Here is a 72,089-nt window from a genome sequence, read left to right as displayed (position 1 = left end):
GACCAAACCTGACCCTCCTGGGCTCCCAATCCAGATGGCCACAACCCCTTTCCCTGGCCCAAACTCCTTTTCCCAAACCACTGTTCATTGGCTGGTTTCTGTCTTTTGTTCATTTGTTCCTCATTCTAGGTTGAAAGAATAGATTCGGGTCCGTCTATATGCAGGGAAAGGCCCACGGTGGCTGCCAATCTGCACTGCAGATTGGCAGCCACCGCTGGGCTTTCCTGCAAAGCTGCGCTTTGAAAAGTCAGGAACTTACTCTGACTTTTTCAATGAAAGCAAGGTCAGTATGGCTTGTGTACCATCTGACCTCACTCCAAGGCTCCAAGGCGGTCATGGTGGAAGGCGACTGGCGATTGGTCGCCTTCCACCAGGGAGAGGGTAGGAGGCAGCTCCAGAACCCTGATGACCACCAGAAATCCCACACTCCCTCCTTCGCATTGGGATTACCTAACACCATCCCAGTAAGTAAAACCACAGGGTTTGGGAGGAATGCTGCACCAACTCTGTGTCGTGAAGACAGCCCCTGGAACAGCAGTAATGTCCTTGGCCTGGTTAGGGATTGAATGGAAGTCATAATTATGAACAAACACTTCCTCCTCATCCATTGGGATACTTCTTCCTCTCTTTTGTCAATGGACCATTGGAAAAAAGAGCAATCTAGAAGTTTGCGTCATTCAAGGAATAACAAGGTCTCTTTGTGCATCCACAAAGGACAAAGTAGCCTATCATCTACAGCGGTTGACGTCCTTGGTCCATTGGTGGTGAGAGAAATGGAAATAACATTGCCAATGCTGCCTTGCCACCCTGCCTTCTCCTTCATTGCCACTGCTTGTTCTACCTCCAGGTGGAGGTAGAACATGACTGCAACAGCAGCAGCTAGCACAAAAGTCCTGGCTAGGATCCATGGGTGGATGCACCTTGTCAACTGGCAGCAGCCTGGAGGAGGATGGCACCATGAATGGACATTTGCCTCCACTTCTTCCTTATGGTGCAGCCACCATTTTATCCCCCACTGCCACCACCCAGCACCTTGTGCAATGAACTCCAGGCTTTCTAAGGGGAGTGGGGATAAGTGCTAAAGGAAACCTCCCCGCCCCAGGGCAGAAGCTCTTTATGCTAAGCCACTCATAAATCAGGGGGACTTGGCTAGGGCCAAGAAAGGAATTGCCAAAAGAGGGGCCACAGCTGCCTCATCTGTTGTTTCAATTCAGAATTTAAATTCAGAGTCACAGCCAAACCAAGGCCCTAGGACCACCACCTTCAAGATGTCTTCTTCTTCTTCTTCTTCTTCTTCTTCTTCTTCTTCTTCTTGGTGTTTTACTATTGTGTTTAATATTTTTGTTCTTGATTTGCAAGCAGCTGTGGGAATTTTGACAAATTAAAAGGTAGGGCATAAATCTCTGCAATAAAACAAAATAAACAAAGTCCAAGAGAATCTATGGTCATGATCACATTGTTTCTCAATCCAGCCCTTTGAGGGGAATCATCTGGCCTGCCAGATGCTAGTCCAGAGGCAAGAGGAATGTATGGAGGCAGCAGTGGTTGCAACGTGGGGACTTTCCAGCAATCTACTTCAGAGAATAATAGCAGGACAACTCACCCATCCATCTCTCCCCATCATCAAGGTGACCCTCCAAGAGAGCTAACTGCTGACCAGGTCTATAAGATGTTGCTTTTATGATTCTTGCCTAGTTAGGCTAGGCTGGCAAACATCCATGCACACGAGTCATTTCTTGTGACTCAGACTTCAAAGGAACAGTCCTTTCGCCTCTTCCTTTTGTACTACTGGAGTTCTTGTGTGAACATTTGCAACAGCAGCCCTGGGGAGGATGACACTGTCACTGACTGTTCCAGTAACAAATTCATTGCGTGGTGAAACAATGGGCACCCTAAGTATGACATTACAGCTTGAAACATTAGCTGGTGACATCAGCATTATCTCATTGTTCACTAGTGGCAGATTGCTGTGTTGTTTCATTTAACTAAAAGCATGGGAGTTAATTAGGGGTTTACCAAGATAAAGGATTAATTGCAGTGGTTTTAGTATGCACAGCGAAAGCAATTGGTACAGAAACACACACCCCCATACTTCTCTGCTATGCTGTGCTAGAAATATATTCCAAACAGTCAAGAGGTTAGATGTCTTGGTGACTTCTTTGTGACCAGTTAATTCAAACCATCATCCTTTTAGATTGATCAATGATGCTTTTACTGCATCATTTATTTATGTAGCATTTTTTATCATCAGGCTTTATCAGTCTGCCTCTCCTTCACCAACACCCATTGGTGAATGCATAGCATTTAACTGTTGTGAACTTCTTAGATTTCCCCACTGCGCATGCATGGGGAATAGTACTATTCAGCACTTACATTTATGGCACCTTTTCAGTCCCCATTTGTTACAAGACTACCAACAATGTTCAGTAGTCAGGGCTTCAGTAGTCAGGGCTTATGTTCAAAGATCAGCCAGGGCTTCAATGTAATCTAATTAGTATCTTTCATCATATGGCCCTGGGAACTTAGTGATTTAAGATAGTGACATAGGGCCTTGCTAGACCAGGCCTTAGCGCGCCTTCCAACCCGGTTTCCCTGCTGTGCGTCCAGATGACACACAGGGGAATCCGGCGGCAGGCCGCAGTGAGGCCTGGTCTAGCGCGCCATAAGCGAATGCACTTATGGTGCGCTTTTCCCCCAGCTCCGGCCTCAGGAGACTTCCACAGCTTTTCGTGGCTCCTCGCTTACTCGCGAGGAGCCGCGAAAAGCCGCGGACCTGGCACACCGCTCATAGGAGCGCTGTGCCCATCGGCCAGGGGGGGAAGAGAGGGGAGGGCAAAGGATGGGAGGGTGGGTGGCATGGGGGAGGGCGGGTGCGATCGCGCCGCCGCCGCCCGAGCAAGCAGTCGAGCGGCGCTTGCCTGGGCAATGCCACCCACCCTCCCATCCTTCGCCCCCCCCCCCCCCGTTTTTTTTTAAAAAAAGTAAAACAGCCACTTACCTTCCCGGAGTCTTCGGGCCACTCCCTTTAAAATAAAAGAAAGGGAGAGCAACCTGGAAAGGAGTAAGGAGTCATAGATGGATCTTCAACAGATGGATGGAGAGGATGTAATGAGGCCATGGCAAAATATGGCGAGTTTCAATCACATGACTGCACTTTATCCAAATAATCCGATACTGTGTCCAGTCTACTCCAAATTCTTTAAATTCTGTGAATCTGTCCTGGGTTGATGCCATATTAATAAACTTTTGTTTGTTGTTGTATATTTCAGATTAATAAATATTAACTTGCTTGAATAATGCTTTATTCGTAAATTATGTTTGTCTGGATTGGCTCTGATCTTTCTCGTTCACAACAGTTTGTATAGAACATCGAAAACATTAATCTTATTTATTTTCCTTGGCCACTAGGGGGCTATAAAGAGTCCTTTTCAGCATTTCTGCCTATTCTAATTCTGGTGGCTGGTGCCGCCTCACCACCTTCTTTTCTTGACTTTTTTCTATCAGGATAGTCTAATAAGAACTGCAACAAGACACGTTTCTGGCCTTTGGGCTGTTTTCCATCGCTGAACTATTCTCTTGTTTGTGCCTCAAAGCTACAGGGTTATTGTTGTATTTTGTAAAATATGAAATGCGTTTTATGACTTTTGCTAGTCTAACTTTCATATCTGTTGCTGTCATTGCTATGGCACTTTCTTGCTCTGTGCTATTTATTTTTGGAAATAGACTTCTTCCATGAAAGGTGATAAAGCAGTCCACTTACAACCACTTGCTAGCACACTGCTTGGGATCCCTGCTCTCGGGCACTTTGCAGTGAAGAGCAGCCATCTTTGCCGCAGGAAGAAGCAGCAGACTCTCGGCCTTTGGTGTGGTGGTGGTGGTGGGATTATTGGTGAGTTTGCTTGTTTGTTTTGTATGTCTTTAACCAGAGTTTTAGCTCCTTTGAGTATAAATATTAGCAAAACAGTGTATCCCTCCTGGGACCATGAGGATAGCTTTTCCATGGAGGCACTCATGATGGGCTCCTGGGATAGAGTAGGGCTAGCACCAATGCCATTGGCCAATAAAGCATCGTCTGAACTCCTGGACAGTAGGATGGGGAAGTGAAGGAGCCAGTGGTGGCTCCAGGTTTTGGAGGGCCCTTGGGCTGGCAAGGCACCCTCCGTGGCCCCTTCCCTCAGGGAGTCTACCATCCCATCGCCATTGTCACCAGCTGCTGTTGCTCCTCCTCTTTCTCATCATTGCTACTATTTGAGATGCAGGTGAACAAGCAGGTTGCAATTATGAAGAGGAAGAACAGTTCCTGGGGACTCATGAGCCCCTGCTGGACTGCAGCCTCAGCAAGTGTCCAACTATGACTACCCCGACAACAGGAAAAGTCAGACCTGCTTAAGACAACTGCAGCATGTACCTTTTCTGAGCAGTTTTCATGAAGGTGCAAGTATGAAAACCTCCCCTGGATAAAGACGTGTTCATAATGCACTGGGAACTCACCAGTCCTTGCTATTCTTTTGGTGCTTCCTTTTCTCTCTGAGCTTTTGTGGTGATTTTTAAAATCTCCCTACTTCTTTGTGTTAGCCGAAGGCCTGATAGGCAGATGGCCTTTATGGGCTGACAAAGAAGAAGGGACAGGATGAGAAGAAGCGTCGCTTCCAAACTAGGACCTTCGGCTTTTCTCCTAAGATGTTGCTTTTCCAAAGTCAGCTGGAAGCAGAATTTAAAACCGTGTTTCCATACTGCACTTGACATAGCACTATTTTTCCCAATAAAATTTGGCAACACTGGTATTCTCCATGGGCAAGATCCCACTATAACTTTAATCAGAAGGAAGTCCCATTTAGCAAAGGTCCTACATCTCCCTACAACTGTCCCCCAATTAATAGCTTCCTTCTTGCCATTTTAAAATGGCTGATTTCTTGCTTGCTTTTATGGCTGTAGCAAATGCAATCTTCCATTGCCATGAGATAGTCAGTTCCTGCTCCCCTGAGGAGGTGGAATTAATTGTTGTTCCGTGAGAGCTGTGCAACTCCCTGCAAGACCCTGTTCAGTAAGCTGTGTGGGTGCTGCTTTCTGTGGGTAATCCTTCCTCCCCTTTTTGGGTAGCGCTCCAAAATGATTAGAGCCAGCACCATCATCCAGCTACATTGAGGACTGCAGCTTAGTTCAGAGGGAGCAGGGGATGAGGAGGGTGGCTAATAAACATAGGCTGGTTCTGGCTTGTTTACACTTATCCAGCCTCAAAGAATGCTCTGATGCTAGTGTTGAGAAGCAACTGCCACCATGGGGTGTGATGAGAAAAAAGAGTTGGGTGTCATTAATACGCTGATGACACCACTGTCCAAAATGACTGGTTATCTCATCTGGTGACTTCATAAAAGAAACAACAGTTGCTTCTTTGCTTTCAGGCTGTTGATATGCCACAGATTACTAGCAATGTAGCAAGTTGTCTAGTTAAATTGTTGGTAGGCTGCAATGTTGCATGGGAGCAAAACATGGCCACTACACCAGACAATGAATCGCAACCAATGGTGTTTTTGCCTAAGTAGAAAATGTTTTCATTTCCTTAAGTTGGTGCATACAACCAGTCCTCCTTACCTACTGCAGCCCTCTGTGCCATACCTATTTGATTCCAGAGAGTCCCCCAACCCTCAGATGCTGCTTTATGGGGATGGGACATTAGTGAATGGAGGGGGGGATTCACTAAGGCAAAGCCACCATTGGTGACAAACAGTGGATAGGCAGGTCTTCACAGACAGGAACTCAATGAAGTATAGGGCATGGAGATACATTGAATTTCCCCCACCAGTGGGTTCCTGGAATATACAGGCCTTTTTGTCTCCACACACATCCTGCTTATTTTAATGATGGCATTTAGCTGCTAAAGAACCGATCTGTAAATGTCACCACTAGTAAGAGATGGAAACTATATTTAGGATCCCACACACCTGTGTAATCTGTATTATTTTTAATTAAGCAACTTATATCCTGCCTCATCCATTATGTGTAAGGTATTTCACAAAAATAACAACATAACAACGACAATAACAACATCTATAACCCACCGCAGCAGAATACAATAAAATAAACATTTGCAACAGAACTGCAAACCACATTATTGACTCTGCCTATCCGTACATACAAACGCAGAGCCAGTCATGCAAACAACATAGCAAGCTAGACACTCTTTCCCTCTCCCGATATGATCTGTTGTGAGTCACCCGGGGAGCTTTGACTATTGGACAGTATAGAAATGTAGAAAATAAATATTAGAAAACTGCCATGGCGGAAAGAGCATAATTACTCTGTTCTTTACATCTAGCTGGCTGTGAATATTCAAAAATTTCACCACAGGGAAAGCCTCTCTACGGTTTCTTTCACATAATGAAAGAATCACTAGCTACTGCATTACAAACTGCAGGAAATGGAGCCTAGTGTAGAAAATAGGTCCACATTCCACAGAATTGTCCTCAAATAATTATACTGCTTTAAGTGCCCCAATTTGGCATTGTCCCTACTTTATAGCATACCTAGCAGAATGGTCCAACCTTTGAATTGGTGCTCAGTTACCCTTCCTAGATAAGAAGCAAGCTTAATACCTCTCTATACAAAATTCCAATCTAGAAAATTAGATAAGTCCAAAACCCATAACTAGAAAAGACAGAGTCAGCTCCTCTGTAAAGTTCCAGGGGTCCTGTTACTGCCAGGGCCCCCAACATCCTGTGGCATGCCTTCTCTTTATAGAAGCCGTTGGCACAGTGCAGCTGAGAGCAGATGGTCATAATGACTTGGCTGAGAAGAGCTGTCACCACCGATCCTCCTGTCTCACATGATTTTAAAAATGCCACCTGGGGAGTGCAAAGTGCCTTGCTGCATGCATACAAAATTACTGTCCAGGCCGTCCTCCGTGACCACGGCACCCCACGACATGTGCCTGATACAGTTCCGAAAGGTTATGTAGCATTCTGATCTAGGTGGTGTGATATGTAAAAGACTGTTGTTGTTGTTGTTGTTGTTGTTTCTTGGAAAGGATGGTTTGGTTAACGTGGGGCTAATGAAATTAGACAGTGTTAACGGTCTCCACCTGGCACGTCTGGGGTTTTGTATGTTTCCAAAAGGAAAGAATATTCAAGTGTGTGCTCTGTGGAAGTCTGAGGGGATGGGGGTGAGGAGTCACACAGCAGAGGCTTGGGCTGAAATCATGAGCTCATTTTTAAGTGCTTTAATAATCTTATATAAGAATAAGGTTGTGTACGGCTTATTACTTGAGATCTACCAGTTCGATTTTGCTCATTTTTGTTTTAAATAGAGGCTTGGGCAGTGTAGACATGCAGAAAATTTTGAACGTTCAAAAGTTCAAAGCTCGAGCTTTTTTAGACAAACAGTATGTTTCTGCACCCTGGACGGGAACCTAAGACAGTTAGGGTAGTACGGCTACGACATAGCTCCACGCCCTGCAGATATACGGGAAGAAATATTCAAAGACCGGGAAGGCCTTGGGCTCTGCAAGACAGGCCCACTCTCAAAGTAGCCACATTGGAGCAGGGATGATGGTGGAGGAGGAGGCGAATGCTCTGAGACAGTGATGGTGGAGGAAAAGAAGTGGACCTAGGAACAGCCAGATTTTAAAAGTGGGGGAAGCGGAAAGGAGGCAGGCTTGAGGCCTGAGGGGAAGAAGCTAATGTTGTTCAGCACCAATGGATGTGAGGGAGCGAAGGCCAAAAGTCCTCGCTTACATTGAAGGAAAGTAACCCTCATACAGCTTCTGGAGGACTGACCTCATGCAGGAGTCAAGGAACAGTATGTTTTGCCCTCAGCCTACTAGTACCTATGATGACATGGGCTTTACACTAGTTACTCAAGAATTTCCTCCCATTTTAGTTCATATATAGTTTCACCAGTTATTTCTTTATTTAGCTACGTATACACCAATTGATATCATAAGATCTTTAAAGTTTATAGTCATCCTATGCATATTGAGAGGAGTGGCAAAGGTGATCTTCATCTCCCCATCCTCCTGCCCTGCACTTTTTGCTAGACAGGCTTTTTTGCTCATCTAGCTAGGGCACTTCAGAGGAAGAGGGAAGGAGGCTGGAGAGGCCTCAGGATTGCTCATATCCAGGCCTCTCCAGACTCCTCCCCTCCCGGCCCATCAACACACACACACACCTTTCCCCCCTCTCCGAGGTCAAGTTCCCAACCTCAGAGAGAAGCCAGCATGGTTCTTTCTGTGCCGGCTGTGAGGGGAAGGGGGCAAAACTACAATTCCCGTCTCCAAAGTCCCCGTCTTGGAGCTGGAAATCTAAAGTATCTTATAGGATTGCTCTCTAAGTGGTTGACATAAGAAATACATAAAATGCAATACAAAAGTCAATTTAAAAATATTTGCCTAATTCCCTTTGGTGGGGGCACCCGAGTGAGCTGCAGTGTCATGGGGGAATCCCCAAAATCAGGCAGAGATAACTTACAAGAGCAGAACCCTTCTGTCCATGGAAGGAGGATCCTGGATATACATGTGCATGTGTGACTGCCTTGTGTGAACTGCCTTCAGTTATGTGAACTGCCTTGTGAGGATTTGGTTCTAAAAAGGCAGCATACTCCTGATTAAATAAATTAATCAAACCCAGACATTAACAAAGATTCAATGTGTACTGCAAATCATAACCGAAAATGTGACTTTTTAAAGACTTTTAAGTGCAGGGTCTAAAATGACCTAGCTGCACCTTTGCCTGACCTGCTTCAAGGTCCTCCTCTGGCCCAGCTCAAGTAGCAGAATCTTTAAAATCTGAGAATGGTCTGTTAGAGATCCCTGGTTCCTTGCAGAAAACAAACAGCTCCCTGGGGAGATGGAATAGCTAGTGAACCGGTTTAAATTGTGCAATAGCTGATATGCCCTCTGTTTCCCCTGTTAGCTCATTCAGGATCCTTTGTGGAGCTCATGACCACAGCCTGCCAATTTGGAACCATATGACCAGTTTGTTGGATTTCCCCCCATTCTCTGCCCGGAATAAAGATTATGCTGTTTGAATGGGGCAGGGGTAATAGGATTGCACCACTCAACTAGATTAAGCTTGCCAGAATTAACAACTGCTTCTAATAACATTACTCAGTGGCCTCACACTCCATCCGGTTTAAATGCGTGCCTCTAAATGCACTCAAGAACACCAGAAGAAGACATGTCAACAAATGGCAAAGTTGAGAGCGCCAGCTGCTCATCAGCCCTTTGGTTTAAACATGCCTTTGGGCAATGAACTTTGTTTTCTCCCTGCTCAGTAACAAAAGACTGTCTTTGGACAGTCATAGGGCATGTACTGTAAATAGAATGTCACAGTTTTATCTCTTGTAATTGTTCTAAGTTTAACTGTAGGGGTGAACAGTGGCAACCAGTGAGGAATTGTGATGGGTAGAAAGGAGTAGGAAGAGGCTTCTTGGTGCTCCAAGCCAGTCATGCACCTGAATCGTGCCATATCCAGACACTTCTTGCTTCTAGCTCTATCTTGCATCTTTCCCCAGGAAGTCCATAGGGCCTCACTTCCCCATCAGTCACAATTAAGTAGCAGTGGTGTCATCTTGCTGTTCCTTCCTACCCACCACACCACCTCACCAGCCGCTGCTGGGGGAGATGTAAGATATGGGCCAAATATTTGTCAAATATAGAGCCTTAACAATTGACTATCACTACATGGGGCAATCTACACGAGCGAATTGGTGTGAAGGGAGAGCAGATTGAGGTCTTTTGGGACACATGGCATCATCTCCAATCCGTAGCCCACCAGCCGCTTCCCTCTTGAAAAGCCACATTTTCTGAAAGTCCTTTTACTCCCTCTTTTTTTACTTAAAGCTGCTCCCAGGTGGTTCCTTTGCAGTATGCGCCATCCTTCTGCATTAAATCCTGGGCATGACCTGGCAGTGACATGCTCATGGCCGCCCGCCGCCCCCTAATCTACAGGCACCTTCATTCCAACCTCAAAACCCTGTGCCATTACTCACAAAGGACCGAAAATCCTGGGTGCACCAAGAAGGGGGGTGGCAGCTATAAAACTGTGGAGGCTTGCAGGATCGGGACCAAACTTCATACACAGCCTCCCCTAGTCAGGAGGCACTTGATGCACCACCAAAGCCTTGGGTGATGACTCACAAAGGAGTGCAAATCCTGGGTGTGGCTTTAAAACCTGGAATGTTTGCAGGATTGAGACCAAGCTTCATACAGAGTTGTACCACTCATTCTCGTAAATGTAATTGTGCATTTCTTCCCAGAGACACTGCTAGCATAGAAGCTGTAACTTGTTCCCAAAGCCACAATTGCAAATGTCCATGGTTTCATGGATGCCACCCCCTTTTTTGGTGCACCTGGGTTTTTCGTTCCTTTGCGAGTACAATGAGAGTAGCAAGCCGGCCTGTCCCACTCATAAGATCACTTCCCATTGAGACTGGGCACTTCTCGCTTTATACATTCATAAAGAGCGCAATAGCGGGTGGGGGAAGGAGAGACTCAGTGCTCCACCCAGACTCCGTCCACCTAATCCCAAAGTTTCAAGTCAGGTGTGACAGCCGGCAATGTGTTGAGAATCACTTTTAAGTGCTAAATACTCTGCTGCTATTGCCTTGTGTGTCGTGTGTCATTTTCAGGAAATAGCAGAGAAAAACTGGAAGTGGTTCTCACTGCAGTGCTGTGAAGATTACACACACACACACACACACACACACACACACACACACCAGAACTGTGCACAAATGGTACATATTCAAAGTTTTTAAATTTTACAATGTTTACGTACTGGTTCCCAATTTTTTAAAAGCCTGAAGTGGTTTACCGCAACTCATAAAATAACACAGCACTATGAAACATAACCATATTGCAAATAGCAAGGCTCTTCTTATGTTCTTAAGGCTTAAAACAACTAACTCAGTTAATGATTGGGGGAAACCAGGGGGAAACGAATAAGCATGTGATTGTTGGTGCCTGACATATTGCAGAGGGCAGGTTATTCCAGAGAGTGGGCTCTACCACAGAGAAGATCCATAGCTGTGTCACCACCAAATGGAGCTCCGCAGCTTGAGGATGGAAAGCAAGGCCTCCCCTGAAGATCATAGCCAGGGCTGGCATCAAGAGTAGGCATGGTTGGGCAAGAGCCCCCTGGAGTTGCCCCTCTTCACCGTTGCAACCTGCTTGTTCACCTACCTCCAGCCCAGACAATGGTGATTAGGGTGACCATATTTGGGAAACCAAAAAAGAGGACACCTAGTGTGTGTGGGGGGGGGAAGCAGCTTTCTGAGTCTTGCAGAAAGTACGTTATTCCCCCGCCACCTTAAAGAACCCGATTGGAGTGGAGGAGGGGAAAGGATTTCATTCTGCACCACCACCATCCACTCCAATGGGGGCCTTTTCTATAATGTCCACGAATGACGCACTTTCCCCTTTAAGACCTCAATTGGAGCTCGGGGTGGGGGAATGATGTGCCTCAAGAAAGCATGTCATTCCCTCCTGCCATGCTATTGGCAGCCTTAAAGGGGAAGGTGTGTCATTCCAGGACATTATTGAAAATTATAGAAAATCCCCCCTGACACCATGGAAAGAACAAAAACCAGGACAAATCCGGGGAAATCCTGACAGTTGGTCACCCTAATGGTGATGGTGAGGAGGAGGAGGAGGAGATGCCACTTCTCTCCTGCCTGTCAAGCAAGCAAATGGTAACAAGAATGAAGAAGTGAGAACGTGGCCTCAGTGAGGGAGGGAGGCCACTGGGGGTGTCTCCATAGCCCTCCAAAGCCTGAAGCTGGCACTAATAGTAGTGGTCTGTCTATATAGGGAGGATGAACTTTCAGGTATGCTTCCCATGTATTTCCTCCAATTCCTGGTACAAGTGGATAAGGCCTTGAGAAAGTCAGACTAGTCACTGTGGATGCCCAAGAAAGTGAAGACAAACACCAGCTGGAAATTGCCTTTGTATCCATAAAGAGAAGAGAAAGTGCAGCCAGTCAGAAGACGGGAGTTAAAGCTTGCTTTAATAGACTCCTCCAAGCTCATGTTACACTCCTCTGTCCTCGCCTAGTCTTTGTACAGTTGAAGCTCAGCGGGTGAGCTGCAGTTAATTTAGACAGCATTTTTAAACAGAGGGGGAAATGGTTTCCCTTCCTGGCACATTTAATTGGTGACCTGCCGACTTAACAAGGCAATTTTACTAGAACTGGCTGCCTTGCTGAAATGCTTTAGGGTCTGATTGTCCTGTCCATCTCCGTGAGACAGGGCGGAGGATGAATATTATGCTGTGAATTGCACGCTGGAAGGGCCATCAGGAACAGGGCACTTTTTCTCTGTATAAGATACAAAGTGCATGCTTCCTGCTTGGGACAGATGACCTGCTATGACTTAAACCTATGGCAACAAAACTAAATGGGATGGTAGATGGAAGTGTGATAACTTGTATTATCTATGGAAACAATGCGGCCTTCTCACTTGTGGTAATCGTGGGTGGAATGTATATCTGCAGAGTTTTGACAACATGTATTTCAGTTTTGATCCTCTAAACGCAGAACACCCATCACCTTTTAACCCTTTTCCAAAGTTAAAAGAATTAACTGAGTGACCATAAATGGATGGGCAGTTTCACTGAGATACTACACACTGATTGTTGATTGGCTCCATACTTAACCTCACATCTACAAGCAGTACATGTTCTCTCACGTATTCAGTCTATCGCAAACACACACACCCCATAACAATAACGTTTGGGTGTGAGAAATTTGAAAAGATGCTGGCTGTGAGAGGGAATAGATGAGAAAAGGTCCCCATTGTATCCCCCAGTTCAGGGTGCAATCCTATGGACTGCACCAATGATGTTAAGATGCCCCTGAATTAGGGGGCTTCCAAGATTCCTATGCCCTGCCAGGCTGAAGCTCGGAGGAAAGACAGAAGTAATCTTCACCTCCCCATCTTCTGATCCCCTGTATTTTTGCTAGATGGGTTTTTCAGCCCATTTAGCAAGGGCATTATGGAGACGGAGGGGAGGAGGCTCAGGATAACTTGTATCCTGGCCTCTCCAGTCTGTTCCCTTCCCTGCCCATGGGGACACCCCCTTTGCTCCCTCCTCTGAGGTCACTTTTCTAACCATGGAAAAGCAGCTGGTGCAGCTCTTTCCACTCTAATGGTGAGGGGGATCTGACTCCCATTTCCAAGGTCAGAGCATTGCCTGAGACCTCAGAGGGGTTTCCTGAGCTTTCTTACAGTTTCTGGGACCATAAAATTGCTCTTTCCAAGGATTATCTAAGTAAATTCAGGTGACCAGTTCAAATATGAGAAGAAACAGGGATAGTAAGACTTTGTTTTGTTTTTTAGTAAGGGGACTGTTGTCAGGATGGGGCCCAGGCTCCCTGATTTGGTTTCTGACTCTGATTCAGAATCAGAGGTGGAGGTAGAAGAAGCGCAACCAGGACAGGGAGTGGGGTGGGGGAAATTCCCCAAGACTCTCCAGGAGTTAGTGGAAAACCTTCCCAGGGGCTTATCGAGCAGGAGGGCAAGCTCAGATACCACCTTTCCCCCTCCCTGTGGGAACCTGGTCTTTGTCAGAGGAGGAAGGAGCACCAGAATTGAAAGAGGCCAGAGCCTGTCACTGAGTTATGTAGGCAGAGCTGAGATGAGCTGGGAGGCAGCCCTCTGGAGTGGCTGCCTATCAGAAGTTGAGCTGGAAAGACCCTCCCTGAAGGGAGGATCCCAGAAAGAGCTGGTGAAGCACAGTGAAAAAGCCATGTATAGTTGAAAAGACAACTGCCCTGCTTCAGTAGCTCTCTTAACAACAGTGCTAGTTTGCCATTTAGGCCCAAAGGACAGCTCCCAACCTTTGTAGTCACTTTAGTGGTAAAGAGGTGCTATTAGCTGAATAAAAGAGTTTGGGATTGCACAGGGGATCTCTGCTACTTCACTTCTCAGTGGGAGGGCTTGGAATTCCTGACAGCTTGCCTTTGAAGGCATTGTAATAAAGAAGTCCTGTATCCCCAATAACCAGTTCAACAGCTCTGGACCACTTAAAGTTACTGGGCACTTTTCAAAGCAGCCCTACATAGAGTGTCATCAGACAGGGGGCAATCACAGTTCCCTACCATTGCTTCTCCACCCCTGCTCCTGTCCCACATTACTTCGTCTTTCTTCCCAGAGAAGAAAGAGGAAGTAAACAAAGACCACGTGGCCCATTCAGGGACCGTTTTTATTGCACTGCTTTAACTGCACACAGCAGGAAACAGAAGCACATTCCATTCCCCCCCCCCAAAAAAAGTTGGATTAAAAGGGGTCCATTTTGTGAAGGAAAGAGCGGGAGGAATGTGGGACGTGGCATCATCTAAAGGATGCACAAAAAACCATGAGTGGGCAGTAGTGAGCGTGTGAGAAAATGCTCATCTGATGAACCCCTTAGAGTGCATTGCAGTAGTGCAACTGTGAGATATTTAATATTATTTATATATTTATTTCAAATTATTTTTAGCCACTTTTAAGGGTATAACCCTCTAAGGGCAACACACAGGCAATAAATATATGATTTTTAAAAAAAACCATTATAAAAGCAATCATTATAGCATGGATCACCATGTTCAAATCTGTTCTCTTGAGATAGGAATTGAGCAGAGTCACTCCTAGTTACTGCCATTACCTGGAATTCCAGGTTAAAAACCAGGTCCAAGAATACCCCCTTAGTCTGTAAATCTGTGTCTTCAAGTACACCTCATGTTGAATGAAAATGGCTCATGTAGTTTTTAACATCCCAATAGTAGAAGGCAGAAACCCATCACGGATCTTGCAAAGTGAATTGTTCATTGTCTGTTGTATAGCTGACCACGTTTAGCAGAGGAACCCACCCACAATGCTGTGGAAAGATTTGCTGTGTGGAGCAATCCAGATTTGCTTTCTGCCACTGACTTCCCCAGATATATGGCAAAGATGGACTGAGGAGCCATTATGAGCAGGCATGACAAGTTCAGCATGAAAATAGCAGCTGCTGTTCCTATTCATCTAGTGATAAAATAATAACTGTTACATTTCCCCTGCCCAGTAACCTCCGGAGGCCAAAGAAAAGAGCACCACATAACAGGCTGTCATGTTTTAATCATGTGACCAAGTCACAGTACAAAAGACAAGGCAACAGTCAAGCACAGTGCTAGTTTCTGACAGTGCAAAAGACAGTTCAAAATTAATGTCTGCCCCAAGGAGTCATATGAATCATGGTCTGGAGCTATAGCAGGGTTGTACTCTGTCCCAAGGATGTGATAGCAAAGTGGAATAAGCATGAAATTCCCTCTTCATTACAACAGTTAAAGCTACACTAGCTATAGTAGAGTGGCCAGATACAAAAGAGGGCAGGGCTTCTGCAGCTTTAACTGTGTTGATGAAGAGAGAATTCCACCCTCTTCTATTGACACCTGCTGAAATTCCCTTTTCTACATTACAGTTAAAGATACAGGAGCCCTGTCCTCCTTTTCATATGGTCACCCTAAATAAGCAACATGCAAGCCATCCACACAGAACATAGAGTGGTAACAAGCTGTGGAGGTGAGCTAATATCTTATTCCTCAGATCAAAGCTCATCATCGGTTTATTTATTTATTTATTTATTACATTAGTTCATTCAGACCAGGTGAACCTAGCAAAAGGAAAGCCAGCCTTGACTCATTAGGACAGCCCCACCCCCAACATGGTGCCCTCCAGATGCTTTGAACTTCAAATCCCTTTAGCCTTAGCTAGCATGGCCAATGATCAGGAATGCTGGGAGTTATAGTCCAAAGCATCTCAAGGACACCAGGTTGGGGAAGGCTGAACTGGGAAGTGTTGGTAATCAAGTTGTAGCTTGGATCCACATTAGCTGTTCAGCCCAGAATTTCTATCCTTCATTTGCTCACTTTTTAGGGGGAGATCAGATGATGTTGGCTTCAGAAAAGCCAGCTTCTTGTTGCTGAAAGAATGGAACACTGGTGCCATCACCTCAAGTGTAGATCATTCTTAGAGCTACTCTTCTGTCCTTTATTTGAGGCTCTTCCTGCTTCTGCTTAATTAATTACTTCCTTTTTCCTTGTTTCTGAGGCCCCTGACAGCTCCTCTTGTAGGGAGTGGGAAGAAATCCATCCGCTGTAAGAAGGAATCCATTTTAGAGAAGGTTCTGCAGACCGAAGGTGGGGCCCCGTCTATACGACAATGGGATTGCTCCTCATTAAATATAAATCTGAATTTTCATTGATTCAAATGTAGGTAAAGCGCGTCACACTGCAACAGCAACAGTGATTTATTTCCTGAATTTATTTTTTATAGTGAGTTATAAATGTGCGCATGTGCATTTTCACATTATCGCATATACGAAGCTACAGAGGAGAGAGGAGCGAAGCTATAAATTTTATATGTGGAGCTCCACAGATTCATACAACAGACAAACCGGGAACGGGGGTGTGAAAGGAACAAGGCTACAGAGGGAAAGGAACGAGGCAGCAGAACATGTCTCCTTCCTCTGGCTGCTCGTTTCCCCCTCTTTGTTTTTGTGAACCACCGAGAGAGCTTCACATATTGGGCAGAATGCAATACATTAAAAAAAAATTAAATGTTTTAAGTAGCTTTCCCTGTGAAGCTTCGCAGATTCAGGGAATTCAATCTAAAACTGGTGCGAAGGAACGAGGCAGCCGATTGGTGGAAAACTGGGAAATTGGCCAATCATGTTGTTCTATGGTGAAAGCTCCACCCACATGTCAAAATGCGATTTAACTCCCCCAAAGACACAATAACCAAATCGTGGTGCAAACTCGGATGTGATGTAAAAGTCACGGTAAATCATGTATGTGAAGATGTGCATTATCGCGCTAAAAACCCAGTGCTTTGGCGAATGGATAGCTGCGTCATGTGCCCTAAAACATGAATATGTGCATTTAAGTCAAGGTAAACAAGCTGTATAGACAAGCCCAGGGAATCTCCAGAGATTTCACCTGGCTATGGGCAGCTTGAGCAGCAGCAAGAGTTTTTTCCCTGTGGCTGCTTTAAGATGATGATGATGGAAGGTACAGCTAAGGTGGCCACTTATGAATCACTCAAAAAAGATAAAAAGGCATCACAAAAAAAGAGGACAAAAGAGGCACAGATTTGCATAATGTTTGCATATGTATAGATGCAAATTTAGAAATAATTATTAGGATTTAAATAAAAAATACAGTATATCTTACCACAGTGGGAAAGACTGTGACTGGGTCACCTGTGTGCCTGCCTGTTCAGTCTGGTGTTCAGCTGCTCACTGTTGATGGGAGACAGCTCTTCTGGTCCTTCATCTTCAAACTGGAATTGAAGTAGAGCCCACCTTCAAACAGAGGACAGCCCTCTGGCAGCCCTTCAAATAGATGACCCTGGCTAGATCTACAGTACTGCTTTATAGCAGTATTGAAGTCCACTGATAATTGTTGGGGCACATTACATGTTCATAGACTGCTTTCATAGGGCCTGTTCAATTGACACACTAAGCCATGGATAGGCTGCTAACCCTTGTTTCAGTAAATGGTTAGTGAGTGTGTTTAAACCATGGTTATGTAGCCACCCTGGTTAGGAATAGTTCACATGACACGCTAAGCCATAAGATTCAGCTCAAAATGCTTAACCACTGTGGTGTAGTGTGTCATCTGAACAGGGTCATAATGTCCTGCTTTTTATTCCACATTATCCAAAATGCTACAACAAATGTCATTGTGTGTCCTATGAGGTATAAATGCGCAAGAGGGATATAGTGTTACCATGATGGGATTGCAATGATTTGACACAAGGTGTAGATATGGCCCCAGTGTCCTCTTTACAGACGACACGTGGCTATTCTAGGTACATCCAAGATGCAAGTGGCCAATAATCTCTATGTGCCAACGTTTTAGGTAGCTTTAGACAGGAGTATCAGGAGAGCTGATGACCAAGGGCTTTTTGAGTAATTCAAGGTATTCTTTCTATCTGGAATCAGGTAGGGGGAGGGGAGTGAAAAGCTACCTTCCACCCAGGAAAACAGTTCCCTGCCCCCTCCTTCATTTCCATGCAGCTTTATGGCGAGTTGTTGTTGTTTAAGGCAGGAGTCCTAGCATACTTTCTGGGGAGACCTTATTACAATGAATAGGACTTACTCCTGTGTAAATATTTCTAGCCTTATGCTGTAAAATCGCAGTTTTGCATCTGACATGGGATGAGCATTGCAGGATGTGAGTGAGGATATGGCATTATAGTGAATGGCACATAGAACCACAATCATCAGTGTGCTTTCAACTGAACATGGAAGATCAATGCTTCAGCAACAGTAAATAGGGCTAGTATGGATCCTCCAGTAATGTCACCTAGATTAGACCATTATTCTGCCTAATAATCCTACAGTAGGTTCACAAATGCAAGTTCCTCTCTCAAAGGGATGTCTCTCAGAGAATTTATGAACTGGCACCATGAAAAACATTATGTTCAAGGTTATGTTGGATGCTGTGAAAACTCTATCTGTGGTCATTAATATGCTGTGGCTGTTCCACACGTTCTGTATCATTTGGAGCTGCAGTTATCAAATGATGAACATGTATTGGACCATTGGCAAATGCCTCCCCAATATCACTCGCACACACACACACACACACACACACACACACACACACACACACACACTTGTTTCCCAAGCAGTTATTTGGGTACATTTTTCAGCCCAAGGTACATAATGAGACTTTGTGGTCTCCTCAATCTAAATATGCTTCATTGTCTTTTGTCCCAACTATTAGTTAAGTGCCAGGAATGGATAAAATCATTTTATTTCACCATAGCCTTCCCATGATGAGTATTGTTATTGCTGTTATTGCTGCTGTTGTTGTTCCTGCTGGTTTTATTGTTGACTTTATTGTTTTAATTGCTGTTTTATTGCGATCATGTTTCATTGCTTTTAATATTTTTAATCTTTTAATACCTTATGTGTTTTATTGTTGTAAGCCACCTTGTCAGGGCCTCTGCCCTGAAAGGCGGCCAAGATATATTTCAAATAAATAAATAATACTAGGAAATGAAATGGGTTTATAGCGCAGTGGAAAGTTCTGACGTTGTCTGAGATTATAAGATACAGCTAGTGACCCAAAAAAGGTTCCAAAATGAGTAGACATAGGAGCACTCCATACAGTATGATCCTTTGGATGGAGAATAAAATCACTCATTCTCTGTCCAGCCTGCTCTTTGGGCTCCATCAAGCCTACTTTTCCCCCCTGGTTTGCCTCTATGTTTTTTACCTCCATTTCATAAGTGCATCAAGGTAATGATCCCTTTCATGTGGGTTTGTGATATTACACTGCACCATGAAACCTCCCTTTTGCTTGTTTGGTCTTCCACTCCACCATGCCCCTTCTCCTTTCACCTCCAGTTCATTGATTGTGGTACTCTGGTTGGTATGGGCTCCTTCCCCCCCCCCGCCCCACTGTGGTTTTGTTATCTAGCGATTTACTGAACTAATGTTTCATCAGCTGGGCTCTGTTTCTGTGGCAATGAGGGTGGGGTTGGAGCAATAAAACGTAAGTTCAACTAACTAAGCATAAGATCATTCATTCTGCATGGTGCGCTGGAAGAACAGAACTGCCCCACCCTCCCTTTTCTTCAGCAAGACTCCATTCAAAGCACACCCACCCACAAAGGAAAAAGTGAGAGGACAGCAATACACGGAGGCTTAAGGGTGCATTAAATCCACTTGGGGAACATAATCTAGACTTTCCCCACACCAAAATAATATGCAAAACGGAGGGAAAAAGGTGAGATGGGTACAGAATGGGGACAACATTCTGTGAGTCCCGTGCTGCAAAACCAGATACAGATGTGGTGAAAGTGCATTAAACCACTGGTGTGATGGAGATCAGAATCTCCTGCTGGCTGACTGATAGTTGTAAAAGAAAGAAAGAAAGAAATCAATCAATCAATCAATCAATCAATGAAGAACACTGCAAGGTCCATTAACAAGTTACCTTATTTTCCTGGCCCCAGGTGAGCCTGTACCCTTGTTGCCCTCATCCAGCACAAGCTGTGTAACTGAGGCCTGTCGAGCTATCTGTAACAGATGCATTACATTCCCATGGTTACGGAACATAATGTTTCTGGTGGTTAGGTGGGGTACTCTTTTTCCCTTTCTTCAGTATATTGCGATAAAAAGAAGAAAGAAAGCACTTAAGAGTACAACATCCCATTCCACCCTGTGTTTATCTGACCATGTTCCTGATTTTAACTTTCCATTAATTGAACTTGGCCTCCTTTTTTGACAGAGGTTCAGGGATAGCTTTCACTTCTGAACTAGTGACTAATCACTCATAGACAGATCTTAGTTTTCATACAGCCTGGGGCATATGTGACAGACAGGTGTTCACCATCTCTCCACAGCTGTGTGCCTTTCAAGTGTTTCTTGATGGGGACTTAGATATTGATGTAGATTTGATTGCCTTTCAAGATGCTGCTCTAAGCATGCAAATGAAAATTCATTTGTTCTCCTGGGTATCAGTGCCACAGCCTGTGGCAGTCCGCCATCTTGTGATTATAATGCTTAACATTTATGTGGTTCTTTAGAGGGTTCAAACTTCAAAGTGCTTCCCGTCAATAATCCTTACCTCAATCCTATAAAATAGGTCAATATTATTATCCCCATATTGCAGATGGGAGGCTGAGGGGGAGTGGTTTTCCTAGAATCACAAGATGTCCAAGTTTGGATGTAATGAAAACCAGAGGTAGTACAAGCTGAGGTTCACAAACCAACTTCAAACCATGGTTTAAGACCATGGTTTACCAACCCCAAACTATGATAACTAATGAGCTGGATTGGATTCAGACATACAAACCATAGATGACCTAAAGAAACTATGGTTTATCATTACATCTGAATCAGCCCATAAAGTTCATGGCAGTGGAGAAATTTGAATCCAAGACTTTCTCAGTAAGCCATCATACAACCCTAGTTTTCTATGCTAGTTCTTCATTCCATGCCATAGGATAATATTGTTACAAATGGGGGCTTGATTGACAATGAAGGCCTAAAAAATTGGCCTTTTTCAGCTCCGAAAGATAGTAGTTTCATAAACTTTTCTTCCACGCCTTCTGGATTTTAAATAATTTAGTTTCCCCCTCTCTCACTCACTCACTTTCTCAGACATCAGGATATAAATATGATACCTATATGTGATAAATGTATTTATCGTGTGCCCTGATAGCCTCCCCTACTCACTAATCCATCTCCCTGGGACTTATTACTTGGAATATCAAGCCCCCAAGCAACTCTTTTTTAAAAAAACAAAACAAAAAAACCACCTCTTCCTCCCCTTCATCTGGATGTTAAATTCTGCCTTCAAAATTCAGTCTGATCCCCAGAAGGGCTGAATTCAGTACCAAATCAACTTCTTCTACATACAAATTAATTTGTCATGATGGTAGAGGCCCTTGGCTGCATTCGTAAGCATAATTACTAAAATGTAAGACTCATTAAACTTGGTGGAACTTACTTCTTCCACATATATATGCTTAGGACAGGGGCTAAGGTTCAGACAACAGACTTTCCCCCCTCTCTTTTTGTAAAGATAAAATCAGCATGCATTGCATTTGACTGTCCTGTTATTTTTTCAGGTCAAAGTCATGGCTGGAGGGAAGATAGAGGTGTAGTCTTGTTTATATGTGGGTTCAGGGCATGCATATGCATGTAGGTTAGCTCCCAAGAAGTTGATTCTCAGAACCAGGAATCAGGCAGAAGTATCAAGGTCTTAACTGAACAGTAGTTAAATCCAATTAGGCTGCAGTCCAGTATTCCCTTGGAAAGCATCCCAGTGGCCATAGGATAGTTTGGATCTTCCAGTCCCCAAGAGGGGGAAATCCAACAACGGACCCTCCTTCCAGCCCCCTCGGAAACCTAAACAGCGCTTGGTTTTCCAATGCCAGCGCTCCAATACCATAGAGGCAAAAGGGGACGCAGATCAAGATATGTATATATGTAACATGTGTGTTAGCCCTGATGTTGGCATGCCTAATATCCTTCCCTTTGCAATCAATGGGAACGAATAAAGAAGGGGTCAGGAAGCCCAGCACAGGAACAGAGCAAGGAAAATGCCATCGCACCCTCCCTTTGGACTGAATGAAATGATTTTGGTTTCTTTGTTTTTCCTTTTTCCAATCTTGAGGTGTGTGGTTTTTTTAAGTTGCGTGAAAATCCTTGCACATTTTTGTGTACATTTCTCCTAATGCATGCATTTATACATATACATTTTTGCAAGCAATTTGCCTAATATAATGCATTTTTAACATTACTTTCTCTAATGTATGTATTTTTGTATGTCTTTTCGACTGGAGAATTTCATTGCAAAATTTGGGGAAGCGTGAATTTTGAAGGATAACCAAATTTTGGTTCGCATACTGGTTCAAATGTGCAAACTTAGGTAAGTTGGCATTAAAATGCAAACCTAACCAATTTCTCCCCCTCCTTACCATTCCTTCTGCCCTACCAGTGCAAGCCTAGAATTTGGATGAGGTGGTTTGTCCACTATCAAATCTCCCCAATGCTCTATTAAACTAAATTTAGGATTATGGCACTTCTAATTCCCAGGGCAGGTATAGTGATTGAAGCCAAGGATCACAGAAAGACAAAACAAGTGAAACAAGCTAGAAGAGTAAAACAGGCAGATATTTAAAACTATCAGTCTTGATGAGAAATTAGTGATAGGCCTGTAGAAGTTCAGAGTCATGATGGAGCGAGAATGAATATTGTAAAACTAGGAAAGGTGAAGTAGGTATGAGCCAGAGAGCCTGGCTCTGTGCAGAGGTGGGGTAAAAAGCACATACCTGGCCTCACAGTAGCAAGTTGTGTGTTGCATATGCAGGTGCTAGGAAACAACCTTTATACCTACTAGCCAATAAGTGCCCTGATCGAACTTAGCCAATCACATGTCCTTGGGTTTGAAAAGCTCTTGTGATGTCATAGTACTACAGGACAAGGATTAGCCAGGGTTGAGCAGTCAAGTGGCTATGTTTATGGACATCATCACATCACTCGAGATGGTGAAAACTGAGTGTACTTTGGTGAGTTCCAAAATTATCTCCCCAAAGTAGGGATATTTGAGAAGTTTGTTTCAGTTCATTTTTGATCAGTATTTACCCAGTTTGCACCTTCCAGACCGAAAATGGAACTCAGATGCAATCTGCAGTCAAAGTCTGTTTGTGGGTCCATGGATGACAGCTGGTTGGCCACTGTGTGAAGAAAATGCTGGACTAGATGGACCCTTGGTCTGATCCAGCATGGCTCTTCTTGTGTTCTTATGCCTTTCACACCTTAGCCCAAAGGCACATATGAGATGGGGCCAATGGTGCAATCCTTCTTTTCCGTGCATTCATGTTCAACGTAACATGTGAAAGGAGCTAGTGTGTGGCAGTGGTGAAAAAGGCAAATTCTATGCTAGGGAGTATTAGGGAAGGGACTGGAAATAAAACTGGCAGTATCATAACACCTTTATATAAATCTATGATGCAGCACATTGGAAATACGGAATCCAATTCTGCTTGCCCCATCTCTAAAAGGATATTGTAGAGCTGGGGAAAGTACTGCACCACTCTCCAAAGGACAACCAAGTCACTATAAAGAAAAGCTGAGGCATTTGGGGATTTTTCATTTGCAAAAATATATAACCAGGGTAAGAAAAAAGACACCACGGTATGGTAGAGTTTTATAAAATTATGTATCCTGTGGAGAAAGTGGATATGTACTAGAACTCAGAGTAATGAAATGGACTGCCAGTAGATTCAGGACAGACAAAAGGAAACACTTCTTCACAGAACACTTGTTTCATGGATTCCCTGCCACAAGATGAGGCCAGTAGCTAAGATGATTCTATGCTTCTATGACTTTAAAAGAGGGCTAAACAAATTCAATGGATGATAGGCCTATCTATAGCTGGCTATCAGGATGGCTATATGGAACCTCCATGCTCAGAGGCAGTGTACCTCAGTATACAAGCAGCTGGAGAGCAACAATGTGAGACGACTGTTCCTTTAATGCCTGGCTTGGAGGCATTAGGTTGGCCACTATGGGAAACTGGATTCTGGACTTGGTGGGCATTTGGTCTGATCCAGCAGCGTTCTTCCAATGTTATTATATTCACTTCTCTTTTTAAGGGATCTAGTCTCTTCTGGCTCAATAGCAAGGCCTTGCTTGCTTGGTTTTTTGAGGTTATACAGGGGATGGTTATAAACTGGCTAGGGGTGCAATCCTACAATTCCCAGCATTCCCCATAGGTTTGCCCCCTTGGTAGTTGAAATACAGATTTGTCCGGCTTTTATGAACTACTACATTCTTCCCTCTCATGTTTACCACAGTACTAGCAAATGTTTCCATGACAGCACCCCATTTTTACAGGATGTCTAAACTGGCCTTCACTGTCCTGTTATCTAAGGATGTCCACTGATGAGTTCTTCCTTCCAGTATTCGTTAACTCAAGGAAAACATGTGAATAATTATCAACAACCATATGCATGATTTCCTGGACTAGGATGTTGACCCAGGGCACATTAGACTGCATTCATAATTAACACACCCACAAGCCTTTTTTACAGAAGCCGAACTCAAAATTACCTAGTGCTGCCTTTCCCCACCTGGTGCCCTCCAGATGTGTGAGATTCCAGATGTGTGGGCCGACCTAGATCTTATTGAATTTCGCAACAAACTTAAAAACACAAAGTAAATGAATACTGTATTTGTCACATCTCTGCAAAGGCATCCTCCTCTCTGTGAATAAGGAAATGTGGAATGCTGTGTGCAAAAGCATCAGAATATATTCAAGAAGGGAAAAAGAAGGTTCACAGTCAGCGCTGAGTAATTCATGCCTCACACTGCTTTCTGGATACTCAGAAAGATATAATTTCACACATCCCTGGAGATCTGCACTGTGGACAGACTTAGCATGAGGGGTAAAGGCATATGACTGAAGCGCTATCCCCAGTCTCATAATCCCACCATCTTCTGTAGTGGAAGGAAGTACGAGATAGTTTTCCTCTAACCTCATTTGTACCTCTCACTTCTTTGTCGGAGGATCACAAAGGCACTATCCCATGATGTAGCAGAAAGGGCTTTGTAACTGATATGCAGTTTTTATTCATTCATTTGCCACGGAGAGTAAGGACTGCCACAAATGGAAGTTTGTTAGAATATTGGGATAGCTGATGTCATTCCTACCAAAATAGTGGTGGCAATAGAAGCAAGCTATGATGTGTCTGAGCAGAAAAGAAAGCAAATCCATTTTAGTGAGGGGACTAGTTAAAAGGAAGTTGACAGGGATCTACACTACTGCTTTAAAGCACTTTAAAGTGCTTCATAACAGTTTTGGCAACTGTTTCAAAACGTTTTTAAAGTGCTTTAAAAGCAGTAGTGTAGATCCCACCCACCTCAGGGGGAGAGTCAAGAGCATCAAATCTTTCCAGTATGCTTGAATGTTCTTTAAAATACAATAATAGAAGCTCAACAAGAATCTATCTATATAAAACACTTGGGTATGCAGGTATGTTTCCGTGAAGATTCCAGCGTTGCTAAGCAACCGTGGCCCCACCCCCCACTGTTACAGCTCAGTAACTCAAACGCAGGTGGGGAGTGGTGGGGGGAGGGAGGGATGACTGTTGGGACTCTTAAGACCCAGCGGCCAATCAGCAACCAAGCTGAGGCAAGCAAAAAAACCTACCACCGTCCCCCACCCCGCCGCATCACGTGCCCTTGTGCTCTTTTCCCGTTGCTAAGCAACCGTACAGAGCGAGTTCGGCCTCCCCTTAGTCCCATCGGGTCCGCCTGGGCAGAGCTCGAGCACGGCTCCACCCCCATGGTTTTAATTTTTGTAAACCGCCCAGAGAGCTTCGGCTATTGGGAGGTATAAAAATGTAATAAATAAATAAATAAATTATTGCATTTCTATATATAGCCGAAGCTCTCTGCGTGGTTCAAATGAATGTAACAAATCCATTGGGAAAAATGTAAAAGGCAATGCTTATCCCCAGTGTTTCATTTAATTGTATGGCTATCCGTCTAAGGAGCTCAGGGCGGCAGACATGGGCCCTCTTCCTCCACGTTTATCCTCACAACCACCCCGTGAGGTAGGCTGGGCAGGGAGAAAGAGGGGGAGCCAAGGCCACCCTCACTCTCGACAGAGGGAAGACGGGCACCTGAACCTCGCCTGGTGCCTGGGGGTGGGCAAGGCCAACTAAGGCCCTCTAAGGCAGCTGCTTTCGCCTCAACGGATGTTCCACCATCCTGCGAGGGGGAAACAAGCGGCCTTCTCTGGGCTCGCTGCCACTGCTGAGTAACGGGCGCCCCTTCCGGCACCGCCCACCGCTCCGCTCTGTTGCCTCAGAAGCAACCATGGTGGCAGTGAACCAGGCTTTCCTGCGGTACGTGAGGGGAGGCTTAAAGATCTCTCACATGGTATGAAGGGTCTAGACATAGAATCATAGAATAGTAGAGTTGGAAGGGGCTCACAAGGCCATCGAGTCTAACCCCCTGCTCAATGCAGGAATCCACCCTAAAGCATCCCTGACAGATGCTTGTCCAGCTGCCTCTTGAAGGCCTCTAGTGTGGGAGAGGCCACAACCTCACCAGGCAACTGATTCCATTGTCGTACTGCTCTAACAGTCAGGAAGTTTTTCCTGATGTCCAGCTGGAATCTGGCTTCATTTAACTTGAGCCCGTTATTCCGTGTCCTGCACTCTGGGAGGATCGAGAAGAGATCCTGGCCCTCTTCTGTGTGACAATCTTTTAAGTATTTGAAGAGTGCTATCATGTCTCCCCTCAATCTTCTCTTCTCCAGGCTAAACATGCCCAGTTCTTTCAGTCTCTCTTCATAGGGCTTTGTTTCCAGACCCCTGATCATCCTGGTTGCCCTCCTCTGAACACGCTCTAGCTTGTCTGCATCCTTCTTGAATTGTGGAGCCCAGAACTGGATGCAATACTCTAGATGAGGCCTAACCAGGGCCAAATAGAGAGGAACCAGTCCCTCACGTGATTTGGAAGCTATACTTCTATTAATGCAGCCCAAAATAGCATTGACCTTTCTTGCAGCCATATCGCACTGTTGGCTCATATTCAGCTTGCGATCTACAACAATTCCAAGACCCTTCTCATTTGTAGTATTGCTGAGCCAAGTATCCCCCATCTTGTAACTGTGCATTTGGTTTCTATTTCCTAAATGTAGAACTTGGCATTTATCCCTATTAAATTTCATTCTGTTGTTTTCAGCCCAGCACTCCAGCCTATCAAGATCACTTTGAAGTTTGTTTCTGTCTTCCAGGGTATTAGCTATCCCACCCAATTTTGTGTCATCTGCAAATTTGATAAGTGTTCCCTGCACCTCCTCGTCCAAATCATTAATAAAAATGTTGAAGAGCACTGGGCCCAGGACTGAGCCCTGCGGCACCCCATTCATTGCCTCTCCCCAGTTTGAGAAGGTTCCATTGATAAGTACTCTTTGAGTCCGATTCTGTAGCCAACTGTGAATCCACCTAATAGTTGTTCCATCTAGCCCACTTTTAGCTAGTTTGTTAATCAGAATGTCATGGAGCACTTTGTCAAAAGCTTTGCTGAAGTCAAGATATATGACATCCACAGCATTCCCACAGTCCACAAGGGAGGTTACCCGATCAAAAAATGAGATCAAATTAGTCTGACAGGACTTGTTCCTGACAAATCCATGTTGGCTTCTAGCAAGATTCCATGTTGGCATCTATAACCTTATTTGTGGTGTAGAGAAAGTGAAGAGAGAACTTTTCTAAATAATAATAATAATAAGATCTCAGGACCCTTCAATGAAATAGCATAGAGGTAGATTTGAAGACAGACAGATGAAAGTACTTCTTTGCACCATAATGCAAAATTAACTTGCAATCCCTGGTTTACAGGCATGTCACATGACACCCTCCCCCACTCCCAAACCCCACTCTTCGTGTTATTTCTCCCTCAACATTCCATTGCTTTCCAAACTACATTTTTGTTTGTTTGTTTTCAGTACTTGCAGTTTCCATGGAATACAAATACCAAGTGGTATTATAAGCGCTTCTCTACATTTTATAAAAATTGCTCTTCCTTACCAGGCTTTCTACTTCCACTTTCTTTCTGGGATTATGATCAGCACCATTACATGGGTGGCCAGGTAGTTTGAACTGAATACTACTTCTCTCTGTATGCTCCATTCAGTTCCATTCACTTTCATGAGACAGCACCATCTAGTGGTATAATGATAGCACAATATCAAGTTTACACACTAGGCAATATCACTAGTTCCCAGATAGGATCTGAATGACCAACTGAGATTTTGGGATTGTGGTGGTCAGCTCTATGAAAATGTCAACCCAGTGTGCAGCTGCTGTAAAAAGGGCAAACTCCATGTTAGGCATAATTAGAAAAGGAATTGAGAATAAAACTGCCACTGTTAGTTTTACCCTACCCTGTGCCTGCTTACCCTACCCTGTACCTGTTTGCATTCTCTTCCCTTCCTTATTGTTTTACTATGATTTTATTAGATTGTAAGCCTATGCAGCAGGGTCTTGCTATTTACTGTTATACTCTGTACAGCACCATGTACATTGATGGTGCTATATAAATAAATAAATAATAATAATAATAATAATAATAATAATAATAATAATAATAATATATTGCCTATATATAAATATATGGTGTGACCATGCTTAGACTGGGTTCAGATAACATGATAACCAAAGCTGGTTATTTAACCCACCATGGGTTTAACCCACCATGGGTTATCATGTTGTGTGGAGGGAGTTTTTAAACCAATGGATGGCTGAAATAACCAACACAAACAAACAATGCTGTGCAAATAACCAGGGTTGGCTATGTGAACTGCCATTGGTTATCATGTTGTGTGGAGGGTATCATTGGTTATTTCCTCAACCACCATTGGTTATTTCATCAGCCACAGAGACGCAAGCCAAGAGCTGTCAAAGTGGTGGCTGCCATTCTATTCCACCATAGAAACAAAATAAACCCAATGAATTAAATTGCAAATTTTAAACAATCATTGCAGAAAATTCGACCCATAGACATCAAACACTTTAATCTAATCACAACAGTATATTAAGACCAAATTTAGTCAATTATTGTCATGTTGTGTGGGGAGTACCCCCTAGATAAACAACTGCTGATTTGATTATTACCCCTCCCTTGACTATCATGTTGTCTAAACACAGCCTGAGAATACTTTGTACAGTTCTGGTTACCATACCTAAAGAAAGATATTGTAGAGCTGGAAAAAGTGCAGAAAAGCTAAAATGATCAAAGGGCTGGAGCAACTACTATGAGGGAAGGTTACAACAGCTGGGATTGTTTAGCTTGGAAAAAAGGAGGCTAAGGGGAGATATGATAGAGGTGTACAAAATTATGCATGCTGTGGAGAACTTGGATATGGAGACAGTTTTCTCCCTCTCTCAAAATACTAGAACCCAGGGTCATCCCATGAAGCTGATTGGTGGGAGGTTCAGGACAGATAAAAGGAAGTACTTCTTCACACAGCACATAGTTAAACTATGGAATTTACTGCCACAAGATATATTGATGACCACCAGTTTAGATGCTTTAAAAGGGGGGTAGATAAATTCCTGGCAGAGAAGACTATCAATGGCAAATAGTCCTGATGGGTATGTGCTACCTCTAGTATCAGAGGCAGTAAGCCTATTTACACTGACTAAAAAACCCCACACACCTCCTACCACTTCTCCCACAATTGCATTTGTTTGTGACAATCATGTTACAAACATGGTGGATACTGCACTCTATTCATTAGCATGTGCCACCATACCAATTAATCCATTTTGCAGAAATACACATGAAAGGAGCCCTAGAGTAGATCTTCTCTAGTCATAATGGCTATATGCAAGATTTGGATGCAAAGCCGTATGTCTCTGAATGAGTACCAGTTCCTGGGAGCAATAATGGGAGAGGGTCTTGCCTTCATGTCCTCCTTACGGGCTTTGGGGAGTTGCCTCTGATTCCCCCCCCCCCAAACGCACTGCATCACGACCGTGAAGCGAAACCGATAGTGTTACATTGCAGGAGCAAGCACTGGTTACACAGTCAAGAAAATTTGCAGCACCAGTGTCACACAGCGGTAACTTGCAGCAAAATACGAGCGCCAGGAAAGCTCCCATTTTTTTTAATAATAAAAAAAGTTGGTTTCTGACAATTCTGCAAGGTGTTGTAGCTTTGAAAGCTTGCACACTTCAGCAGCAATTGGTGCTTGAGGACTCCAGGCTGGTAGCAGTTATACTCTGGGTAAGTTCCGATCAGCTGCGTAGGCTCACATTTGGTCGATGAATGAGTGCTGCAGAAGTTCAAAAACTGGAGAGTTGTCTTGCATAGTCCTTCAACCCACAGGTGTTCCAATCCCTCCTCCCGCCCCCCTGAGACCACAAGCCGAACATTGCTCAACTGCCAGCTTGGACTGTGACAGGATGGAGGCCCAGGATATATTTAGAAAGGATTCTTAAGCCGGTGCACTCTCCCTATTACAGTTGCTGGCTAAACTAGGTCGCTTATAATTGCTAAACCATACTGCTTGTGTTCTTTCTCGGACCTGATTTGTTGGACTGGGAGACAGTAAAAAATGGCTGACATTTCCACCTCCTAGCATCTAGAACAAAAACAGAATCAAATGTACAAGCCGTTGCAGAAACAGTGCACTTTTGGAGAGAAACAGCATGTGGGGGCTTGATGTGATTGTTACGTTTTAGAAACTAGACAGTTTCTAAAAATGAGAGGGCATCACCCATTTTATCCCCACAGGGTGATACCAAGAACTATCCGTCACAAGCGCATCCCGTACCGGTGCTGTCCTTTATGCTGTTTTTAACATCATCGATTCCCACTTCGCCACCCCTTCTGGACTCTTGTTTTAAGTTTCCACATTGAGTTTGGCAATCAAGGAGAAGTCCTTTTAGGGGGCATAGAAGCTTCACAAAGCAAATTCTCCAAGAGCAACAGTGGTGTTAGCAGGATTTACATGTGGGCAAGGGCTTAAGGCTGAAAGGGCAGCCAGGAAAGGAGGGGGGGAGTTTCAAAGGGAACATGTTCTGAAACTAGACCCTTCTCTCTCGCTTTGTGAAATGTGTCTCCTTCCTCAGGTTTAGGAAATGGATCCCTGCTGGGATTTCCTTTCAAAGGTGACTTGTAACCTACTCGTTAGGGTAAATTTCTGCAGGGTACCCACAAACGGCATCTTTGGCAGGGCCAGCCAAAAGCCGTGTGTGTGTGTGTGTGTGTGTGTGTGTGTGTGTGTGTGTGTGTGTGTGCGCGCGCGTCCATGTCTCGATGTGTGTGTGCAATTTGGGTGAGGGGAAGCACTCGCTTCTCAAAGGGTGGGGGGAATACCCACAGCACTTGGCAGCAGCAGCAGCAGGAACAGCAGCAGTAGTAGCAATAGACGCTCTCGGAGGAAAGGAGGAGAGGCAATGCTCTGATGGGTACTATGGAGTTTCAAAAAGACTCCAGTGCAGTAGCTCTAGAAATGCTTCTCATAGTCCAGCCTGAGAAGAGGAAGATCGTGCAGAGGTTGCAGATAGACACACAGACAGAGAGCCATACTTCACACCAATGTCAAGGTAAAGAAATCTGTATTGACTGGGTAGTTTGCTGGGATGGGCAGTGCATGCAAATGCAGGAGGAAACACAGCAGGATGAAGGGGGGTTAAGAGAAAGAAAAGAGCTATTTTTGCACATATGACCCCCACAAACAATAATTTAAGAAAACATGGAAGATCCCTTTCTCTTAATTCCTTTTGCAAACTTTTGGCTCAGTTCCTATGACCAACCTTCAAGTGAAGAAAAGTTGACGGGGCTGAATGCTATTTGTGTTGCACGCAAAGCAGCACGAGGCATCTCTGTGTGGCACACGCTTGGGGCAAACCCATGCAGCAGAACATAGAGAATAAGCACAATATAATGTATGGTGGTTATGTGAGTAATATGTGCACACCGTCCTCTCTCAATGTGAGATTTTGCAGTGTGAGAAACCTGCAAAGTCTCATTCAGAAAATGTCCTTCGACTGCAGACAGAACCAGCGAGGGAGTAGACTGACACACTGAGGCTGTAATTCAATCCCCGGTCTGTTGCCATCATAAACAAAGGGAACAAATGCTTGTGTGTTTGTGTGTGTGTTAGCCTGCATGTGTGTGATTAATAAAAGGAACCTCAGAATGAGCCATTTATAGCTACAGTCGAAACAAACACCTGAATCAGATTTTGCAGAGGATGTGATCATAATGGTGACTTAAGTACTACTCTTTCACTATGTAGAAACAATAAATAACAACAACAACAACAACAACAACAACAATAATAATAGAAGTTAAGGATACCTGATCTTGGAACTGAGCAGAAGAGCAATTTATTTATTATATTTATATTGTGTCCTAGAACCATTATCACGATGAGCTCATGGTGACATATGTGTTTATTTTTCTCACACATACACACACTTCTACCTTCACAAGAACACTGTAAGGTAGGTTAGGCTGAGAGAAGGTGACCGGCCCAAAGTGCCCCAGCGAGATTCATGGCTGAGCAGGGATTTGAATTGGATTCAGTCCAGTCCTACTACAACACTCTAATCAGTATACCATACAGGCTCTCAAAATTGAGCCAGAATTGAATCATCAACTCAAGGATAACTCACTGACCTGCTTTACACATAGACAACACATGGGTTGTTTAACCCATGGGTTGTCAAGGCTCCCTGCCACCCGCCCACTCACTGCTTCCACTTTGCATCAGAGTTTAAACCCATGGTTTTGTTATTGAATTAAAACTCTAGATTGTTGCATGGCTGGGTTGTTTTCTAAATATGATGCAAAGTGAAGGTGGTGAACAGATGGGAGAAAGTGAGCTTGCTGCCATGCGACCCCAACCAACCATGGTTTAATTAGTTCATAGCTGGTTGTTACATGTGAATTTGGTTGCTGAGTATTTTGCAGTCCTCTGTTCTACCCGTTGAGCTATCAAATGATTTAAAACAAGTGACTGAGGTTCAAACTAAACATTCTTCTAATCATACATAGTAAAGCTAAGTATGATAGGTTTATTTACTCCAGTGTAATCAATCATGACTCCAATTTAGAGTGGGGTGATTTGTTAAATCTTCCACACACCCATTTTCATACCAAAATTCCACCTGAGGACAACCTTCAATTTTGCATTGTTGTTTATTCATTCAGTCGCTTCCGACTCTTCGTGACTTCATGGACCAGCCCACGCCAGAGCTTTCTGTCAGCCGTCGCCAACCCTAGCTCCCCCAAGGTTGAGTCCGTCACCTCCAGAATATCATCCATCCATCTTGCCCTTGGTCGGCCCCTCTTCCTTTTGCCTTCCACTTTCCCTAGCATCAGCCTCTTCTCCAGGGTATCCTGTCTTCTCATTATGTGGCCAAAGTACTTCAGTTTTGCCTTTAATACCATTCCCTCAAGTGAGCAGTCTGGCTTTATTTCCTGGAGTATGGACTGGTTTGATCTTGCAGTCCAAGGCACTCTCAGAATTTCCCTCCAACACCACAGTTCAAAAGCATCTATCGTCCTTCGCTCAGCTTTCCTTATGGTCCAGCTCTCACAGCCATAGGTTACTACGGGGAATACCATTGCTTTAACTATGCGGACCTTTGTTGTCAGTGTGGTGTCTCTGCTCTTAACTATTTTATCAAGATTTGTCATTGCTCTCCTCCCAAGAAGTAAATGTCTTCTGATCTCCTCAATGTGAATTAATAGTACTATTTCTACTAGGTGGCTTACTAGGTGGACCTAGGTAAGCCACTATTCTTTCAGTCCATCACCTGTAACAAGGGGATAATATTAGCTTACCTTTCGGGGGGTGTATTAAGGATTTCCAAGATTACGCACATGGCACATTGTTTATGCTGAAATGTTCTGTATGTAGCATTAAAAGCATTTCACAAACATGCTCTCTGAAATCCTTACAACAACCCAGTCAAGTAGGACAGTATTAGCTCTGTTCAGCCATTCCTAGAACTGTGTTGCCACAAAATGTGAGGAGCAAGGGCACTCCAGACCACCAGTTTCCACCATCTCGTTGCCCCCTACAGGTGGAGGCCAACAATTTGAAGAGGAGAGCTTCCCCTATCTGGGGAGGGGGGCTCTCCACGTGAGCCAGAATGCTGATTCCTGCCTGGTTTGGGGTGATCCTCGCTCACACACACCTTACAACTGCCCACCCCATTCAGCAGGGTCCCAGACCCTCTGTGTAGCATTCAGGTGGGGACCAAGGCTGCCAATGAGAGGAGAGATCAAGGAAGTCGGCTTCCCCTAGTTTGGTTGCCTATGTCTACATCTGGATCCAACCAAACAACTCTTTAAAGTGTTTCAGTGGATTACCTGAATTAATACAGATATAAAGGAATTTAACTTTGTCTTTAAGGAGTAGACTAACCTCACTAACACCAGGGATATCCAAAATAAATCAGGCAATTACAAATCTGACTAATCAGGAGCAATATTTACAGAGACGTATGCTCACATATGGGATAAAGATAAGGGAATTGCTAGGGTTACTTGCAGTCTGCTGCAATTCTACCGCCCTCATTCACATCAAGTATCCTTTGGGGAAGAAAGAGCTGGTGTGACATAAGAATAGATGAAACATTTTTAATTACTGGGCTGGGGGCATGCAGGAAACTGGCAAAAACTAGCATTGTGATCCAAAAGTCATTTAAACTGTAGTTCTCAAACTATTTACTTTTAATTAACCCCATTGGTCTCTTTGGGGTCACTTTGGATACGTAAAGGCAGCATGGTTGGCCATAAGAAAAGAAAAGCTGAAATCCATATAGTATCAGGCCAGATCTACACCTTGTGTCAAATCATTATGAATGCAGAATAAAAAGCAGAAAATAAGACCATGAAAGCAGTATATGGAACGTAGATTGTGCCCCAACACTTATCAGTGCACTTCAATACGGCTATAAAGCAGTAGTGTAGATCTAGCTTAATACTAGGGATGTGCTCCGCTTCTCTTCGGTTCAGAGAAGCAGGAGTGAGGCGGCCTAATTCGCCTCCGGAAAAGGCGGAGGTGAAGAGAGTCAGGGGGGCTGCGGATTGAGGCGAAGAGGATCGCCTCAATCCAGAGCTTCACCTGCAGGTAAGTGGGGGGAGGGGGACTAATCTGGCACAGCTGGCACCGCCATCCATGCGGCGGCGGCGGCAGCGGCAGCACCAGGTAAGGGAGCAGGGAGGAGGGACACTTACCTTCCTCCATCGCGGGCTTCAATTGAAGCCTGCGACGAGGAAGGTAAGGGGGCGGGGGTGGTGGCTTATCTTGCGCTGCTGCCGCCGCCATCCATATAGTGACAGCGGCGAAGCCGGATCTCGCTCCACGGAGCGGAGCGGGAGACGGGCGGAGCAGCACGAAGAGGATCGGGCCCGATCCGGATTATCCGGATCAGGCCACGAAGAGGATTGGGGGGGTCCGTGCACACCCCTACTTAATACCTTTATTAGGCCAACTCAGAGATCACAAAATAAAAATAAAAATGTGCAAGCTTTCAAGATCTCACTTGATGAATAAATCTAGAGGTCTTGAAAGCCTGCACATTTTTTGTGATCTTTGAGTTGGCCTGATAATGATATTATACTGTAAGGGTTCAAGATAAAGAGTTTATGAAGTGTTTCTGCAGCTATGAGCCTCATGTGGCGCAGAGTAGTAAGCGGCAGTTACTGCAGCCAAAACTCTACCCACGTCCTGAGTTCGATCCCCGTGGAAGCTGGTTTTCAGGCAGCCGGCTCAGGTCGACTCATCCTTCCATCCTTCCGAAGTTGGTAAAATGAGTACCCAGCTAGCTGGGGGAAAGGTAACTGTGACTGGGGAAGGCAATGGCAAACCACCCCGCTACAAAGTCCGCGAAGAAAACGTCAGCGAAAGCAGGCGTCCCTCTAGGAGTCAGCAATGACTCAAGTGCTTGCACGAGAGGTTCCTTTTCTTTCTTTCTTTTCTGCAGCTAAGCTCTATACCAGACAGCAGCTCTGCAATCCTTCAGACACTTTGGTGCAAGCCCCATTGAACTCTGAGATTTATTTCTGAGTAAACATGCATAGGATTGGCCTGTGCAAGCGCAGGGTGGACGTCATTTATGCCAGCAAGGTCTGGAATTCTTGTAGAAAGAAGAAACATTTCTACAAGCTGGGCTGTGTCATGATCTCAGGATCACACCTTTGCAGCTGCAAAGAGATTTCTTAGTGAAATCTCAGAGATCAGTCAGAGAGCTAAGCCGGACTTCAGTGCCTGCATAGTTCATTGCATGCAGTAAATTATTCAAATTTAAATTGTGCAAATTTATACAGGGTGAATTATTCTATTTCCTTGACACAATCTTTTTTAAAAATACAGTATGCACAGCCTGGTTGAAAATGTACAGGGCTCCTTTAATAGTTGTATTGAAAGGGAAATTTCAGCAGGTGTCATTTGTATGCATGCAGCACCTGGTGAAATTCCCTCTTCATCGCAACAGTTAAAGCTGCAGGAGCTCTGCCCTCTTTTGTAACTGGTCAAGAGGGCAGGGCTCCTGCAGCTTTAACTGTTGTGTTGAAGAGGGAATTTTACCAGGTGCTGCTTGCTTACAAATGACACCTGCTAAAATTCCCTTTTCTATGCAACTGTTAAAGATGCAGGAACCCTGTCCATCTTTTCCTTGCTCTCCCCACAACTTTTTCCACTTTCCTACCACCTCTATGTTTTCCAAAATATTCAAAAGCTTGCCATTTGTACATATTCTAAATATGTCTGCATGTTACTTTGCATGTTTTTATTCTGAAAATGTAATTTGTGTTACCTCAGAGTATATAGTTTCCGATGTGGGGCTGGGGTTTGAAGGGCATGTCTAACCCTGACTAAAGTTTCAATTGTGAGAGCAAAACAAAGAATTAGACATTAAGGAACAAGAATACCTTCAAAAATAGCAAAAGAAATAGACAGTCAGCACTGGCTGATGTTTTCCCAATGAATCAAAGGCCAAATCACCTGGGCTATCCATTACATCTTATTGATATAGGGCGGGATATAAATGGTTTTAATAAATAAATAAATGTTCAAATTACCTGACAGTTCCGTTTTAAGGTAAATTTCTGAGTTCTTGAAAGTAAATAAAAAACAACATAAGCTATATCTGAGAAGGTGGCCCAACATGGAAACCTTTGTCAGAAGTTTCATCTGGGACAGGTCCGGCCCTACCATTATATAGTGTGAGGCAATTGCCTCAGGGGCAGATGCTGGGGGTAGTTAGGTTTTGCAGGACAGAGCTGTGCCTATCACAAGGCCCACTCTGCGACCCCTAAGCTAGCCTGCTGCCCTCAGATGTCATGCAGACACTGTCCTTACACCAGTGCTGAAGTTAGCTTCAACTACCAGTACAGACAGCTTCTGTACATGGAATGGGGGAATGGTCTTATCCTTTGCCTCAAGCAGCAAAACATCTTGGGGTGGCCCTGGTCTGGGCATGAAATTTTAATAACATTATCAGCAAGAAGGCTAAGCTAAACTCTTTCTCACTGATATGCTAGCTTTCTATGGGCACTGTGCAGCAGGTGGAGGTTTACGGCTGTAATCCTATACCCACTTACCTGAGAGTAAGTCTCATTGAACTCAGTAGGATTTACTTCTGAGTAGACATGTACAAGATTGCACTGTATAAGGGGAGCATTCAAGTATGCCATCACTCACCTGCATTTTGAAGTTGTTGGAGGCCAGGATGGATGATGCCACATGCTGCTTCTGCACACTTGAATGGGCTCTTAGACACTCATGCTATTATTTACTGTTTTCTAGGCTTTCAAGGAGATGGCAATGGAAACAACAAACGAGAGCAATGCCGAGGAAAGGACCTTCATGGTACGTCACTTTCTCACACCCTTTGGCTTTACATGTGAGGAATGCAGTGTATTCTAATACTGGTTAGAGCTGGGGTGTCAAAACTCAGGCTCATTGGCCAAATCCAGTCCACCTACTGTCCCAATCCAGCCTCCCTGGGTTCCACAGAGGTCTACAACCCCTTGCACCCAATGAACAATCCTTTGGGGGATTCCTGGCTTTTGTGCAGTACCTCCCCTTCTGCAATGCTGATATGCCTTTCCTAAGGCTTAGAACCTTCCTACATGAGACATTTACTGTGCACCCTTGATTCCTCCCCTACAGTAGTTTTGGGGTGCTTTATATGATGTCCTCATCCTCCGGGGCCTCTCCTGTTCTTTGCAACCATTACAGGGTGAATGTGTTTGGGACAGGGAAAGTGTGGTATCAGTAAATGGTGGCATGAAACCCTGACATATTTGCCTAATTCTGCAGTACCACAGCTTCACCTAGTGGTTGTGTATTGGAACATATACAAAAGGAGAGAAAGACACCCTCCCAAAAGCATGTGTAAAGTAGCTGATCTTAATTCCACAAAGAATCTAGAAGCAGAAGCCTTGATAAAGTGGTGGATTAAAAGCCTCATGTAGAAAAGCCCTTAGTTACTGGTAGCAAGAGCTTTAAGCTAAGATACATTGGGATTTTAGCCATGCCCCTTTTTGCTCCTGGCCCCACCCACAACTAGAATGGAGCCCCTGAGAGTTTCTCCAAAATTGAATTTAATGATTAGGTTCGACACCCCTGGGTTAGAGACTTAATCATACAATGTTAAGAGAGGTTTAACTATTCTCAGCTTGCACCTGCTTCTGAGTTGGCCCAAGATACCTTGATGCCTGGAGCATAACGTCCAAATTCTGACTCCCCTCCCAGAGAGTGGTCAAAAATGCAATCATAAAATAAATAACTGACAATCTGCTACCCTTCAATGGCCCTGGAAAATCTGTGCTCACTCTGCCTAATGGTATTGCTGGCCCTGATATGCACAGCAACATGATGGATGCAGCAGCATCTTTGGGTATCATGCATGCACATTTTTTAAAAAAACATAGCCAAGAGCAAGCAGCTGCAGAATTCTTCAGGATTGACAGGAACAGGTCCAGGGATTTTGGTACAGCCAGGAATTTTTGTACTGGGGGGTCAGTTTAGGGGAGAAGGCTCCCAAAGCCCCAAATACAGAAACAACCAATTTCAAATATTAGCAAGCTGAATTAAAAATCTAAGGGCTTCTCTAAACAAGTGATTTATAGCATGCTCATGGCTGGCCACTTATGGAAGTTTGTGTGTAGATTACATGATGGTGTGAATGACCAGGATGTCTCCCATGGTTTCTGTTGCAAATTCCACCATGAACAGAACCACTTTTAAAGTAGTAACATCCCCCCAAAAGCGGGATCTCCTGTCACTAGGTGATGCTGTCCCAATTGAAGTGAGCTGAGGGGGAGTACTCAATTCAAAGCACGTGGTCACCCTCTCCACCCATGTAATGCAGACCATAACAATCATGCCAAAAAGCAGGAAGCACAAAAGCCATGGGTAAGCAATGCAATTTCCCCTTAACGTAAAGATGCCCCAAATATTAGGCCTTATCATCTAATAGATGTGCCCATTCTGATAATCTTAAACCACAGTACAGGTAACAGTTATTCTTCTCCTGATTCTGTGCAAGCAGTCACAGAGTGGCGGGGCAGGGTGGGGGGGAGTCCTAGTGAAGGATCTGGGTGTGATGTTTTCAGATCAGAAAGGGAAAACAGCTGCTTGGCTTGACAATTGAATCTGACTTGAGTTTACAGCAGCTTCCACTACCTCTCAGGTTATCTGCTGACGATCTCTATTTGCATAAAGAATTGCCAGAAATCTTCCCGTACCAAGCATGGAGGTGTCAACAAATCAATTTCAGGCACTGTGGCTGGATTACTGTACTTGTGAAGTCTGACACCATGAAGCAGCCGGTGCTCCTACAGTATTTCTGAATGCTGTGATGTAATTGCAGATTGAGCCATATTAAAACAAACACATGGCCATCACACACATTGCAGCGCTATCTCATCATTCATGGGTCTGAGCCATGCCAGCCATAAGATATGTGGGACCCAGAATGGCAAATGCATTTCTGAAATGCTGTAGCTTCTCTCTGGTGACTGTGATATACAGATCTTTGAAAGAATAAGGGTATAACCTGAAGTATTCATTTATGTAGACCAAATCATTTTGAGCATTCGGAAGTGTGGGAAGTGAGGTTTGACAACTATTTTAAATCAAAACCAGACCTAGAATAATGTAGGGTGACCATATGGAAGGGAGGACAGGGCTCCTGTATCTTTAACAGTTGTGGAGAAACGATAATTACAGCAGGTGTCTTTTGTATGCATGCAGCACCTGCTGAAATTCCCTTTTCTCCACAACTGTTAAAGATACAGGAGCCCTATTCTCCTTTCTATATGGTCACCCTAAATAATGTACATGTTAAAATATAAGCCTAATCAAACACTTTTTCGCTGGAGCTACCAGCCCTTTTTACAAAAAAAAAAAAAAAAGAAGAAGAAGAAGGTACTGGCCTTTTTTTACATTGGAAAAAAGTCTGACAACTCCCAGTATTCCCCAGCCAGCTGGGGAATGCTGGGAGTTGTCAGACTTTTTTTCTGTCTAAACATTTATTTATTAAACATGCATAGGATTGCACCCTTAATAGTTTAAATAGCCAGGACAGGCAATGGAAGTGGGAAACCTGAAACATGGGCATTGAATTGACCACGGGTGCTTCAGGACAAGCCTTTTAATCCTGCAATTGCCCTGCCTTGAGCTTTGAATGCTAGGGGTGGGGTATCCGGCTGACACCATTTTCCATGTGTAACCCTCCTGGGTTTTTTCCTCCACCACTTCTGTCTTTTTTCTTACCAGAAAAAAACAACCCATCTATTGTGGAAGAATGATGGAACAGTTGCACAATGTCTTTTGATTAGTAGCACTAGGAGTCCTCTGTCTGGAAACACCCCATGTTTACTGGCAAGACAAAGCTGGAAGCCTGAATTCATGAATCTTGAATCCCCAGATGCAGCCATTTAAATCAAACTGAAAATGTGGTCCAAAAAGGAGCAGCCACATATACATGGACTAAGGATGCTTCCAGATGAGACTTGAGGACTGCCTATACGACGCTGGGTTGCCCGGCCTTAAGCAAAACCCTGTGCTTTCTCTGCAGTGGGGTGGCACTGGCTAATCCTGATGCAGAAGGAGGGCATGGGCTTTCCATCTGCCATTGGCACCCCAGGCATTCCCCTTGCCCTCTGCCCAGGTGGACTGCAACCAATCAGAGGTCACCATCCACCCGGGGACGCCTCTGTCATGACTCATTCTGGGGGGGGAAAGTCAGGATAAGTCCCTGACTTTTTAAAGTCTCAGCTTCACAGGAAAGCCCTGCAATAGCTGCGAAGTGGCTGCTGCATTGTATAACCAACGCAGCGCCGCCACACACACACACCATGGGGCTTTCAAACCATTTTTCATTTCATTTATTGCATTTTTATACCGCCCAATAGCCGAAGCTCTCTGGGCCATTTACAAAAATTAAAAACTACAACAATATTTAACAATGTACAAATCAACAATACCACAATAATATTCAAAATATACTAAACACACCATGTACAGCAAAACAAATCAGGTAAGGGGAAAAAAGCTTTCAGCTCCAGCCTTGCTTTAATGTCTCCAGGTGGGGGGGAGGGGAGCAGGTGGAATAGCTCACCCTTGATGGTCCAGCATTCTCCCCCAGAAGCAGCACTCCCCAGCCTTCAGCGCCTGCCTTGCTTTAATGTCTCCAGGTGTGGGGGGGAGGGGAGCAGGTGGAATAGCTCACCCTTGATGGTCCAGCATTTCTCCCCCAGAAGCAGCACTCCCCAGCCTTCAGCGCCTGCCTTGCTTTAAAGTCTCCAAGAGGGGGGGAGGGGAGCAGGTGGAATAGCTCACCCTTGATGGTCCAGCATTTCTCCCCCAGAAGCAGCACTCGCCAGCCTTCAGCTCCAGCCTTGCTTTAATGTCTCCAGGTGTGGGGGGAGGGGAGCAGGTGGAATAGCTCACCCTTGATGGTCCAGCATTTCTCCCCCAGAAGCAGCACTCCCCAGCCTTCAGCTCCTGCCTTGCTTTAAAGTCTCCAAGGGGGGGGGAGGCGAGTAGGTGGAATAGCTCACCCTTGATGGTCCAGCATTTCTCCCCCAGAAGCAGCACTCCCCAGCCTTCAGCTCCAGCCTTGCTTTAATGTCTCCAGGTGGAAGGGTGAGGGAGGGGAGCAGGTGGAACCATCTAGGCATCTCCTTGCATACCACCATTGCCCTGCCTTGATCACTGAATTTTACGGGCAGTCCAGACATTGTCATTTCCCCTTGTAACCCTCCCATGTTTTCCCACCATTTCTCCCATCTTTTTTCTTGCTGCAGAAAAACCATTAAATGGGGGGGGGGGGGAGAGAGAGATGGAATTGATGCCCAGTGCCTTCTGATTTGTAGCACCTGTCTGGAAGCACGCTAACTCTTTCACAGCATGTGGCAGTCAGTTTGATGTATGAGCTGCTGCTACCAGACCTAAAACAAAACCCTTTGTAAATATAAAATATAATGAAGAACATGCATTAGACATTCAATTTATATTGATGGTTTTCAGTTCCCAAACTTGTGTTGTGCTACCAACACTCAAACTTTTTGACTGAAATTCAAGGTTCATTACCTGTATTCCGACAACAATGCAACAAATTGCACGGAAATGTAGAATTTGGAATGAACATTTTCAAATTTGAATTTATATATTTTTAAAGGCTCTGTATATATTTCAAATTATTTCCAGCTATATACTCCGCTGTCACTGCCCTATCGATGCCTTTTCGCCCCGAGGTGACCCCGTGAACATTGTGCTATGCTGTTATCAACTTTGCATACATTCTTAAAATCTGCAAACCTGAACGGGGTTCCTGCACTGCTGCTGTTTAAATAACTCACTCTAACAACAAACTCAGGTGGTGAGTGCTGACAGAATTAGAGCCAAAATGGGGCCACTGAGAGACAACAGGGAGGTATCAGCGAGCTCAAGAGAAGGCCAAGGTTTACGGAAGTACAAAATAAAAACCCTTAAAAAGTAAAATCTAAGAGGGGATGAGGATGCTTGTTTCTTCTAACATTTAACCTGCATTTGCAAGGGCAGATCCTGTTACCATAGTTTCCTGGTCCTCTTCTCACTGGAATGCTTCCTTTCTATCACCAGGCTGTGCAGCTCAGATGCAGCAGGTCATTACTTCCTGCTCAGCCCAAGGTATGTGGTAAACGGATAAATTATTTGATCATTTCCTTTGTCGGTGTTGCAACTTTCTGTGGGAAAAGTCTTACCGCAGAATGTCATAAGAAATGTAATGCACTTGGAAGTGATTTAATAGGTTGAAAGCAGCAAGCTATTTTGGAAAGTCACCATGTGAGGGTGGCCATATGGAAAGGAGGACAGGGCTCCTGTATCTTTAACAATTGTATAGAAAGGAGAATTTCAGCAGGTGCCATTTGTATGCCTAGCAGCTTCTGCAGACAACTGCACTAACGTTATAAAGCCCTGAGGAAGAACGCAACCGTGTTTGAAACGCATAGGCACCTGGCACTTTAATAAAACTTTTACAAATAATATTATTGTAGAAGATTACTTGGTTCCACCCTTGCCTTTGGCTATTTTTTACTCCCCTACGGGGTTTTCCTTACTTTCGCACTTGCCATTTATATGCATGCAGCACATGGTGAAGTTCCCTCTTCATCACAACAGTTAAAGCTGCAGGAGCCCTGCCCTCTTGACCAGATACAAAAGATCACAACTTGGATGGGAATTGTTTAGCTGGACCAAAGAGCCATCTAGCCCAACATCTGTCTCCATAAGGGGGTCATTAGGTGTCCCTGGGAAGCAGAGTATGATAGAGATAGTTTCCTAAGCCTCAGTAACAGAATTTATTTATTTATTTATTTATTGTGTTTGTATACTGCCCCATAGCTGAAGCTCTCTGGGCGGTTCACAGAAGATAACAGAAGGGTCATAGCTCAGAGGTACAGCAGCTTCACTGAATGCAAAACGTCCCAGGTTCCATTCCTGAGAAAGTCTCATGTCTAAAGTCCTGGAGAACTGCTGCCAGTCACTAAAGTCCAGCCTCCCCAAACATGGTCCCTTTCAGACATATTGGACTGCAATGCTCATCATCCCCAACCAGCCTAGCCGATCGTGATGTTGGTTGAGAATGATGGGAGTTGTAGTCCAGCACATGTGGGTGGGGCAATCTTGGGAAAGGCTGCTGTGGAAGATACTGTGCTAGATAGACCAATGCTCTGAGTTGGCATTAGGCCGCTTCCTGACCATGATTTTCAAGTGGCAGTGACCACATTTTGTGACTGGCCTTTCTTCTATTTCCTGTTTGTTGATGGGACTGCAACACTTTGGCCATCCCCCACCCCACCACCCATCCCATGGCATTTTGCTGCAAACCTTTTTCTCAAAGAAGTAGTATGGTGGGCATGATTTTAAACCGTACCTTGCATAGAAAGGTTAGAAAGAATTCCACCAAACTCAACAAACACAAAAAGAACAGCATTTGATTCTTTAAACTGGAAAGAGGAAAAATGAAGGACTGACAGGGCAATTACTTGACTTCTTTGCCTGCCAAAAGGCTACAGAAAACCATGAAGTACATCTGTAAGTGCCCAGCGGCTCCCAGACAAATCTCCCTGTTTGATGAGGTGATATGAAGCACAAGGGAGGTACACAGCTGTCATAACACGTCTTAACTTGAGGAAGGCACCGGGTTTCTCGTGGCCTCTTTCTGGGATAGTCTGAGAAATGAGAATTGGCTTGAGATAGATGCACATCCAAACCCTTTAAGAGCTTATACTGAAAGCATGCTAAAGGTAGCATATTTATATGGGAAATCACCTCATAAACAGTAATTCTGTATCTTTTAATACCAAAGTGATGGGCAGGAAAATGAACAGTGAGCAGGGAAGAAACAAAGGGTCTGATGTTTGGAGCTGTTTAACAAAAAGTGAAGGATGTTAAGAAATGAAGTTGTGACTTGGACAAATTATGTTCCCTCTGCCTGTGTATTGAATAGTGTGGTTGCTTAGGCAGCACTGAAAAAGAGATAATAATGCATCACCCAAAAAGAGGACAGATTTACATCAGTCTTTGCTTATATTAATATACATGTAGCTGCATATTTAATAATCATGATTATAATTTAAAAAGACTAGAAGGCTGTCTTCATGGCACCGTCTCCCTCCAAACCCACACAGTTTTCCTCTCCGGGGTGGCGTCAGGAAATCCCAACACCAGGGAGGGAGCACGGGGGTTCTGGCAGCCATCCAGGTACTTGAGTCGTCCCCCTGCCCTCTTCCTGGTGGAAGGTGACCATCGTCACTCACCTTCTACCAGTGACCATCCCCAGATTAGCCCCAGAGCAATGTCAGATGGTGGAAGAGCTGTTCTAATGTCGCTCCGATTGAAAAAGTCAGGTTAAGTCCCCGACTTTTTCAATCCGCAGCTTTGTGGGAAAGCCCCACGGTGGCTGTGAAGCTGCACCTGCATCATATAACTGATGCAGCACAGATCTGCACCACCACAGGGCTTCCCCCGAGAATAGACAGCCTCTATGACCAGGTGATACGTGTGCCTGCTCAGCCTGCTATCCAAGTGTAACTTCAAGACCCTTCCTCTTCCTTCTTATGTTTCTTTATCTTTAAACTAGATTTGGACTGGACAACCCTTCAAACAGAGGACTGTCCTCTGATCTGAGAGGCCTGGAAATAGAGGACTGACCTCTGTAGTGTAGGACACATGGTCCCAGTAGGCCCTACTGCAATCTCCTTCTTCTCTTGAAGGCCTGCCTTGGGGCATTGGAAGCTTCAGTGGAAGGAAGGAATCATCAACAATTGGGCAGAGGCCGCTCGCTTGAACAGGAAGTTGCTCACACAAGCTGCAGCTGACAACCAATTTCCCACTGTAGCTCCCTTCGCCACCTCTCAGGTCTTTCCTGGGTGTTCTCTGACTTCAGGCTTTAGGAGCACACGTGAGGCTGCAGTAGGGTGGAGGGGAGGAGGAAGTATTTTGGCCTTGCATGCTTAGATTGGATGCAACCCAATATGTTGCATCCAGTCTAATATCTAATCTTATATACAACCCAATATATGCTTATATATTGTATTATTTTTCCCAGGATTGACCAGCTTCAAAATTCTTCTTTGTTTTAGGAACTCATGTGACAGTAGAGGTACATGCTAGAAATTCCACCCCACAATTATTCAAGAAACTCTCCTTTGGGAAAGGTACGTAGCTTTTATAAAAGCAAGTCTTTAAAAAGTATATTAGATTAGATTAAGTTATATCAAATTGTATTACGAGTGCTAGTGAAGCACAGTGGTTAAGGGTACCGGTACAGCCCTTTTCCTGGCTACGTGGCTCTTCATGCAACAAGAGGGCAAAGACCGGGGGGGGGGGGAGAGTGTCACACAACAGCGATAGCAGTACATGTTGTCTTCTGCCCCGGGTGGTAAGAGAACTTGCACTGGGGCTGCAGAGAGAGACCTAATACAGCAATTCTATTGGGTGAACAAAAGGATACTGTGGGGTACGGAGAGGAAGCAATCCTTGGCATCACAAGTAGTGATGTGAAAAGAAGGGAGAAACAGGTTCCCAGGATGCAAATGATTTATTGATACAAAGCCCAACGTGTTTCAGCCTGTGTCTTTTCAAAAGGCCTCCTTCAGAGATTTGTAAGAAGAAGTCTGCAGATTTTCCTCTAGCACTGGGCTGCGTCATCTAATACTCATTGGCTGGAGTCACCAACGAGTATCAGATGATGCAGCCCAGTGTTAGAGGAAAATCTGCAGACTTCTTCTTACAAACCCCTGAAGGAGGCCTTTTGAAAAGACACAGGCCGAAACACGCTGGGCTTTGTATCAATAAATCCTTTCCCTCCTGAGAACCTGTTTTCCCTTCCTTTCACCTGACTTATAGCTTCAGCCCACGTACCTGTTTCCCTCAAATTATGCCCTACAGCGCTAAGCTGGCACCATTGTTGTTGCTAGCTAATCACACCCTGGGCGGCAGTGCTCCTAAGATCCTTTGCATACCAGAAAAGGGTTTAAGGGGGAGAATATTTAAAAACTCATTAAAAATCAACAGATGACCCAATCTGATTCAAATTTGGTATGCTTAAAGCTCTCCTTAATATCTATTACTGTGCCAATTTCAATGACTTTATCTTTAAAACTTACACAAATGTAAGTATTTGTTTAATTTTCTTTAAACATATCAAATCCTTCTCCTGCGCCCCCAGTGGCCACTTGAAACACAACAAATGATTCGCTCCAAAACTAGTAGCAAAATAGGTTGGGTCTTTTGCCTTTGAAGCACAATTAAAGCAGGATGCATGGGAGTACTTCACAGTCAAAGCAGATTATAAAATGGAAAACTTCAGAGTACTTCACAGTAAAAGCAGATTATAAGCTGGAAAACTTTGGAGTCCTTTGCACGCAATTCACAGTGATTGCACAGTATAACATTGGTGTGATAAAGTTCTTGGATGCACAAGTAGTGCCCATTTACAGAATAGGAATGAACATACACTACGCAACACATGGTCATGTCTGACAACACTGCTGGGCTCTCATTTGGGGAAGGTAGAGATTGATTTACAGCTATAGTCAACAGCAAATCATTTCATCCAAGACCTGTCACAATGACCATCAAAGAGTGATGCAAAATGGGCTGGATCATGCATTAATGTGGTCATCCAATCTTCATGCTGGGCAAAGCTAAGCAAACAGTTACAGAGCCATTCATTTTCTCTCTGCCTGTCCACCTATCTCACTCCCCCTCCCCCCCCCCCCCCGGTTTCATAGGTTTTCAAGAGAATGGAAAACGCAGACCCCGTCCACCTGGCTTGAAAGACCAACACGGTAACCACAGAGCTGTGCTATGCCATCTGTCCTGCTTCTACAGTACAGTCTTCACAGAGGGAACACGATAGTCAGAACCAGAACCATCCCCTTAAGAAAAGGAAAAAACCTTATGTATCACATGGCAGAATATGACTATCTTACATTTAAGTATACAATGGTGCTGTAACAGCTAGCTATGCTTGGAATTTTTTCCTACAGATGGTAACACATATACTTTTAAAATAATAATAGCAATAATAACAATTGGTCACTAGTTCTTGCGAATTCTGGGACTGTACAGATCCTATTCAGCCATAGTCAAAAATGGTCAAAATCCAAGAAACCATGAGCTATATCCAGTGTAGCTCCTTCTATTCACAGAAGCGTTTTTGATCCAGTGGAAACTTTCTTGAACAAAAGGGAAGGGAGATGATTTTGATTTTCACAAATTCCCTCTACGCCCCCTCCCAAATCTGCTCCAGGGGACTCAGGGGCTTTCTAGACCAGAGTGGGAAGTGGTTTATGGGGCTGTAGAACAAATGAGGAATCTGCAAAAATTCCCTCCCATTTTCATTGTTGAAAACCTCTGCTGGATCAAAGAGCCTTCTGTGAATGGAAAGCATTGGATACAACTGTATGCATCAGATGTGCAGAACCCAGTGAAGGCTAGTGGCTCCAGTGCCAGCTGAAGGGTGTGTGTGAATCCGCTCTGAGTTTAAGACAGAACTCTAAAGGAGTTATTGCCATTAGAGTTCTGACTGAAACCCGGAGCAGATTTGTCACCCCACTGGCATTGGAGCCACCAGCCTCCACTAGACTGAAAGCAGTTCAACACCCCATGTACTATGTATCATCATCACTGGGCATATTGCTTAAAAACACATTGGGTGCACAGAGCAGAGCTGACAATCTCAAATATTAAAATTACAATTTGCTGGACACATTTTGACCCCCGTGGCCTTCAGTAGCAAAAATAGGGTGAGTATTCTCCTTTTTCCAAATATATATACACTAGTGATGTGTGTTTTTCCTATAATTAAGCCATCGACTTTGGTAGTTCAGGAAACAAACTATGACTCCAATGGCACGAAGCCTCATGCTTATCAAAGCCTCTGAATCAATATTGGTTCAGCTGCAAATATGTGCTCCAAGAATTACCAACCAGTCTTCATGGAATTAGGAGGGCTGCCCCCCCTGAGATTTTAATTTCAGCTAGATAGATACTGAAATACTCTCCATTTCCCAGTCTGAAAAACGAATGCAAGCGAAATATGTGTGTGGAAATAGATATCTGTGCACTGATCACCCTACTGGGTTGTGCACACAGAACAAATTGAGTTTGAGGGGGAGAAATTTGCCCATGGATTGTGCTCCTTTGACCATGTGTGCCCTGCTGACAGTTTTGCAGAGCTGCCAGCTCTCCAGAGAGGGTCTGGGGAACCAAAGCCATAAACTAATTATCAGTGCTCTTTGGCAACAGCCTTTCCCATCTATTTAGTGGGGAAGTCTTCATGAGCACCGGCCTCCATGCAGCCAGCTGCTGCCCACGAGGATGTCTAAGGGCAGCGTCTCGTTGAATGGCTTACAGTGCAAGGAGTAGTGTATGATTTTATTCTTGTACTTTGGTATTGAGTAGCATTATGAATTCCAGGGGGCCAAACTCGTATTCTGAAAATGCTATAACTGCTGTGGCCTGAAAGCAAGATGCAAATATTTGGGCTGATAGGGAGAACTTGCTTTTCAGTTATAACGGTCTTATATTTAACCACTTGCATGGTAGCCTTCAGTGACCAGGAATTCCATCCAGGCAAGTCAGCAGGCTAGCGGAGGAGATAGATTGCTCTCTGTGCCTCCTCTGCCAGTCCGCTTGGTTTCCAGGCTAGCTTCAGAAGAAAGAGTGCCTCTTCCTCCACTACCAGCAGCATGGAAATGCAGTAGGCTGGCAGAAGGCAGGGGGAATGGATCGCTCCATCCCTCCTCTGCCAGTCCACTGAACAGAAGGCAATTTTTCCTACTTGCCTAGGAGGCTAGTTAGGCTACCTTTCCAGGCTGGCCATGAAGTAGGAGGCTCCTCCTCCTCCTCCTCTGCAACATGGAAACACAGGCTACTAGCTTCTTAGCAGGCTAGTAAAATATTTTTCAGATTAGTAGCTTTTGTCGGTTTATTTGCAAAGCTGGATTATTCCATCATGCCCTTTTCCCTGTGCTTTTCCTAGTCACAGATACAGTCATTTATAAGTGAATGCTATAAAATACAACAACCGCTGCCCATTCCTTAATTAGCTGGTAGGATGATGTGCATTGTTATAATTTGACTGACCACCCAGCCTGACACCCCTCTTCAGAAGGCAGATTCCTCTGCAATGGGCAAGAGTTTGAGCACAGTCTGCCACTTTTAAGATAGATCTCCAGTTAAGTGTTTGAAATCGGAACTGTCAGCACTTGGCAGTGTTAGACATGTTTAAATATGATCACGATGCTCAAGTGAATGCAACCTACCAGCAGCCTGGTACCTGATTCAAGCCACTAATGCTTACAGTATATGACCGTAAGTTATTGTGAATTTTGCAGCTGTAGGGAGCCTTTTCAGTTATAGCCTGACAAAGACTAAAACTGATCACCAATTTGAAGAAACTACCCAGCTCCCAAATGGCAAAAAGTAATTTTCTAAGCTATATAGAGCAGGAACCTTTTAAGTGCGTAAATCTGCTTTAGTTCTCTTTAGGTCACTCTAATAGCTCTCTTCAGAGAAAAGCCAGATAAACAAACAAGGCTTTTAAAGAAACAGTTGCCATGAGTTTGAGTACTCGTTTGAGACAGACAGATGGCTATTCAGTACATTAGGTGGCAGCACCCACCCACCCCACTTTGTCCATGGTTGCTCCTCCACTAATCACAATCTGGAAATGAGGTTTCTGGACCAAACCTGAGGAATTGTGGTACATGGGCTTCTGGCAATGAGTATTCTTCAGCTGTGCCTGACCTCTCCCTCTAAGCTCAGATACAGAAGGAAGTGGGAGGGAAAAGTGTGTGCTACCTGGCTTTAAAATTGGGAATGGTGTGACAGGTGACTCCAGGAATTGTTCCTGGCTCCACAAAGACTCCAATTGCAAGACAGATTATTGAGCTCAGATGTGCATTAGTTGATTTATACCTGAATGACAACACAGCATCCATGGTGTGCATGGGAGCAGTGAATGTAATGGTGACCTCCCGAGTTGAACTTCTGCAGATTTATAAGAACGTATGAATGTAAGATGAGGCCTGCTCGTTCAGACCAAAGGTTATGACAGGGATGGGCAGACTTCAGGCTTGTGGCATCTACTTTGTGTTTTTTTTTTACAAGAGTCCTGAAATCCACCAGTCAGAGCCTGGTGCAAAAGACATAACTTAGAATTCAAAGATTCTGTGTACAGAAATTTGTTTTGAAGACCAGAACTGAGCAGAGCGCACAAACTGCCCATATGCAAATCCAGTCCTGGTTCCTCCAAAGCTTTCTTCATTTCAGCAGCATAATTTAGGGCAGGGAGGAGTCATCTTGTGACTGTTATTATTAAACAACTGGGAGTCAGATATCCTTGCTGATCTACTGCAAATCACCCAGAGATTTAGCAGTAGATACAAATCTACCTTCTGCCGACCCCTGGGTTGTGTTTGTAGGGGTGAGGGTGAGGGGCAGGACTCCTGTGTCTTTAATAGCTGAGTAGAAGCAGAAATGCACCTGCTGAAATTCCCTCTTCTACACAACTATTAACATTGCAGGAGCCCTGTCTTCTTTTGCATCTGGCTACCCTAAACTTTGGTCCGATGCATGTGGCCACCCTAATTATTCTTGACCTTGTGGTGTGTGTTTTTCCCCAGTTTACCCATGGGACAAGTCTTGCTTGAAATCCATGCCTTTTGACCTGAAGCAATTTGAGAAACTGGATGCATATGCAAAAAAGGTAAAGAATATATAATGAGGGTCATGACATCATGAGCTCAAATTGAGCTTCCACCAGCTGTAGAACTCCTGCATATCGTAAATTGGACCTTTTTACTAAATTCCTCTCTTTATTATAAATTTGGCCCTAATTTCTCAATGACATTAAACACAATTTGTGCCCCAACAACAGCTAAAATCAAAATTAATAACTCCCTTTCCCAAACTATTAATCTATATTCTGGAACAAAGCAAGGTTGTCCCCTCTCTCCTTTACTTTTCACATTAGTAATAGAATTCTTAGTGAATAAACTACGGCAACATCCCAATATTGTAGGAATACAAATTAAAGAACAGTCCTATCTATTAAGCATGTAAGCTGACGACACAATTCTAATGCTTAGTAATCCATCTCAGGCCATCCCATATTTACTTGCACAATTGCAGTCTTTTCAAGAAGTAGCAGGGCTAAAAGTGAACTACAATAAATCTGATTTATTATGTTTCAATATCCCTCCCAACACTCAATTGAGTATATCTAAACAATCAAAAATGCCATTGGTAGTAAGTCACTCTTCCTTTAGGTATCTTGGTGTACATATACCTAGAAACACACACAGGCTTTATAAGGTTAATTATGGAATGCTGTGGAGGAAAAGTATTGTCGATATAAAAAGATGGGAGCATTTAAACTTATCTCTCTAAAGCTGCATCTCATTAGTTAAAATGATGATCCTCCCTAAACTTACATATCTTTTTTATGTACTCCCTTTGGAAATACCAATTGGTTGCTTTAAAAGATGGCAGGCTAGGATTGAAAAAAATATTTTCAAAAGCAAGAAACCTTGGTCGTCGAAGACATTTCAATATAGACCAATGACAGAGGGAGGGTGGAGTATCCCACAACTACAACTGTACTATGACGCTTATCAGCTCCAACATCTGTTGACATTTATGGCTGATAATCAAAATAACCATTGGTCAAATATTGAAGCAGATTTATTAAACTAAGAAGATGCCCATTGCATTCCATTTGTTAAAAAGGAACTTAAAGAAAGTTTAATGAACCAAAATTCAGGCAAGCTCCAAATTTTTAGGATCTGGAAATGTCATAAAGAACAACTGCCAGAAATATCACCTTTGACTCTGATCCATATTTATCCAGAGCTTGAATGAAGCACCATTACAACCACCCAGAGAGCTCCGGCTATTGGGCGGTATAGAAATGTAATAAATAAATGAATAAATAAAAACAAAAATAGGAAAATTAAGGTAAAACCACTTCAAGAACAGAACCTATATAGACTAAGAGATTATTATGAAAATATGCAGCCAATAACACAAGAGACTTGGAAGATTTGATTACAACAAAGTAACACAAACTGGCTAATGTGGTACCAATCGAGTACCTTTATAAAACAACCCAATATTAAAGACCAAGGAATTAAAGAACCCCTTAAGCAGTTTGAAAGGCTCATAGTAAGCTCTATAGATATGGAAAGGGGATTAATCTCCATGATTTATAATATTTTATTGAACATAGATACGGGTTCTATGAATAATCTGAAAAAAGTATGGGAAAGAGACTGGAATATTGAAATCAAAGAGAAAGAGTGGTCTTCTCTTTGGATGCAATTTCCCTATAAGTCCACATCAGCCATGTTTCAAGAAACATCAATAAAAATAGCTCAAAAATGGTATCTTACCCCTCTGAGGATTTCATACATGTATAGGAACAGTTCTTCTAAATGTTGGTGGGGATGCGATACAGTGGGGTCCTCCACATATTTGTGGTGGGACTGTAAAAAGGTCTCAGGTTTTGGGGACCAAGTCTTTTTGGAAATTTCAAAAATAATGGGAACAACTATAATTAAATCTCCAGAACTGGCACTTTTAAACTTATTCCATGGACAGCATAAAGACATATTACATAAGAAATTGGTGGGATACCTCCTAATAGCAGCGTGAGTGCTTATAGCCAGATATTGGAAGGATCTACAAGGAATCTCGATAACTAAATGGTATAATAAGGTATGGGAAGTAGCACTAATAGAAAAATTAACTCAAAACTTATGTATAGCAAAAGGACAAAAAAAATACGATATGTTTGCTGCTGAGTGGGGGACCTTTATTACATATAGGAATAAAGATAGTAACACACATCCAGTCCTGAAAGCTTTCAGAAATATTTGGTCTACATAAAACATAATCATTACTTTTAATGTAACATCCATGTTTACATCTGCATTTGTAATATACCTCAGAGTTTTTTTACTTTATCTTATATGACCATGTTCCGTACTAAATCTCCATATGCTGTCTGAATTATAGTGGAATATTGTTTTCTTTTCTTTTTTTTCCTTTCCCCACTTTTTTTTCTCTTTTTCCTTTTTCTGTTTTTTTCCCCTTTTTATTTCCTGTGTAAAAACATTAAATAATAATAATAATAATAATAATAATAATAATAATAATAATAATTAAAAAAAAGAACTCCTGCACCAGATATACATTATTATCTACCCCACTATTAAAGCCACATTGAAGAAAGGTTGTTGGAATTGGCCTTTGGCATAAATTTGCAATGTGTTGTGGTTCCTGGAAATTGGGTTGTTGACCGAGTGATTTGTGCCAAACAGACTGTGCAGTCACCAGACTTTTGGCAAGTTATAAAATATAATTTGTTAAGTCTCGTGGCAGAAGAGTCTATTGCTCTTTGACTCCTTCAGACAACCTGTTCTACTTTGAATGGAGTTCACAACACAAGTAATCCATCTTTATGTGGAGCTTAATCTGTGTGCTCCCATGTTGCTTCTCAGAGTCTGTATTGAACCTGTCCTTCCACAATCATCTCAATGGGGCCATTCCCTCCTATAGGAGAAGAGCCATCCAAAATTATTCATAATTCTAAATATGAAGTGACAGCCAAGTGGAAACAGGATTTCCACAGAGATACAGGCTGCAGGAAGAGGATAGTTTACAGTGCAGTCCTATGGCGTTTGACTTGGAAGTAAGTCACACAGGGTTTGACAGGACTTACTTCCTTGTAAATGGGTTTAGGTTTGCAGCCTTAACTAGATCAGCGCCAGCCCTTCCCCAAAGAATTTTGCTAGTCTTATTGAAACCCTGTGTAGCAATATAAGAAGCTGCTTTAGAGCAGAGTAGCTTGTTTGTCCACCTAGCACAGCTGGTAGCATCTCTCAACCTGTCCTGACCCTTTGAATTGGTAACGCCACCAACTAAACCTGGCACTTTCTATCTCCACTGAGCTACATTCACTCCCCATTCCTGTTTCCCCTAGAAATTCCTACCTGATGATAATCTGTTGAAGCCCCTTGAGAAACTTCATGTGTCTCACCAAAATGACCCCCTTAATGTTTCACTTCAGTAGGAACTCCCAAAATTGCTTCCATTTTCACTTTAGGCCAGATGTGACTTAAGCAATTGGCTAAATATTTCTTACAAAAGCAGTCAGAGTCCAGGATAAGAGGTCCTCTGACTATGTGGCTTCCCAGTTTTCAGAACAAATCCTTCACTGCTGGCTGGCAGAGGCATAAAATCTCTTCTTTGGCCTGAAGGTTGAGTATGTCTGGCTGACAACAATCATACCATGTGAAAGAAACAGTTTAAATAGAATCTAGTTATGGCTAGTTAGTGGCTGAACATATTCAAAGGGCACAGGCAGAATAGCAAACAGTAATCTTACCCGACAGTATCTTTGAAGCTTGTAAAAGACTTGCTTCCTAAAGCAGAGGTAGCTGCCAAAAGCAGCGTGACAGAACTGAGGAAAACCCGGCTCCAACCAACCTAGTGACTAATAAATTAGGCTTGGAAACAAAATAGGTTGGCTCCTAAAACAGTCCATCAGTTTGACCAACAGAGTTCTTGCCACTTTTCACAGAAAATGTGTTCACTTACAGAATCTTCCATAACCTGGTACCATCCAGAGGTTTTAGACTTTGACTCCTGTCAGCCTCAGCCAGCAGGGCCAATGGTCAGGAATTCTCCAAAACATCTGGAGGGAGTAGGCTGGGGAAGGCTTCTGTAAGCTAATGCATTTTTTGTGAAAAATAGCAAGAACCTCATTGGCCAACCCAGTGGTTCTGCCATGTAACAGAAACCAGGATGTTTGTATGGACCAGTGGAGACTGTAAATCTGCTCTGAGTTTCAGTCAGAACTATAAATAAAATATCAAAGGCACTGAACCCATTTTAGTGATAGGAGTTAGGACCTTGAATAGTTCCTTTAGAGTTCTGATGGTTCTGAATGAAACCCAGAGTGGATTCATAGCCCTGCTGACATTGGATTCATAGCCCTCCACTTATATGGACTCCTCTGAATTTAGGAGGAAGACAACAAAGGTAACCTAAATTGCATACTATTGTCTAATTTGAAACCAGCTATCTGTTTGTTCCTTATAATACAGGTAACTGCTAAGAGTAGTGTGGAGGAGCTGGTGAAAACCTTGGTCCGTGTAGCACGTACTGACCTGGAAAAAGTAAGGGCCATTTGGACATGGATATGCCATCATATAGGTAAGCAGGGGACTCCAGCACATCCTGGAACCTGTGGATAATGCTGAACTCTTGTTTGCCTTGTACTGTGTTTCTAAAACTTTACTGTGCACCTGGTATGGGTAATATAGGGCGGGAGCATGTATTATTATTATTATTTATTATTATTTATTTATATTGCACCATCAATGTACGTGGTGCTGTAAAGAAAAGATGCCGACAAGCCTGGAAAATCTGCATTCTCAGAAACTGTAAAAGATGTTTAACCAGCCAAGAAAGAAACTGTTCTCCACTCAGTAATCTTATTTATTTATTTATTTATTTATTTATTACATTTCTATACAGCCCAATAGCCGGAGCTCTCTGGGCGGTTCACAAAAATCTCCATGTTTATATGCCATTCCAAGCATTGTCCATTCCCAGGAAATGCATATGTAAAATATTGTCTTCCTTTGAGCCATTCTGGATCTCCTCCCCCTGCTCATACTTATTTATAATTTATTTATATAATTATTTATTTAAAACATTTGTATCCCGCCCTATATCACTAGGATCTCAGGGCGACATACAGATAAAATTATACAATATAAAACAATAAATATACACAGCTAAAAACAAATTAAATCGTTAATCAAGTTAAAACCAGTTTATAATTTAAAGGCAGTAAAAGCAATTAAAACAGTTAAAAACAATGTGCAAGCTTGGTGAATTTAACCATTAAACGCTTTGTTAAAAAGCAATGTTTTTGTTTGGCGGTGAAAGTAATGTTGTGTTGTTACATCACAGGAAGCTGGACAGCACCCTTCAGCAACTGCTGACAGTAGACTCCTCATACAAAAGAGTCCAGTCAGGTTATTGACTTTGTATTGGTAACCATATGTTTTCCCCTGAAGAGAGAAAAGCAGTTGGGATAGCAATTTAGATGGAAACTAGCCAAAGGGAAAGGGTTATGCAGTTCCTATCTCCTTTGCTTAAATTCTCAGTCTCCCGTCATTGCTTTCAGCTATTTAAAAAAAAGTAACAGGAAAGGTACATTCAGCAGCATGCATACCTGGGCCTCAGTGTCACTATAGACTGAGATCCTGCACCTTGTCATCAGGTAGACACCTGAAACTCAGCAACAAGGGTCTACCTGGATAGTTGATTATCACTGATGTCAACTCCTGCAGTTTTATAGACTTTATAAGGGCTGGGAGGAGGAGGGACTCGCATTATTATTATTATTATTGTTGTTGTTGTTGTTGTTGTTGTTGTTGTTGTCTGCCTTTTTCCCAGCACTGGGACTCAAGGCAGTTTACATGATTAAAACATGTACAATTAAAACATATAAATTTAAATTTACAAAAGTTAAGTAGAATTAAACCTACAGAAAAATTAAAAACATGTTTAAAAAATTTATAAAACAGTAACAGATTAAAAGGGGGGAATCAAATACATTAACACAGGTTAATTTATGGTAGTTGTGAGAATCCTAGACTTCAAATCAGAAATACAGAGTAGCCTTCCTAATTGGAGAGAAGGGCTTGAAGGTATACCTTCAAATCTGTATCCTTATGTTTTTGGAAGTGCGGAAACTGGTGTTCCAATCACTAATAATATTTTAGCATTGCACCATGTTTATTTCATAATTCCCTCGATAAAAGCAAGAATTTGCTATGACAGTCCTAGAAAATTCCACTGAGCCCTAGAGAACAACTATTGATGATTGACAGTATAGAGGATGTAAGTTTGCAACTTTAAGAGGAAATCTGTAAAGATAAAATCCACACTTAAAACCATGACAGAAAAGTCTAGGAGAGTTTTGTATGCAAACATTATTGGGGACTTCATAAATCTGTTCCCAAAGTAATTTTTGCTTAGGGATATGAGGAAAAACCCATCCAGTTTGTGTCTTAATGTGAACCTGCCTATTTCACACTTCCTGAACCAATAAGCAAACCAAAATACAGATATCCATCATAGAATCAAAGAATAGCAGAGTTGGAAGGGGCCTACAAGGCCATCGAGTCCAACCCCCTGCTCAATGCAGGAATCCACCCTAAAGCATCCCTGACAGATGCTTGTCCAGCTGCCTCTTGAAGGCCTCTAGTGTGGGAGAGCCCACAACCTCACCAGGCAACTGATTCCATTGTCGTACTGCTCTAACAGTCAGGAAGTTTTTCCTGATGTCCAGCTGGAATCTGGCTTCCTTTAACTTGAGCCCGTTATTCCATGTCCTGCACTCTGGGAGGATCGAGAAGAGATCCTGGCCCTCCTCTGTGTGACAACCTTTTAAGTATTTGAAGAGTGTACAACATTTTGTGTGGAGTTTTTTTTCAAAACAAATATTTCGCACACTGATGCAGAAACAGGAGAGATTGAACTTCAGATGGAATAAACAAAGAACTGAGAGAATCAAAGTTGAAAGGTTAATCCAACCCTACATATGATAATGTTCAAATTTTAGAGGAAGCATCTTTAATACATTCAAACACTTCCTTGTTACTTCACATAAGTTTGTGTGGCCTGCAGTGCATCCTGGTACTTGGATATCTCACCAGGGTAAAGACTGTTTTGTAACCTCCCATAGCTTGTTTTGCTTTACATGTGTGGTTGAACTTTCACCTTTCTTCCCCCAGAATATGATATTGTGGGTTTCTTTAACAAAGACCAGCAGTCATTCAAACCCAAGGATGTCCTTCAGAATGGAAAGAGCATTTGTGAAGGATATGCCGGGCTCTTCGAACAAATGTGCAGGTACATTAAGAACAGAAATTATCAAACCTACAGAAAGATTCAGTTGCCTTGTCACCTGGGGTACCGGTTCTGTCTCCATTTACAACCAACTAGGATTTCGATCATCATTTTGAAGCTGTACTCTTGAATAGCAGCAAGTCCTAGAAAGGTCAATTTTGCTCTCCCCCCTCCCAAACGTAATTTACTTTGCGCCATCTGCTGAGGCTCACATTGCATTAACATAATGGCAGATGAGTACATGGGGATAATTTAGTTAGAAGAGGCTCTGTGTTTTTCCTGGAGTATCTGAAGGTTAAAAGGACAGCAGGCCAGAGGACTATATAGTCAGCCCTAAGTGGCCCATCCCAAGCCAAAAAAAAAATGGGGAGCAGAGCCCCACACCGAGCTTGGCCACATCAACTGCAAATGCCCCCACCCACCTAAAGTGGGAGCATGCTTGCACATAAATCAGAAGGATAAGATTTAGCGGTGCAAGCACTGCTATTAACTTCCATCTGACAGCTCATGAAATAAAGGCAGGAGACATCCAGCTAATTCCTCCAAAAGTAGGAATTTCCTGCAAACTTGGTTTTATGAATAAGGGCTTGTTTAGATTTTAAAACAGGCCATTTCCCATTAGATTGAGGCCTTCATGTAGTTATCCAGTCTAAATATTTTTAATGCAATGATCGTAACAACCCAACTGCCGTTGTTATTTTTTCCCACAGCAAACAGTGACAAATCGCCAATTGATACTGAATTCCAAAACTGTACTGTGCCCCACAACCAAAAGCAGTCAGATGTGAGGTGAAGCTAATGTACCCTTGGCTAGGTTTGTGCATGCCCTGCAAGCATTCAGAGTTTTGTCAATTGAGACACATATTCTGGATCAGAAGCCATGAGACTGATTACATGTAGTGGCTGGGAATTAGAGCAGACTAGCTTGCCAAGAGCAAGCTAACCGTAATAATGGTCTGCAATTGCTATTTGAGGTAGCAAAATGGTCCTCTCCCAGCCTTTCATTACTGCCTTGCTATGCATCTAAGCCAGGATTGGGAAGAAAGTAAGTTAGGATCAATTGCTATCTCTCTTGGTGATTTGCTATAGATCAGCGAGGCTGATTCCCTGTTATTTAATAGCAATAACAAAACATTTTTCTCACCTAAATCAGGCAACTAAAGTAAAGAAAGCTTGGGGTAATCAGGAATGTATGTTGGTGTGAAAGGGTTCCAAACTGAGTTGAGTTCAGGTTTTGAAAACAAATTCTTAGGCTCAGAATATGCTCAAAGGTACCCTGTTCTTTATTTCTAAGTTTATACCTCTTTGCACCTGGTTCTGGTTTGGAGGATCTTGGTGTTCCAAATAATAATAATAATAATAATAATAATAATAATAATAATAATAATAATAATAATATAGATCCAACCAGTGGAAGCTGGTGCTGAACCCATTTTGGGGATAGGATTCAGCACCTTGGACAGAAGCTTTTAGAGTCCTGGCTGCTTCCAACTAAAATCCATAATGGAATCACCACTTCTCTGAAGCTGGAGCCACCAGCTGCCACTGAATCCAACAAGCCTGAAGTCTGCCCACTTCTGATCTGAGCAATAGCAACATTTTCCTCCAAGGCATTCATCTCCATGATGGTGGATGGAGAGCATCCCATTTCTGATTGAATCAGTTTTAGGGATATGGATTCTCAGTGCTAGGCCATGAGATCAGCCCTTTGCCCCTAAGATTGTGACACCTATTTTACGTGTTCCAGTATTTGAATCTCAGATACTTTTTAGCCTCAGCATTTGAGTAGAGTCCAAGAGCACTGACACAGGGTCGTGGTGGTGTGTCTGCAGTAACAGCTGCTTTACTTGGCAGGCCCGATAAGGCTCTGACTACAGTTGGGAGATGAAGGACATTTGTGGAGGATAATAAATTCCCTGAAAGAGCTGAACAGTAGAAATCCGCCCCCTTGCCCCTCTTGATGGTTATCACAAAAATAGCCTTGGAAACAAATGAATTTGACAAGACAGCTTCAATCTCTATTGTTGACATAGAAAGTATTATCAACCCCACCCCATCTCATTACGATGCATTTGTTAAAATGGTGTTGAACTGCCAGTTTGGCATAGTGAGGCAGAACCTGCCCCAAATTCCAGAGCCTTGCTGACTTGGGCAGCTGTCTGAGTTGGCAACCCCGCCATTTGCAACAACAAAGTCAATTGACTAAGGGCAGCTCTATCTGGGCGAACAAAACACCAGCTTGGCAGGAGAAAATGGCAACATGCAGAAACATGTATATTTCAGCAGTTTAATCAGAAACCAGTGTTGACCCAATGAGGCATTTTGCGAAAGAACCACCCAGCCAATCGAGTGGCCATTTTCTTCTTTCGTTGATTATATGGAGTTGCCTTGTCTCCAGCCATACCTTTATCACAGACAATTATCTCATTTCTCTGCAGGTTCCTTCCCTTCTCTCCTTTCCCCAGCCCTTCCTGTTTCTGTTCTTTTTCTCTCAATACCCTTTATTCACACTGAAGTGACCAAATCGAGTCGTCAGTGTTGAAGGGAAGGTCATGCCATTCACATCGTACCATTGTAATTCGTAACGTTTTCCAGACTATTTTCTATTCCCTTTTGAAACACAGGCTAACGTCTTATTTGCTTTTAATCATCTCCGTGCATTGAGCAGATGCTTTCGCTGAACTGTCTGCAATGATTGTATCAGAGTCGGCAATCAATTCCAATTGTTTCATTCAATCCATGTTGCCACAACTTTAATTTCATCTACCACCGCACTGTTCAAGCTACCGGCTTTGTTAAGTGCCAAGGGAGCTCTTCACATCCCTTTGCTAGCCACTTGCTTCTTATTGATGAGTTGTTAACAGTAAAGTGTAGAACCTGGTTAGACCATCTGTACACCATATAATATTGTCCAGTATTATTATTATTGATTGACTGATATTCTGTCCTTTTTTAAACCAAGGTACATAAGACTTAGTACCAAACAAGAGGAAATGCCAGCTAAAAACTGATTTTCACAATAACAGCAATATAAATCAGTAAGGGAAATCCACAATAAAATGTTACACTGTGCCATACTTCTGTTCAGTGTGCCAGCCATAACCTTTTCTGGGTCATTCCATCCCATCTCCCTGGCTTTCCATTTTTTTGCATCCAAGAGTCAACTGGCCATTCCATGGCCACTGAGCATGCTCAGTACATAGTGGATGGTTTTAGGTTCCCCCTCCCTGTAGGGTGTTTTCATCAAGGTGGGGGAACTTCTGCAATCCTCAGGGGAGCGCCAAGCTTGAGTCCCTTCCTGAGCATGGGTGATGTTGTTTTGCCTACATAAGCAATGGCAGTTGCACCTGAACAGCAGAAATAGAAGGAAAGGTCCATGATAGAATCAGAATCTTTCAAAAGCCCCCTTGTATAAAATTAGGGCTGTGCTCAAACCCCCTGGCCCACTTTAGAGGCCATTTTGGAGCTTCCAAATTGTCTCCAATCCAGGCCAGATCCAACACTCTCTGAAACCAGATCGAGTTTCAGATTCCGAATTATTTGGACATGCAATGGGCCAGGCAGATGGATGGCACCTAGCACCCGCCAAGCACCCCCTCGCCGCTGTGCATGCCCAGTGCTCCTTATCTGAACCTGCCGTGGGCACCTGCAGCCATCTGGGTCTCTTCATGGTAGTCATCATTTTAAAAATGGCAACTCCCTTGAAGAGGCATGGGTGGCCGTGGGTGCTCACAATGGGTCCAGGTATGGAGCAGGGGTCCAAATTGGTCCAAAGTATTTCAGACTCAATTTGGCCCAGAGCCAACCTGCTTTGTCTTTCAACTGATTCCATCCGAAACAGTCCATTTTGGCTCAGAATTCTAGAGCCAAAGAGGTGCATAGTGAGGATTCTAGGCAGGATCACATGGAAGGAAGTGATTCCTGAGACTTCATTTCATTTATTCTGGTCCTAAATCATTTAGGGCTTTAAAAGATCAAATCCAACACGTAAATTGAGTGTGGAAGCAAACTGGTAACCGGTGAAGCTGGGAAGATGTAGTATAATTTGAATAGGCAGCTCCCATCTGAACCCTCACAGCCATATTCTGGAGCAATTGTTGCTTCCAGACTGTCTTCCAGGGCAGACCCAGGGCATTACAGTAATCTAATCTGGCAACTACAAACAGATACATTGTACTTGTACAATACTTTAGGCAACATATCTTTGCTCATGGCATTTGTACAAGTTCCTCTGGGCTGGTTAAGGCTAGAGTCCATTGTAGTCTATAGGTGAGCTGGTAGGACTGCGTTCTAGAGCCTATGAACTGAATCATTACAATCATCTGCAGCCTAGATTCCTTTGCAGACAGGAAGGAGAAAGGGGCAAATTTGTCTGGTGGAGGCTGGTGGGGGACAGGCAGATGGAGCTGCCACAGCCATTGCTGCAGTGAAGTAAAGGGAAGTCAAACTGCTTCCTTCTTTCCACCTGGACTGTTAAAGCATCTTGGCCCTCCTGCTTTTCTTCATGAAACGGAGGCTGCTGTTTTCAGCAATCTTCACATCCTCAAGCTCTTGGCACCAACCACAAAATAGTTTGCATCCTGTGAATAAATGATCTTCTCCTAAAGTAGCACCCTCTGCAAGACATGTCAGTAAGAACAAAAAGCAAAAACATGATGTATACATATGCATTCGTACTATTATTGCCAAGGGATAATAATGTAGGAAAATAGCCATCGTTTGGAAGTCTGGAAAGAGCATGAAAGACCCAAGCACTCCAAAATGTGTGGGTTTTGACTGATAGAAAGGCAGCCCTTCAGAAATGAAATGCTGTTTTCTGCCTCCCTTCTTCCCTTTCTCCCCCTCAGTATTGCAGGAGTGCAGTGCATGAATTTATCTGGTTATTCCAAAGGCCATGGCTACAAGACTGGGCAGACCTTTACAGGAGAGTACGACCATGCCTGGAATGCCGTTTACCTTGATGGACGGTGGCACTTGGTGGACAGCACATGGGGGAGTGGCTCCATTGACGACTGCTTCAGCAAGTTTACCTTCAGGTACAGTCCTCTTTCCCCTCTGTTGATAACTCTGGGGCACAGGGGTTGAATCATGCAATGGGAGAAATTCTCCTTGTTAAGAACCTAACAGAGTCAGTGTGGTGTAGTGGCTCAAGTGTTGGACTGGGAATCGGGTAATCTGGATTCTTTAGGTCACAGGAGCTCACTGGGTGACTTTGGGCCAGCCACAGACTCTCAGCCCAACCTACCTCACAGGTGGTTGTTGTGAGGATAACATGGAGCAGAGGAGGATTATGTATGCCACCTTAGGTTCCTTAAGGAGGGGAAAAAGACAAGATGTAATAATAAATAAAATAAGAGCGGCTACATTGAATCAGGCCAAGGGTCCATCTACTCCAGCATTTTGTTCACACAGTAGCCAACCACCTATTGATCAGGAACCCACAAGCAGGACACGATGCAATAGCATCCTGCACCCATGTTCCTCAGGAACTGGTGTACATAGGCATTCTGGCTCTGCTACTGGAGGTAGCATATAGCTATCAGAACTAGTACCCATTGATAGCCTTCTCCTCCAGGAATTTATCTAACCCCCTTTTAAAGCCATCCAAATTGGTGAAGATCACAACATCTTGCGGTAGATAGTTTAACTATGCGCTGTGTGAAGAAGTACTTCCTTTTATCTGTCCTGAATCTCCCACACATCAGCTTCATGGGATGAGCGCATTGGGTTCTATCCACATTCTACACACCACGCATAGTTATTCACTTTAATACCCTTCCCAAGATGCAATACTTGATTTGTTTGTTTCACAGATATTTGTAATATACGGAAGTATTGTGGGGCACCGTCTTCAGTCATTATGAGCATTTACTTCACTATTCTAAGTTATGTCTCTTGAACACTGAAGTGTTAAGGGCCAACACATTTTTAAAAAGAAATTTGGTTCTATAGAAAGTGTGCTTTGGTGTGTGTTTTTGCCTTGACACTGAAGTGACAAGTAAAATATCAGGTAAAATTTATTGATTTTTTTATTTTGACTGTTGTGGGAATGAGCCAGTTAAATAAAGCTTTGGCTTCGAAAACATATTGTTACTCGATTCTGCTGAAAAGGTATTTGGAGATCATGTCATTTACATTTGGTGCAGTCCCTTAAAGAGTAAGGGAACTAGATCAATATAAATGAACAGTGATTTGACTACTTAAGTTCAATTCTATATTTTTGAAAAATTAAAACCCCAATTCCTAGGAAGAATGCCTCCTCTCCCCACCCCCCACATGAACGTTCAGCACTTTAAAAGGTCAGATTTACATATATGTATGGAGCAAAATCCGCATCCTTAGAATTTCCCTCCAGTTTTTTGTTTTTTCTTAAATCAAGTTTCTAGCCTTTAAGGCTGCAAAGATAAGCTTGAAAGTGTGTGTCGGTAACGCCTGGTAAAATCTGAGAAGTTGGGGAGATAAAAGTCGTGGTGCCCTGCGTAACTCTGTCCCCCATGAATGACTGAAGTAGAATTTGAATTATACAAAGTAAGATAGAAAGCTGAAGTAAATTTGATTACTTGGAATCACATAGATGGGTTGGGTTTTGTTAGCAGATTTATTTTTTCTCTCCAGACTGGAGCCCTTGAACCATATTATTATTATTATTATTATTATTATTATTATTATTATTATTATTACCTAAATCCCTACTAGAACCCTTAACACTGCCCCTGCTATACTGTTGATGTTTGCCTCCAACGTGCAACAAGCATGGCAATGGAAGGAGATAGAGCTAGCATGCTCGTCACCGCTCATGCCCATCTCATGTGTCAATTTTACACAGAATAATGCTTGAATAGGGCTCTAGTTGTGATTTCCATAGAGGGTAACCTGCCAGTGAACCAGACCTCTCCAGAAGTACCAATGACTAGGCTAAACCTGAGATGTTAACTACCACCATATTTTAGCCTGTAGAAAATTCTTAAAGAGCCAGAACAGGAAGGGAAGCCAAGTTGATATGGACCTTTTCAAAAGTAACCTTTCTCCCTTAGTAAAACATTGTTTATTAAGCCAGGAACAAGTGTTAGGCCCATATGCTGCCCCTTGCCACCTTGCTTGGTGCACCGGCTTCAGCACATCAATCCTCATCTGTTTAGAGCAGAGTTTCCTATTGTATCCAGAATGGGAACTCTAGCTTAATGTCTGCTTATTAACCAGAATCAAATTATGGTTTAAGATCCTGGTTAGCAAACTGACATTAAACTTAAGTTCCCATTTCAAATATAATGGGAAACTCCACTTTACAAAAACTAGGAGTATAAGTCCTGAAGCCAGAATGCAAGCTATTATTAAGCTAGTAACATTATGTTTGATAAGGGCCATCAATAAATTCCCTAGCTTTACACCCTCTATACTACTGTATTCTTACCCAAATCAATATAGCCTCTCATCTCGCTTTTGCATTCTAGGACTTATGCAGTGCTTTGTACAGTCAAGTCCTGTGTCTATTTGAAAGCAAACCCCCGTGATTTCAGTGAAGCTTGTTTCCCAATATACATAGGACTGCAGACTCAGTTAGCTTTGATGCAAGGCTGAAAGTTAAGAAAATTGTGTACCAATCCATTCACATTAACTACATTTAAAGTTTGGAAAGCGAGGATGGAAACATTATCACCAGGGCTCTCACCGTTAACCCCGATACCCAGCGTTTGAAGGTAGATTAACAGCAATGGAAATGGTTAGGTGGAAATCCTACTGCCTTACGGATTTCTTTAGAAAGCAGGAACAATTGGTAGAAAAATTAGGTCAGGAGAGGGGACAGTGGATAAAAACCACACAAGCACGTGCCTTTCTCTCTCAGCCAGAAATACAAACTGCGGCTACCAGGAACTTCATGGCAGTTGAACGAGAGGTGGTGGGATATAAAGGAGCAACAAAAGGCTTGCCCTCCAATTTATATAAGGGGATAACGGCTCAGGAAGTTGGTACAAATTATTCACTTTGGATGGTCTGGGAAACAGACTTAGGCATCCAAATTGAGGGAAAAGATTGGAATGCTTTGTGGGACAGATGCCCATTTAAACAATATCAATTAAAAATAAGGAATTAATGTTAAAACTGACCCTCAGATGGTATCTCACACCTAGGAAAATATCAGTGATGAGCCCAGGGATGTCCCCAGAATCTTGGAGGGGAAGCTCATGCATAGGAATGTATACATATGTGGTGGTCTTGCCCTAAGGCAAATACTTTCTGGAAAGCAGTGTTCCAGGAGATTAGCTCAGTAACTAGACAATGGGTTCAGCCATCTTCTCATTTAGCATTGTTAAATTTATATAGAGGACTAGATAGTAACTTGTTAAGTAAGGAATTATTAAGCCAACTACTGTTGGTGGCTCGATGGTTGATAGCCAAGCATTGGAAAGATGGCAAAGGGCTCCATATTGATGATTGGTACCAAAGGGTATGGCAGATTGCTGTCTTAGAAAATTTGACTAAAAATTTAAGGATAGAGCAAGGACAACTAAATGAAGGCAAATTTGGAGGTATGGAGGGAATTTATTGATTTCATGAATAAAGAAGAAGAGGGAGAATATTTATTTATTTATTTGTTTGTTTATTTATTTATTTATTTATTTATTACATTTTTATACCACCCAATAGCCGAAGCTCTCTGGGCAGTTCACAAAAATTCACTCTATATATGCTCCATCAGCATATATAGAGTTATGGAGAGTATAGGTGGGGAGGTAAGGAAAGTATCCTAAATATTCTAAATAAGCTAATGTTAAATAATATTAAATCCAGGTAGGAATCTGTATTGAAACTGAGTGTATATGTATGATGTAATATTTGACCAATGTAGCCAGAACTAAAGAAAAATAAAATTCTTTTTTTTTAAAAAAAAAAAATGAGTACCTTGCCAATGATGTATTGACCTCTCCCTTTTCATTCCAGATACAATGAATTTTACTTCCTCACCCACCCTGCCCTATTTATTAATAATCATTTCCCAGACAACAGCAACTGGCAGCTACTCAAACCAACGGTGACATTAAAACAGTTTGAGAGCAACATGTTATACAAGAGTGACTTTTACAAGATGGGACTGCTGGCAGCCCATCCAGAAACACCAATTATTCGAACAGGTACAATCATACATGCTCTTGCCACACATTGATATTATCATAAGGAACAGTTCCAGTTCTTGGCAAAAAAAAAAGTAGCAAAGGTTATGATTTAGGCTGGTGCCTTATTACTTTTCAAAGATTAGCTCAGTGGGACTAAACCAAGGGGGTCAGAATTCTGCAGCAATTCTTGGCCATAATTACCTTCACCCATGGCATCCCAATTTGTGTGAAATCCAAAACGTTATGCCATAATTAAATTGCATGGGCCCTTTGAATTGTTTTTATAGTCCGGCTTGAAATGAAGGCAAAAAAGTTTCAGAGATTTATGTGGGTGCATAGAAGCACATTGGGTTGCAGAAGCTCCCAGCTACTCTCTTTAGTGTCATTCAGAACCTAACTATAGAACGAAGAACCTCATTTTGGAATCTTGTCTTTTTTGTCTGAAATCTCTCAGCTTTCTCTGAACACTGACAGCTTCTAAGGAGTTGTAGTCAAAAGTGCAGGCAACTTGAGAGCTGAAACTGAAAGCCATATATGCTTTCATCTTTTCCCAGAATGATGAGCAGTTCTATTGCATTTATAATAAAATAGTAGCAAACAAGTATCCCAAACTGAAACCTCCCCACACTCAACCCTCTTGCGGTTTCTTCTGAGTGAATTTGGATTTGACAGGAGCTTGACAAATTCTACCCAGCCAACCGTAATATTCTCCCTTTCAGTGACAAAATGATTGACAATACAGCGGGTTATTCCATTCTCCAGGTCATTTTCTACAGGCCTTTTGATTGATTTGTGTTTTTGAGTAAATAGTAGGAAACATCCTAACCAGCCTTCTTTATTTGCATGTCACAGTAAATGGGAAAGTAGCAGTGGAGGTGGAGAGCCGTTCCCCAATGCTGTTCATGTGTGAGTTGAAAGGGGCGAAGGAGTATAGCTTCATGACTCTGAAGAGGAGTGGGATGAATCTGGAGCTCTACCCACAGAAGACAGGGAGTCATCAGTTACAGATCTATGCCAAACCATCCACAGGATCAGATGAAGTCTACAACTGTGTGCTAGAATACACCATAGAATGCAGTGCTGTAGATGGGAATGCGTGCTTTCCAAAAGAACTCCATCAACCTGTTGGACCCAGCTGGTTTACAGAGAGGCAAGGGTTCCTCAAGCCCTCACATAAAGGCCCAATTATTCATACCAATGATGGACGCTGTGACTTCAGCTTCATCCTCAGTAAAGACTTGAGTGTTTTAGCCTCTCTGCATTCAGACAACATAAGCTCCAGTGAGGACACAAGGAGACGGCATATCTTGCAAGTTTGTCAAGGAAATCAAGTAGCCTTTAAGATCCATCTTCCCCACGCAGGGAATTTTGCTTTCAAAATTTTTGCTAAGAAGAAATCTGATCCGGGCAATTATAACTATGTCTTCAACTACCTCATTTGTTGCCCAAACACCGAGGTAAAGTGGCCAGTCTTTCCCCAAAATTATAGCAAGTGGGCAGAAGGCTACGAGCTACTGGAGCCTCTAGCTGGATTGCTACCAGCCAAGCGCAACGTCAAGTTTAAACTCAAGCTTCATAGCATTGCCAAGGCGTTTGTTCAATGTGAAAAAACCTACCCCTTATCTCTGAGTAAGGATGGTTACTGGGAGGGATCTTGTAGCACTTCTGGCTGTTCAGAAGTGTTTGTGATGGTGCTGGAGAATGCTAACCACAAGTTCTACTCACACATTTTGAAGTATGAAGTAGAACCATAGTAAGAGGCCATTTTTACTCTTCTCATATGCCCACATGAGCAACAGTCTTTGATATAACTACAGTCCATACCACACTGAGCAATTCCTTTCACCATAAAGTTTAGTGACAATGCTCAGTCCTCCAAAGCAGCAAAATAGTATAACTTGATCAAAACTCACTTTATGGCCTTTCGTTGGTATTATATATTGAGTGAAGTTTGTAGCAAATGTAGCTTCCTTACCCATGTAAAGTCAGACAAGACTTTCCATATAAATAATGTCAAGATAGTAATTCATGTGCTTTGTGCCTAGCACATTAAAGAGGCAATTATGCACATCTACCTACCCAGCCAGCCACCATTTTGGGACATAACTGCTGATTTCTGAATGGGTATATTCAACAAAAATGTTATCGTGAACAACAAGGGGGCATTCTAGAACTCATTCTGGGCCAGAAAAGTGGAGGACCATACACTTTGAGCATCAGTGCAAGAGTGGCTGCAGAATCTGAACAAGACACATGCTCTTGCAAGATGATCGTCTAAGACTTAGCTCCTAAGTGAAAGCTTTCTTGTGTGCACTTCATTGTCTTACAAAAATGAAACAATACTGCGAAATAAGTTTTTACACCAGATCTTAAATGCAATTAAATACTAGTTTTATCTCATCGGGCTGTGATGTTTTTTAAATAATTAACGTCAATCTTAAGAAACATTGTGGGGGACAGTGGGGGAGGACCATTTAATTCTACCTAATCTATACAAATGCTCTGAGAAATATCACTTCAGGACGTGTAGCTTGCCTGTGGAGCACAATGGGATACCCAAAGAGAATCCTGGTGACCACAAAGAAAGAAACCTATCATTGAAATGGATGCCCTATTTATATAGAGAAAAATTTAACAAGGATGGTTAAAAATCCCCCAATAATCTGGTTTTACAGAGTCAGAAAATAAATGTTTTTCAATAGATATAATCTATCTAATCCAATATGTGATCAAATAGACTGCATTTTGCTTTAAAAACAAAAGTTATATATAATTAAATATGCAGGGATAGCCCTGGAGGTCTTTCCAGTGCTACAACATTAATTTTTGATTATACGTTTCATACATTCATTGAACAGTATGGATTTCTTGCTGCAGCCAAAAATAAATCAATCAGCAATTCGTTTTCCAGAACACCATTCCAGATTGTGTTACTGCATTTTTTGCAGGACTGTAGATTCTCACCAAAAATAAAATAAAATAAAATACACTACCCTTGTAAAATAAGCAGTTCTTACTCTGCTGCTTGGATGTATGTAACAGATACCAGTTTCAATACTAATACAGATGATCAAGTGATACATGGCCCAATTGTGTTTTCCCCACAGCAACTTGCATGAGTTAGCGGATAGTCCTTATTTGCAATCTGTGTTATGCAGATTTGAAAGAGGGGTGGGAGATTTGCATCTCCCCATAGCAAGGATGTGCTGCTGTTCAAACAAGCTTCCCACCACAACCACACACACTTTAAACTGTAGTGCTGTGTACATAACCAATCAGGGGAGTTCAGGAAAAGGCTGCAGCTGAAATACCTACTGCTTTAAAGCATGATGGAGCCACATAGTGGAACAGCGTAATGGGACCATCTAGCAAAGAATTGGTTTTAAAGAGTAAGTAATGGGAAAAGGTTTTGTTGGGTGGGGGTTTACGATGGCCAAGGAAAATTTTGACTCTCAACCACAACTCTCCAATAGAGAGTTTCACTTTTAGCGCATCCACATTGCACGCAGAAATTACATTAGACATAGCATTTTTCAGGGAGAAGGGCTCAAAGAACTGCAGTCTCCTAGCAACCTAGGTGAGTTTTGAGTATTGGGAGTGGTGGGAGATCACAGCAACAGAAGCACTATCTTGCTGGCTGTAGAAATCACCTCCTCCAAAGAAAGAGTGACAATTGCCCTTCTTTTTTGCTTCCCCAAAATGTTAGCATAGGTATGGGCAAGTATTGAGGACTTCAGGCATTTATTGGAGAAAAGCATCTTGTTTCATACCTTAGACCAGAAGCATGTTTATATTATACATGCATATTGCTTCCACCACAGAACGTGTGAGGCAGTTATATGCCTTTACCACTGAATTTACACCCCAGAAATGTGCTGCAGAGTGCTTGGATTGGTTTTAAATCTAAAGTAGCCCCCATTATGATGCTTGAAGTATCATCAGCCTCGGCAAGCCATTCTC

The 72,089-nt window shown here is 43.1% G+C and overlaps 1 protein-coding gene across 2 annotated transcripts; it reads left to right on the top strand.

Moving 5' to 3' along the window:
* The first annotated feature begins 31,313 nt into the window (after nt 1-31,313).
* On the top strand, nt 31,314-70,150 carry KY (kyphoscoliosis peptidase). Of its 2 annotated transcripts, XM_063132311.1 has the most exons (11): nt 31,314-31,603; nt 37,825-37,887; nt 43,153-43,200; nt 46,158-46,232; nt 47,811-47,867; nt 51,711-51,793; nt 56,196-56,304; nt 58,902-59,019; nt 63,864-64,052; nt 67,957-68,147; nt 68,982-70,150. In XM_063132311.1, the coding sequence occupies exons 1-11, from the start codon at nt 31,462-31,464 to the stop codon at nt 69,881-69,883; spliced, it is 1,977 nt and encodes a 658-aa protein (XP_062988381.1). In that variant the 5' UTR covers nt 31,314-31,461; the 3' UTR covers nt 69,884-70,150. The 2 variants fall into 2 exon arrangements, with proteins under 2 accessions (XP_062988381.1, XP_062988382.1); XM_063132312.1 differs by lacking the exon at nt 47,811-47,867.
* Nucleotides 70,151-72,089: the final 1,939 nt, after the last annotated feature.

The sequence above is a fragment of the Elgaria multicarinata genome, chromosome 8, assembly GCF_023053635.1.
Source record: "Elgaria multicarinata webbii isolate HBS135686 ecotype San Diego chromosome 8, rElgMul1.1.pri, whole genome shotgun sequence".
NCBI lineage: Eukaryota > Metazoa > Chordata > Lepidosauria > Squamata > Anguidae > Elgaria > Elgaria multicarinata.
This window is presented reverse-complemented; position numbering and strand designations above follow the sequence as displayed.

Coding starts and splice junctions, on each gene's coding strand:
- KY (XM_063132311.1), top strand. CDS start 31,462: ATGGGTACTATGGAGTTTCAAAAAGACTCCAGTGCAGTAGCTCTAGAA. Junction 51,794..56,195: donor TGGATGCATATGCAAAAAAG/GTAAAGAATATA, acceptor CTTATAATACAG/GTAACTGCTAAGAGTAGTGT. Junction 64,053..67,956: donor TTCAGCAAGTTTACCTTCAG/GTACAGTCCTCT, acceptor TTTTCATTCCAG/ATACAATGAATTTTACTTCC.